A 71,263-nucleotide genomic window follows, 5' to 3' on the forward strand; every position below is an offset into this window, starting at 1 on the left:
CAATCTCTTGTGCAGTCTTGGGAGACTGGTCCTTAGAGAAAGAGACTCCATGCCTAAAGGGTGTTTGGCCTTTCTTGGAGTCTTGCATCAAGAAGCGATCCATTATCTTATCAATATAAGATGCTTGAGAGAGCGACAATGTCCGGTTTTTCCTATCTCAAAAGATTTGGATCCCCAGAATGTACGTGGCTTCTCCTAGATCCTTCATATCGAATTGTTTTGCCAGCCAGACCTTAACCTCAGATAACTTACCCACGTCATTACCAATAAGTAGTATATCATCGACATATAGCACCAGAAACATAACTTTGCCTTCGTGTATTAACTTGTAAACACAAGGCTCATCTATTGACTGTTCAAAGCCGAAGCTTTTCACAGTTTCATCGAATCTGATATTCCATGACCTAGATGCTTGCTTTAATCCATAAATGGACTTAAGTAACTCACAAACCTTGGTCTCTTGACCTTCTTCCACGAAACCGTCTGGTTGAGCCATGTAAATGCGCTCGTCAAGATTGCCATTCAGAAAGGCTGTCTTGACATCCATTTGCCAGATCTCATAGTCGAGAGCTACAGCTATGGATAGGAGTATGCGGATGGATTTAAGCATCGCGACTGGCGAGAAGGTTTCTTCATAGTCAATCCCTTCTTGTTGGGTATAACCCTTCGCCACAAGTCGTGCTTTGAACGTCTCAACGTTCCCATAAGGACCTATTTTCTTCTTGTATATCCACTTACACCCTACGAGTTTAATCCCTTTAGGAAGGTCTACAAGTTTCCAGACTTTGTTGACATACATCGAGTGCATTTCAACTTTCATGGCGTCAAGCCAAAGGTTTGATTCAGAACAAGCCATCGCTTGGCTATAGGAAACAGGATCATCCATGTAAGAGACGGCTACGAGAGAGCCTCCATAAGACATGTACCTGTCAGGCTTTTGAGTAGTCCTCCCACTACGTCGAAGTACTACTTGACGAGATTCTGATGAGTTAGGTTGTGTTTCAGTTGGGGTAAGAACAGTTCTTACAGATGAGGTAGAAGCTTCCTCACCCAACTTTTCTTCAAGCACAATTTTGCTTCTAGGTTTTGCATCCATCATAAAGTCCTCCTCAAGGAAACGAGCATTCGTGCTAACGAAAGTCTTATCGTCCTCGGGACTATAGAAGATGAAACCCTTGGTTTCCTTTGGATATCCCACAAACAAGCATAATTATGACCTACTAGCCAACTTGCTAGTCTTTTGCCTTAGCACGTGTTCAGGGCAACCCGAAATTCTGATGCGGCCAAGATTTACTTTACGGCCAATCCATCGTTCATAGGGAGTACCAGGAACCGTCTTGGACGGAACTTGGTTCAGAATATAAGCGGCTGTTTCGAGGGCATATCCCCAAAAGGAAAGAGGGAGTGATGAGTAACTCATCATTGATCTAACCATCTCCATAAGAGTTCGGTTTTTTCTCTCTGAAACTCCGTTTTGTTGAGGTGTGCCAGGTGCGGTAAGCTGAGAAGCGATACCTTCTTCTTTAAGAAAGTCATCGAACTCTCCAGACATATACTCACCACCTCAGTCGAAAGGCCATACAATAAAACGTATTGATCCATTATTCACGCAAAGTCTCATAAGGCATCCCACGAGTCGAGAGCTCGAGTTGGACCTCTTTGGATGCTCATTGACTTGCCAATGGCCTCTAATCAAGCTTATGTCAGTTATAAGGTCAATGTCTGCACTTTTGCATATATATTGTATGTTAACAGATAAAATTAGTACAACAATTGTCTCACGAAAAACACTTGGTTCCGAGCTCTCAGTCCCGAGCGTTTTACTAAAGTTTTGAATTTGTATACACATATTTATATTTGTTTTGACTGATCTTTGACTTATCAGCTTCTCTTCTCTTCAAATTTTTGCTCGGTAGGATTCGTTCTTGTATTATGAACGGGTCGTTGCTTAACTTTTATTAATCTTCGGACCTATTTAATTCGAGTTTGATGCTGGATTCCTTCAGTTCTCAGTGCCTCCGAGCTACAGCTCGGACTGTACAAATTATATGTGTAATATTGTACATTAAACTCTTTAAGAGGAACACATTCATAATAATGCGACGGATCTTCATTTTCCATAGGCAACACATGTATATAATTAGTTACTTAAGCGAAAATTAGAAGTCGTAATTTCTAATCACTTGTAAATTCATTTTTACATTAATATTTAGATGAAGTTTATCTTTTGTAATAATGTTCCATCATATTTTATCTTTTTAGCGTTTACTTTTAATTATTGCCGACACTAAATTTAGTTTTAGTTTATTTTTTTTTATTTTTTTGTGATAAATTTAGTTTTAGTTGTGGTTTGGCTTCGTCAATAGATATAATATAAAATGAGAATAATATTAGGGGTTTTTCTTTTCAATACAAAATTACAAATGTGCGCAAAAAATAATCTGCCGACACTATCACACAGACAATAAATAGTTGGAAACTCAACAACGGGACAAAAGAATCTAGGTCCGGTCCTAGCCTAGTGTTCCGAGCCTGTCAATTAGCATTTCCCTTTATCACCACCACTGAGCTATTCCATTCCACTCCACTCTCGAAAAACATTATTCGTTCCACTCCAAGCGTGACGTGTCTTCCGATCCGACACTTATTCCTCCACCCAATCGAGATGCTAACGACGACGAAGTCGGAATCGGACATGACGAGCCTGGCGGCGTCGTCGCCGACTCGGTCGCCGCCGAAGCGGGGTCCGATGTACTTCGTGCAGAGCCCGTCGCGCGAGTCGTCCCACGACGACGGAGACAAGTCGTCGCGGTCGATGCAAGCGACGCCTATTTACAACAACAGCCCAATGGAGTCCCCATCGCACCCTTCGCGCTCCTCCTCCTTCGGCCGCCACTCCCGCAACTCCTCCGCCAGCCGATTCTCCGGCATCTTCCGCTCCTCCTCCGGCCGGAAGGGCGGCGGCGGGAGGAAGCACCGGAACAACGACAAGGGCTGGCCGGAGTGTGACGTCATCATGGAGGAGGGCTCTTACGACGACCTCCGCGACAAAGCCCTCTCCAGGCGCGTCCAGGCCTTGATCGCTCTCTTCGTTTTCTTCTTGCTCTTCACCGTCTTCTGCTTGATCATTTGGGGAGCGAGTAGGCCTTTCAAAGCAGAGATCACCGTCAAGGTATAGCCAATTTCATTTCATTAACCTAAAATTCCGTTTGGTTATCATTCCTTTTCTAGATTAGGACTAGCTACCTTGAAACATGTATTGTGATTTCAATGCATATATGTAGGCAGATTTGCTATCGGAAAAAATTAGTTGTCAACATTTGGGTGTTGTACCTGAATTTAAACCATTTATGTGTCTGTTTTTATTTATTTATTTATAATTACTTCATATATAATCATTAATTTTCTTGATTAGGACTTTTCTTCATCCACGCTGAACATGTATTTCATTTGTCAGCTTATCTATAAGAAAATGTTTATGACTTGTATTCTTTTCTTGGAACTTGGGACTTGGATACACATTCTTCTCTGACAAAAAAAATATAATAAGGCTTCCTGTCAATCTTTTTTTTTTTTTTTATGTAATCCTTATTTAGGTAATATAATATTATCACGTGTGATTGTTTGGCAGAGCTTGGCAGTGAACAACTTCTACATCGGCTCTGGTTCAGACTTCAGTGGCGTCCCAACAAAGCTGTTGACAGTGAACGGCTCATTGAGACTCAGCGTCTACAATCCTGCCACCATTTTTGGTATCCACGTCAGCTCTACGCCGGTCAACCTTATTTATTCTGAGATCACCGTCGCAACTGGCCAGGTAACATATTATATCACCACTTTCGATGATGATGTTTTGCATTGCCCATAGACATAATTAGTAATGTCAAAATAATGGCTTGGATTATTATGTGATGTGACACAGGTGAAGAAGTACTATCAGCCAAGAAAAAGCAGAAGAAATGTTGTGGTGAACTTGGAAGGGACAAAGGTCCCTCTGTATGGGGCGGGATCGACTCTGACGTACGCCGAGACCAATCCCGTCATTCCGTTGACTCTGAATTTTGAGATCCGATCGCGCGGAAATGTGGTAGGAAAGCTCGTGAGGACGAGGCACAAGAGGCAAATTTCTTGCCCCGTGTCCATCGACTCCACCAGAACCAAGCCCATCAAGTTTAAGAAGAATTCTTGCACTTATGACTGAGAGACGCAACGAGAGAAAGAGACTTGTCACTGTTGGAGTTTTTGTGAGGATTGTGTAGAACACAATATTGCTTGTAGATATGTCTCCATGGTTTTTTGGCTGTTATACATGTTGGTTATTTGTCGCGGTGTAAATTTTCAGTGTTGAATTTGTGAGCATGTAGTGTTTTATATGTGTGAACTCGGAGAACATTATTTTACTTTATGTTTTCTGTTACATAAATGAATTGCGGTAAAATAATGCTCTATTCAACAGAACCGTCACCCTGAAATGATTAGGCAATTATTTTTTTTATTACCTAGCTAATTACCTCTTTCGTTTATTAAGTTCTAAGAGCAACTCAAATGGGACTACTCATGAGTGGAGGATAACAATGTGGGTTGTTAATTGCATTATCAGCAGCTTAAGAATCCATAATCATTGCTAAAAAAAAAAACCTTAATCATTTGGACAATGATATATGGCACCAATATCCACCAACTTTTTATGTTTAAATAGTTTTAAGTTAATATAAAGTAAATGAAACACTAACATATTATTATAGTGGTAGCTTTGGATTATTTTGTAAAACAAAAAACAAATGTCAGTTATTTACATGGAAATAAATAATATAATATTATTTGTATGATATATTACAGGAGAGCAATTCTTAGCATTGAAGTTGTTCTTGCATCGCTTACATTTTGAAACAGGTATAAGACGTGCCAAGTAAGTAAATAAATAATTTTTTTAAAAATAAAAATTAACTTAAACCACAAAAATTTTAACTCCATTTTCAAAATAAGAGCATTTTTTAGGTCTCATTGAAGCCAAGCTCCGGGCTCAAATTATGCCTAGCCCTCGAACCCCAAGGTCCGGCCTTAAGGTATAATTTATTGGGCTCAATCTAGTAGAACACTTCTCGGACCCATGTCATTCCAAAATTTATTATAAAAAAAAAAAAAAAAAAGTTGGTCTCATCTTTTTTTTACATCTATAAATTGACATATATTTTGGGTCACTTAATTTGAGAAACAACATATTTCATTAATTTAGTTCACAAACTAATGTATGCTCATTTTCCATAATAATATAAAAACGACCATCCTACTCAAAACACAACACAAAAGACATGACTAGGCCCCACCGACAAAGTAAATGGCCAAGTATAAAGCAAAAGCTCATCACTCGGGACTCAGCTAAATAAAACTTAGTAGAAAACATCATAAGGAAGAAAGAACCAAACATGAAGTCCGGACTCGGCCTCGACAAACGAGCCAACTTGGGAGGATGAGTCCTCGGCCCTAAGGATTGGCCCGAGTGTATCCTTGACCCTTGGCCCCACTAAAGGGCATGGCTCAAAGTCTAGGCCTCAAGTTCGTAGAAATCTTGATAAAAAAAAAAAGGTTCGGCCTTCAACCATACTCGAAAATAAATTATGGGCCCTCAGACCTAAGGATTGGTCTGGAAACTTCCAGACTGACCCAAAATATAGGTCGACTATCGGTCCCTTATGAACAATTCCCAAGCCCTCGAAAAGATCGAACCCTTGGTTCCACGAAGGGATACAATACAAAAGAGTGGACCCCTAGGCCTCACACGCAAGACTTTCCTTACACCTGCCCGCTACTCGCCCATCTTGGGCCCAAAGTCCATATGATATTTCACTCTCTTCCAATTCAAGTCCAATGACTCCGCTATAAACCCTTCCACATGGATTTTACGGAAAGCCTTATTCACGAGGAAAAATGCAGCCTATCTCACTCCCCTCTATCGACTCAATGATGACTAAATTCTAGGGATGAGATGATACCGCCATCTCATGCATACAACTAACGTTTGAAGAGCAACCATCATTTAGCAATTTAAAACCACAAGTCATCATTGAACCGGACGTCGCCGTCGTGGAATCCGCCATGATCAATATTGTGCCAAATGAGCTTGTCGTGGGAGTATTTATATTTCAATTTTCATTTCTTGTACTTCTTCTTTTTATCCTTTTTGAAAAACATTAATGATTCAATAAAATTTAATATTCAAAATTATTATGGGATCCAACTAACTTTTTCAATTTAATATCGGGTCTATCCAACTTTTCTATATTGATTATTTTGGAATTTGGATTGTATACAAATTCCAAGAAAATTTTCGTCCTATTTAATATCGGGTCTACAGTGTCCGTCTAAGAATTTTCGTCCAATTACGCAAGATTGTTTGGTGGTTATGAATGTTTAATTTTCGTGTTTATGTGTTTATGTTGATGAGGTTTGTTTTGTTTGAGTGTTGGATATATATATATATATATATATATATATATATATATATATATATATATTAAATATGTTCGGAGCTAAATAACAATAAATGATAGATTTGTTATTCCAAGTAAGAATTGATTAATTATTATAGGTTATGAAATCTTTGATTATTTGGCTTAACGATTATTATATTAGTTTATATTTATTTTCCAAATCTGCTAAGAAGTTATTTTTATTTTTATTTTCATTTTCATTTTCTTACTTTCGTTTTAAACCCGTTTAAAATGGTAAATCCGGTTAGCTGTCCGATTTCGAACCGATTCATACTCTTTATTTTCATCTCGTGTGAAATACATGACCGCCTCTCTAACGTAGGATCGTTATAATCCAAACCATAAATAAAATAAAAACCAAACAGAGATCTCTCTCTCTCTCTCTCACACAGTCACGACAGATCCAAAGAACAACCATGTTCAGACAAAAGCCCACTTTCTGGCTGGTCTTCTTCCTTCTGGCTTCTCTCTTGCTTTTCGCTCCTCTCAGAGCCGACGAAGATGGCGTCACGGTCCCGGACGCGGGGTCGGAGTCGGACTCAGATTCAGACTCGGAGGGGATCGAGGAGCTTCTGGCCCTGGACGACGAAGCAGAGAACGAGGAGGCGAGCCAGAGATCTTCGGAGGCAGACGTGTTGACGAGGGCTCAGAGGATAGTGCTGGAGCTCAACGACGACAACACTAAAAAGGTGATCGGAGCCAACGAGTTCGTCCTCGTCCTCGGCTACGCGCCGTGGTGCCCTAGGAGCGCCGACCTCATGCCTCGATTCGCCGAGGCCGCCAATTCGCTCAACGCTCTCAACAGTCCGCTTCTCATGGCCAAGCTCGACGCCGATCGCCATCCCAAAGCCGCTTCCGCTCTCCAGATCAAGGGCTTTCCCACTCTCGCACTCTTCGTCAACGGCTCTTCGCAGCTCTACAATGGCGGTTTCTCTGCGTACGCGTTTTTTTTCTTCTTCTTCTTCTTCTTTTTTTTTTGGTCATTTTGGGCTTGTACTTCCATTGCTGTTGATCACAGTTAAGTTTTGTGATGGAAGAGGTAGTTGGTTACTTTCCCCCGAAATTAGATTTTGATTCAACTTTTACAATAGCGTGGGATCTAAATGCTGCCAATTGAAGTGATTCTGTGTTGAACTGAACGCAGGAATTCAAAGTTATTGTAATTGACTTTTAGCCACAATCTCTGTTCCGACTCGTTACTCTTTCTCACGCCTTCAATTTAACCACGATAATGGCTGAACTAGGGTCAGCCTAGGTTGTTTGGTGAATTACTAAATTTTGTAAAAAAATGTGATTTGTTTGTTTCAATTAGGAAGCAAGTAATATTCATAGTTTGTTTTTATTTATTTTTTTCAGAATATTTGGACGACCATTGTGGATGTCATTGTGATTTAGATATGCATATCTACCATGCTGATTTCTGTGTCATTATTTTTCAGAGAGGACATAGTGATATGGGCGATGAAGAAGACTGGTATGCCCGTGCTTAGAATAAACACCGTCCCAGAGGCCGAAGAGTTTCTCAATAAACACCATACATTAGTTATTGGCTATTTTGAAAAGCTCGAGGTATGTGGTCCTAAGCACTCGATAACTTTGATTAATATATAATGATATGTACGTTCTCACTGCCGAAGGTACACAAAGATATCTCTCTTTTATTATATAAAATGAAAATGGGCTTTCTTAGTTGTCAAATGTCTGTATCGATTTGGATGTTTCTGCGATTGGCTTTCATATACCGTTCTGATTTTACAGGGCACTGAGTATGACGAGTTTACCAAAGCCGCAAGTGGCGACAATGAAATACAGTTTGTCGAAACCAATGATATTAAGGTTGCACGTGTCCTTTTCCCTGAAATTAAGCCTTCTAAGAATAAGTTTGTTGGAATAGTCAAAAGCGAGCCTGAGAGATACACGGCGTACGGTGAGTTGGTTACCATTTAAATCCATATATAGCCATTGCATTTTTCCCAACTCCTGGGTTTGGGCTCTGAGCTTGGACGTGCCTCATTTTCGCCTTTCGGTAATCTATGAATTGCAGAAGGGGCTTCCTTTGAAAAGGAGACACTGTTGCAGTTTGTAAACTTGAACAAGTTTGCATTGGTTACAAAACTGACAGAGATGAACTCACCCAGTGTTTACTCTAGTCCTGTTAAGCTTCAGGTTGGTGACAGTTCCAAAACCAAATTAACAAATTGTAATCTTATATAGCGCTACTGTGATTCTGAATTTCTCATTGAAAATCTGAAGTTGCTCGAAGTTGAGGGGAAGAGGATGTTTGAAATGAATACTTTTTTATTTTTGTTTTGGAAAGGGTAGTACTCACAAGGTTAAGTAACTTGGGTTCAATCCCCACAAGCCGCAAAGCTGCCTTTAAAAAAAATAAGGTTAAGTAACTTGTTAAAACGTGAAAATGAGCATAAAGTTCTTCTTAGTCGACTAGTCACATTAAGTTTCTGATCACAATGTTTAACTTTTACTCCCAAGAATAAATAACGATTACATTAATTGTCTATCTGTTTACTTTTTCCAACTAGAATTAATTTTGAATGGAATGTCATGCTTATTTAATGGACGAACACTTTTTCTGTACTCCAGGTTATGGTTTTTGCACAGGAGGCTGACTTCGATAAACTTCTAGAGCCTATTCAGGACGTTGCAAGAAAGTTCAAGTCAAAGGTATTGACATGGCACTAAATGTTGAAATTTTCAACCAGCGTTTTGCGCTTCAGACTTCTGTAATATAATCTTTTCATGCAGATATTGTTTATATATATCGACATCACAGATGAAAACCTTGCTAAGCCCTTTCTAACCTTGTATGGGCTCGAAGATTCAAAGAACACTGTGGTTAGTTGACCTTTTACTCGGCGCTTGTTTTACTTTTCTTGGTATTTTTATGGAAGCAATAATAAGCTCATGATATCGTTCTCTGTATGTCTAACAGGTAGCGGCTTTTGATAATAGCATGAGCTCCAAGTTTCTCCTTGAATCAGATCCTACTCGTGACAACATAGAAGTATAAACGTCCTCTCCATTTAATGTTTTTTTTATTTCATTACGAGGCACTCTTGACCTGGGAAGCTAATATTTAGCTTTTGTAGGATTTCTGTTCGAAGCTTCTACAAGGTACACAGGATCTATACTTCAAATCACAGCCTACCCCAGATAATGTGAGCTCTTCTCTCCCTTAGAATACTAGATTAATTTTCATGTTTGATAAATTAGCAATATTGATTGTGAAATCTAAAATAGCAATATTGATATCTGTGCGATTGTAAAAAAATGCAGACAAATGCGAGTATTCATGTCGTTGTGGGAAGAACGTTTGAAGATTTAGTTTTAAGAAGTCCCAAGAATGTCCTCCTAGAGGTATAATGCCGACTTCTGAACCCTTTGTTTCATTTAAAAACCCAGCGGACGTCCAACCTATTATCGAAACCTAAAGCATGGTTCGAGCGCTGAGCTGTCATTGTTTTGAGCCAGGTATTTACACCGTGGTGCCTCGCTTGCGACAAGACAAGCAAGCAAGTTGAGAAATTGGCCAAGCACTTCAAAGGTTCTGATCTAGTCTTTGCAAGATTTGACGCTGCCATGAATGAGCATCCAAAACTGCATGTAAGTGGTTCTCAAGAGAGCTTGGGTATCTCTAAGTGTTCAAGGCTTCCAAAAACATGCATTAATCAATGGTTTGCTGGGATAGTAGCTGTGAAATTTGATGATTGAAATGCTTATTTGTAGAAGATTTGCTAAAGAATTTTGTGGATGTATGCAGGTCGATGACTATCCCACTCTCTTGCTTTATCGAACCGGCGATAAAGAGACTCCGGTAATTTCTCAACCTTCCCATAATATAAGAGCACTGATGTTTTCATAACTTGTATATTCATCTATGAATGTTTCGTCTCTTTTTGGCCGTTGTGCAGGTTAAGCTTTCCACAAAAGCGAGCTTGAAGGACCTGGCAGGATCCATTAACAAACACTTAAAAGCAAGGGAAAAAGTCATTAAAGATGAATTATAGGAAATATAAACGTAGTATACTCTGTGTATCACGACAAAAAAAGATAGGGAGGGCTAATTTTGTAGCTGAGAAAAAAATGCTGACGAGTAAATTATCATAATTCATGGTTATGTCAAGAAAGCCTAATGTGCGTTCTCTTAATTTTATTTGCTACTTGCCACAAAGATGTGCAATAGCCCAAGGCTGTTTTCTGTGAGTGTTTTGTTACGGTTTTGTAATACTATCGATGGAAAATGACACATATATCATTAAATGTCGAGTTTAACTTTTAGTTTTCAAAAATGTCGATTTCATATTATCTTTGTTTAACTAAAATGATAAAATTATACTATGGAATAGTTAACAGTATAAAAAATCTCATTTTCATTGAAGTTAATTTTAATATAAGAAAAATCGAACTAAACTCAAACTAGTATCCTAATTTTCAAATTTCTAATTTTGAAATAAAAAATTGTCTTAAATTGAAATAGACATAGACAAATGAAATTCATATATCTTAAGAGATGGTTTCATTTTTTGTTCGAATTGCAACTCAAAATCTTAGATTCTCTGCTCGAATATGTGATTTTGATGACTATCAACTGTCGATTTTTACCCCTTATCTCTGACTATGTTCTCTACGATTTAGAGACTGCTGTTTGTTTTTTGTTTTTTAATAACTTACATATAAGGCGCGAATGAATGATAATTATTGGTGTTTACATATAAATATTATAGTCAACATCAATGAAAAGTCAATAAAAAGAAAATTTCTATCATTGTTATCTATTTCAAGGTATAATTTCGTCGTTGTAGTTAAACATATTGTATGAACTTGACAATTTTGAAAATCAAATGTTAAATCGACATTTAACTAAAACACATGGTATATATGTGTCATTTTTCTTACTACCAATTGATTTTGATGATATAACTTGCTACGTTCGGAACTCGCAATTCACTAAAAATGTGAAGAAAAATTTAAAGAAAATTTAAAATTTGTATTGCAATTTATTGCAAGCAAAGAAAATTTGGTTAAACAAATGGGATCCTTGATTTTTCTCTTTCTTATTTGGATAGAAAATTAATGTCAGAGAAATAAAAAGTGTAAGAGGAAAAAAAAAATAGTTACTAGATTTTTTGTCCTTTTTTTTGTATTTTTTATTGATGTTTCTCTTTCTTATTTGGATAGAAAAATTATGTCAGATAAATAAAAAGTGTAAGAGGAAAAAACAATAAAATTAGTTACCAGATTTTTTGTCCTTTTTTTAAAATATTTTTATTGGTGTTACTCCAATAAAATAAAGCTATATAATCATTTTATATAATCATTAATTTATATTTATTTAAAAATAAATTAAAATGATTAAATTGACTTATTTTGATTGGAGTGACGCTAAGATAGACATAAAAAGGTACCAAAGGATTTTGGATTCATAAAAATAGGGGGCTCAAGCTATTCATACATTACAAAACTTAAAATTTTCTAAAAGGCCAACGTTTTATTTATATTGCATAATAGTCATTAACCAAAATAAACGAACACTAAAAAACATAAATAAACATTTACGAAATATAAAAGAATTAACAAAAATAAAAATAAATAAATGGCTAGAATAACTTTTCTTTTATAGATTAGAATAATTCCTTAAAAATTGAAAAAAAAATTTGAGATTTTCACGGCCGATCAGAACGTTCAAGAGAGCTTGACCGTGATGCTCGAAAGTTGCATCGTAGTCTCATAAATTTATTCACTCGGTATTTCTGTAATAAATTTACCGACATTACCACAAATATACCAATATAAAAAATACATTTATAGACATTAACACAAATAAATATAAATAAACCGATTGAAAAATACATCTACCTTTTTTTTTTTTTTTTTTTTTTTTTCTTTTCTTCTTTCTTCCTCTTGTTCTTCATTTTATACAAATCCCCATACATCACACACTTGTAGACTTACACCAGTGCAGCACTGCAACCATTCACATTATGTCACAACAATTAAAAGGAAATACAAAGAGAAAAGTGAGATACATATTACAATCCCAACACACGCCCATCAAATATTGTTGTTTTTTCACTTAACCCACTTCTCCGTAATAAATGCTCACACTCCTACTAACGGAGTCTTTGTAGAAATAACCTTATGATGGATTTTCTTTACATCAATAGCCTCTTAGGTAAACAATTTACAAGGCTAACTCCCCCCTTTAATGAAATAAATCAAATGTCTATCATACCCTTTTCTAAAAAAAATGTAAAATAAAAATAGCAATAAGATCTCTTTATTATATTATATTTATATTTCAAAAAAAAAAAAAAAACAAATTTGACCAAAAAAAATATTTTTTTTCATAAGCATTTCATCCTCTCTAATGCATACTACTCACCCTAGTCTAATCCAACTTTTTTTCATTAGTCTTTCATCTTCTTTAATGAAAATCTCACCCCTAATCATCGTTTCCAACTTCAAAACTCGTGAGAAAGAACTCGAGGTTTCCATTGTTGAGCTCAACAAGTTGAAGAAATCAAACACTTGTAAGTTTATCTCAAATTTCTTACTTTAAGTATCTTATTAATGGAATATTTATATTACTAAGTAAGTATTTTGTAATTGAGAGTTTAAGAGTACAAAAAATGTATCAAGTTTACGATTTATAATTTTTTTGGACTGAAAATTTCGGAAATTTTCGAGGAAAAAAGAAGATGTACGACCAGATCAATTATTCTGAAAAATTTCACATTCGGCTTGGTCGACTTGGTTGAATCGGTTGATTTGGTCGATCTAGTCGATCCAAAAACTCATATTGTGTATTTTTTTTTAATATTTTATTTGTAAAATCCATAATGTTTAAACTGTTTCGAAAACTTTAACGAACTCCTTCAATCGACATTTAGTTGATAATTTACACTTGGAGTTCATCCTCTCTGGAATCAATCTCCATTTTGACCGAGGAGCATCAAAAACCTACATAAATATACCTATTTTTATTTTTATTTTTTATAAAAGCAAGCCATAATCCTACACAAACACCGTTACGCGGCCGAAAGCACGCTCAAACTACGACCATTCACGTCATACTCAAATGGAGATTTATGTATGTGTATTTAAATGGAGATAACGCTCAAGCCATAATTTTTTTTCGTTTTTTTTTTTTTTTTTTACATTAGGCGTATTTATGTAGGTTCTTGATGCTCCTCGGCCCAAATGGAGATTGATTCCAGAGAGGATGAACTTCAAGTGTAAATTATCAACTAAATATCAATTCAAGGCCGAGTTCGTTAAAGTTTTCGAAACAGTTTACGAGAAAGAGTAAAATGAAAGAGATTGGTTCAAAGATACTCAATTTGGGCACTTGATTGAAGTCCCCACGTACTTGGACATGAATTTGACGCCATTGTGGATGATGTTATGTCGTCGAATACAATCAAAGAAGGAAGTGGAAGTATGGTTTCTTGAGAACGGTAAACTAATTCAATTTTCTATGATCGAGTAGGCATTGATATCGGGTTTACCGTGTTTGAAATATCCCGAAGGATGGAAAAAGATCAGTACTAACTCGTTTAGGGAGAAACATTTTGAGAAAAAGAATGTGATTTCATATAGGGATGTGAGGGATATATTGTTAGAGTTGAGTAATTTTTCTGAAGGTCAAAGTCCAAAAAAAAGCTAATTGGTGCTGCAAGAAAAGGGCAGCGGCACTGTAATTAGAAAAAAATGAAGATGACGGTCTTGCTTTTCATCTCTTCAGTTTTAATGCACCCGGAAAAAGATAGCGCGTACATTGGTGATGGTATTTTGAGAATGGTTGATGATTTGGATTTTTTGTTTAAAATTTCCTTGGGGGATATTTTATTTTGTCTATTTGATGGACAATCTACATAGGATGGACTTGGAGGGTAAATCGTCTGTGGTTTATGACAATAAAGTCGAGCAAGCTACATGCAATTTACCGGGTTTCATTCTCCCACTCACAGTAAGTTTCATTAAAAAATTAATTTTATATATTTGCTATGTGGAGAATTTATTGGATCCCATTATATAACAATCTAATTTTTTATGACAGTTATTGTCTTTTGAGGCATTCCAGCACTTTCTCCAGAATTGTTACAACTTAGAGATGATGTCTCAAATTTTGAGCCTGCACTACTACAAATTCACATTTCTGGGGCAGAAGGGTATTAGGTGCAACATGTCGCACCTAAATGTCGCACCTAAGCACATATTAGGTGCGACATATCGCACCGGAAACTCATCTGGATGACTAAAAATTTCGCTGATGTTTAGTGGTATTCGGTACGACACTGTCGCACCGGATATAAAAGTGTCGCACCTAATACTTTTCGGTGCGACATTTATCGCACCCAATACTATTAGGTGCGACATCTGTCAATCGCAGCCCCGCGTTGTAGCTCGTTGCCTCATCGTCGCCTCGGAAAAGGTTAGTTATTTTTAATTAGTAATATTTTTAGATTATTTCATATAGACTAATTAGTAATATATATGAAAAAAAATCTCCTCCATTGGAACAAGTCTTAAGAGCACCCGGAGACACAAAGGTTAGCGTTTATTGTATGAATTTTTTCAAATACAATATCGACATTAATTGATTTTTCTTTACTTATTTTTGTAATAAAATATGTAATTAATAGGATATAAAAAGCTTTCTCGCGGTGAAAGATGGGGACGAAGGACAGTACATACATGATATCGTGGTTTTTCCTGACAAATCCGATGACGTAGTTGACCGTTGGGCCGCGCTCTTAGAAGCCGGAGTTGATATTTATTGGGAGAATATACGACATGAAGATACTGCCGGAAGACGCACGTTTCTTCAAACTGAAAGTGACAATGAGCGATACGGTACAAATGAACAAGAAGAACAAGTCGGTGTGGGCGTTGAATCATCTACTCAAGCAACTAGACAACTAGAGTTACATGTTACTTCTCAAGTTGATCAATTAAAGGTATCATTGGAGGCAAAAGTGGATCAAGCGATTGAAGTGCTGAGACTAGAGGTCATTTCTCGTTTTGAGCAGTTTGAGGGACGAATGGAGGCCAAAATGAATGAAGTTCTAAGAGCTTGTAGAAGTTCCATTTCGTCTAATGTGGCGGTTGAGATTCAGGATGAGCACGATGGTAATTCTTAAATCATTACTCCGATAAAGAAAATGATGGATTTTATATTACTCCAACTAGTTCGATGGATGATGCGAATAATGGAAATGAGAGTGACGGTGATGGAGTGGACAAATGTCTACATGTTGATGGGAATGAAAGACCACAAAGGCAAAGTAAGAGATCTAGATATATAGAAGATCCATACATCGATCCTTGCAAGAAAAAAAACGTTTCGCAAAAAGGTGCAATAAAGGGATATGATCCGATGTGTTTACCGGATGATATGCGAAGCTCTTTCAAGGAATACTACGACTCTCCATCTAAATTACCACATCCTTGTGGTCTCGAAAGTCGACCATGGATATTCTTCGATAACTCACGGCTAGCTTCAGAGTGAGGTTTGTGTTTATATAAAATTCATTTGGAAATTTTTTGTTATTATACAATATAATCTGACGTAGAATTTCTTTTAATATTCTTGCACTCAGAGGAAGCGATGTATGGAGTTAGGAAAAGGCAAAACAAATAACATGATATCATCAAGCAAGATTGTGTAGTATTGGATGAGATCTTTGGCCAATTTTTAAGAATCAACCACAGAAGTAACAAAGGCATAATTGATGTCGCATTCATGAAGTATTTCGATGGAACATCTCACAAATTTGGGAGATCGTGGCGTGGCAACTAGTTCAACTATTACTAGCAGTTTCATAAGTTGACCGATACAACTAGTTCAACTATTACTATTTGTCTAATTTTGAACTAGCCAACTAGAAAGACTTTCATCAAGTTGTTAGTAGACGACTAGTACGACCAAAAAGACCGTTTATAACAACTAGTCGACTATTCTCTAGTTAGCCAGGTTCTCAAGTTATACTTATATATTTTAAGGTGATCACACCAATATTTTGATTAATTTACATGATGAAATATCAATTTTATGTTAATTGCGAAATTAAATGACTAATGAGTTTTTCTCATCATCATGAAGTTACACCCACATTGAACACGTAAAGACTATGTTATATTACTAGTTGTTATAGTAAATTAGAATTGTTTGAAGAATTTAACTTCAATAATGTAAATAAATGATCATATGTTTTTCAAATATCATCGTTCAGGTTATATTACTTAGTTTTATAAGATCTTAGGACTTCAATAATTGTTTAAATTGACAAGTTATAAACAAATTAATGATTAATTAGGTTTGACTATAAAGACTCACTAGTAGTTTCATAAGTTGACTGAGGCAACTAGTTCAACTATTACTAGTTGTCTAATTTTTAACTAGCCAACTAGATCGACTTTCATCAAGTTGTCAATAGACGACTAGTACAACCAGAAAGACCGTCTATAACAGCTAGTCGACTATTCTCTAGTTAGCCAGGTTCTCAAGTTATACTTATAAATTTTAAGATGATCACACCGATATTTTGATTAATTTACATGATTAAATATCAATTTTATGTTAGTTGAGAAATTAAATATGACTAATGAGTTTTTCTCATCATCATGAAGTTAAACCCACGTTGAACACGTGAATATGTTATATTAGTAGTTGTTATAGTAAATATACTAATTAATTATTAATTAAGTTTGACTATAAAGACTCACTAGTAGTTTCATAAGTCGACCGAGACAACTAGTTCAAATAGACATTAGTTCTGTTATTTTGAACAAGCCAACTAGAACGACTCTCAACTAGTTGTCACGATAAGACTAGTCCGACCAGAACGGTTGTCACTACTATAAATAAGCCTTTCTGGTGCGGAAGGGCATTAGGTGCGACTTGTCGCACCTAAAAATCGCACCTAAATGGGCAACAGGTGCGACTTGTCGCACCCAAAGGGCTCCAAAAATGAAAAAAATTTCGCTGATTTTAAGTGGTATTGGGTGCGACTAGTCGCTCCGAATAGTTTTGAAACCTTTCAGGTGCGACTAGTCGCACCTGAAAGTCTTAAAAAAATAAGCGCTCAACTTCTCCCCCTCATTTTTTTCATTTGTCTGACGTGGTATTTATTTTTTTTTTTTTTTTTACTTTCAGGTGCGACTAGTCGCACCTATTATTGTTTTTAGGTGAGACTAGTCGCACCTATTAGAGTATCAGGTGCGACTTTGTCGCACCTGATTACTAGGGTTTGTTTTTAAACAGCTTCGACTTCTTCATCTCTTCACAACAGCCCTCCCTCTCTCTCTCTCCCTCTGCGACTCTCCCTCCCACCACCGCGAGCCACCACCGTGAGCCACCACCATCTCCCTCGCTCTCTCTTTTCCGAGGTACCGCCGCGAGCCACCACCTAGGCCACCACCGCGAGCCACCACCGAGGCCACCACCGCGAGCCACCACCGTGAGCCACCACCGCGAGCCACCACCATCTCCCTCGCTCTCTCTTTTCCGAGCCACCACCGCGAGCCACCACCGCGAGCCACCACCACAATCTCTCCGTCACCACCACCTCCGACCACCATCCCTCCGCCACGACCACCTCCGACCACTATCTTCTCAGCCTCGGTATGTTTTTTATTTTATTTTATTTTATTTTTGTAAATTATGACCTTTAGTCGTGCCTCGGCAGCCCCGGCCATCATCTCGCAGCCCCGTCCTCGCCGCGTCGCCTCAGCCCCGTCCTCGCCGCGTCGACTCAGCCCCGTCCTCACCGCGTCGACTCAGCCCCGTCCTCGCCGCGTCGCATCAGCCCCGTCCTCGCCGCATCGCCTCAGCCCCGTCCTCGTTGCGTCGCCTCGGCGTTGCCGCGCCTTGTACCTCGCAGCCCCGTCGGTGAAGGTTAGTGGTTATTTATGTTAATTAAATTAATTGATTAGTTATAGTAATTAGTTAGTTAAGTTCATAAATTAGGTAAATAAATTTGTTAAGTTGTTATTTATATAATTAATTCACATGTTTATAAAAATGCTAATTAGTTATTACATTTTAATAAGTATGTTAATATGTTAGGTTAATAAGTAGTTAATTTAATTCACTTGTTGATTAATTTGTTAATTTAATGAATGAAGTATATTTGTGTTTAATAAATACATGTATTAATTATTGTAGTTATAATTGTTAACATATATAGTGTTTATAATTAGTTTAGTTAACTAATTAATTTGTAGTGGAAATCAAATTGGTTATAAGTTGTTAGTTTAGTTAACTAATTAATTTGTAGTTTAATTGTTAACAATTTGTACTTAATAATGAAATTGGTTATGTAACTAATTTTAAATTTTAAATGTTAGTTTAATTAAGATTGAAATTGGTTAATTGTTTAAACTATAGATATTGATAAAATGTTGTGACCGAGCCACGGAGGCTCGGTTTAGGACTTAGTTAATTAATATGATAGTTTCTGGATGGATTTTAAATGTTTTTAAAGTAGTTTGCAGGTTTTTGGTTTAACAATATTATAGGGGAAACTCTGCCAAAATTTCGGTAGAGTTTTGAACCAGTTAGAATCGAAATCCACTAGAAATAGTCCATTTTCAAAAACAATTCATTTTCCAGGATTGTTTCCAGGATTTTGAGGCGCTTTAGTATCTTTCCCACAATTTCTACAATCCATTTTATAAAAATAAGATAGCTTTCACAGTCTCTCTCTCATTCCTTCTAAATTCGCTCTCGGTCCTTTAGTAAGATCGGACTTTCAATGCTAATTAATAATTCTCGTTGTCTTTCTCGTTCAGCGAAATCAATGTCTAATCCAAGTAGAGATTGGGTTACCGAGAACGAGAGGTTGAGCTGGCAGTATAAAACAGGGGTTAACGAGTTTATCCGCATTGCAAGCAGACAACCGAACGAAAATGGTCAATATCGTTGTCCTTGCAAGTCTTGCAACAACGTGAGATGGCACGCCATCGGGGTCGTAAGGCATCACCTCCTGGACAATGGGTTTACCCCAGGCTACACAGAATGGTATCATCACGGCGAGCGCCTTGTCCTTACTCATGGTGAAGACCCCATTGGAACTGATCAGAGAGGAGTAGGAGGATTGCACGACGCCCTGCATGATATCATGGACCACGAGGATTTCGACGACTTTGCGGATCCGACCCCGAGCGAGGTGCGTGCGGAGGAGCAAGTGGAAGACTTATTTGCTGAGTTGGAAGCGGAATTGTACCCTGGATGCAAAGAGTTTTCGTCTTCGTCGTTCTTGGTTTCGTTGATGCACATCAAAGTCACGAACCATTGGACGAACAAGTCGTTCACAGAACTCTTGCAGCTCTTGAGGAAGTCTCATCCAACCGGTAACCGAATTCCAGAAAAGCACTACGAGGCAAAGGCGAAACTGAAGCACTTCGGCATGGGGTACGAGATGATCGACGTGTGCACAAACGACTGCGTCTTGTTTCGAAAAGATCTCGAGAAAGCTGAAGTGTGCCCAGTTTGCAACGAGAGCAGATGGAAGCCGACTGGGAAACAGATACCGCAAAAGATATTGCGATATTTTCCCCTGAAAGATCGATTGAAGCGGTTGTACGCCTCTCGACACACGTCGCTTCAGATGCAGTGGCACGAAAGAGATCGCGTCAGAGAAGAAGGCATTTTGCGACATCCTGCGGACGGTACGACGTGGAAGAACCTAGACAAAAGATACCCAGAATTTGCCGAAGAGCCTCGGAACGTGCGGCTTGGATTAGCTTCTGATGGGTTCAACCCGTTTGGAGAAATGAGTCTAGCGTACAGCATGTGGCTTGTGGTGCTGACTGCGTACAACTTACCGCCTTGGTTATGCATGAAGAAAGAGTACCTTATGCTGACGCTTCTGATTCCCGGGCCGAGCTCACCAGGAAAAGACATGGACGTGTTCTTGCAGCCACTAGTTGAAGAGCTGAAAGAATTGTGGGAGACGGGATTCAACGTTCGAGATGGAGCCAACGATGAAGTGTTTCGATTGCGTGCTGCGCTACTATGGACGATAAACGACTTTCCGGCTCGATAGTATTTATCGGGATGGAGTGGCCAAGGGTATCTCGCTTGCCCCACGTGCAACCTTGACACGCCGTCACTGAAAGTCAGAAACAGAATTGTGTACTACGACCATCGTCGATTTTGGCCCATGCGTCACCGATTGAGGAAAAGTAGCGATCACTACACAAATCGCCACGAGAGACGCAGTAAACCCGACAAGTTGACTCCGCAAGACATACTAGCTCAGTTGGCTAGTGTTTCTTGCACGAAAACTGGCAAACACGCTGGTTTTGTTGGCAGAAAACGAAAGCGAGCCGAGAGTGAGCTTAATTGGGCGAAGAAAAGCATCTTCTACGAGTTGCCTTACTGGTAAGAGTTGGAGTTGAAGCACAACTTGGATGTCATGCACGTAGTGAAGAACGTGTGCGAGAATCTTCTTGGGACCATGCTTAGCTTAGAAAAGAAAAACTATGACACCGAGAAGGCGAGGTTTGATTTAATGGACTTGAAAATCAAAACCAGTTCGCACTTGCAAGAACAAGGGAATGGGTGGTACAAACCGCAAGCAGCGTACACTTTGACCCTTGAGCAGAGGCAGCGGTTTACCGAGTTCCTCCAATCTGTCAAATTTCCAGATGACCTCGCTGGTAATTTGAAGAAAAACGTGACTGCTGACGGGAAGCTCACAGGTTTGAAGTTGCACGATTGCCACGTGATCTTGCAGAGGTTGTTGGCTGTTGGTATTCGCCCTTTTGTGCCAAAGGCAATATAGGATACGATCTCCGAACTTTGCAACTTTTTCAAGTTGATTAGTTCTAGAACGTTGAGAGTGAAAGATCTCGAAAAAGCGCAAAATTTCATTGTCGTGATACTATGTAAGCTTAAGATCATGGTTCACGTGGCGATTCATCTACCAGAGGAAGCGTTGTATGGCGGCCCGGTTCATATGCGGTGGATGTACCCTTTTGAGAGATATCTTGGTACGTTAAAACATTTTGTTAAAAATAGAGCTAGGCCTGAAGGCTCTATTGCGGAAGCTTACGTTGTAGAAGAAGCTCTAACGTTCGTTGGAAGGTATCTCGAGGATAATAAAAGTGTTAATGAAGTTCCAGTTCGAGAGCTTTCTGTTTTTCGATCCGAGATGTGTGTGCCTTATGGGATGATGAAGCCGATAATATTAGACGATGAGCAGAGAGAGAAGGCGGAGTGGTATATCTATACCAATTGTCCTGAAGTAGATCCATATTTGCTGTAAGTTTATCGATCCATGTGTTTCTCTAAGCTATTCCATTGTTAATCTGTTATTTGAGTAAAGTTTCGAACAACAGTGAGCATTTGGAACTCATACGACGGAATTCTCAAGTGGGCATTGAAGATGCTGAACTCGAAGCAACGCATAGAAAAGAATTCAAAGATTGGTTTGCAAAAAAGGTAAACCCTAAACCTTAAACCAAATAATTCAAAGAGTTAAAAGTGCTAAGAATTCCTTTGTTTTGAACCAGATTTATGACATAAAAGTTAGTGGCTCTGACGTGTCTGAAGAGCTCTACGCATTGTTTGTCGGTTCATTGGAAATCGCCCATCAATATCCGAGCTGTTTTGTTAACGGCGTGAAGTTCATCACTCGTCGTCGTGATAATCAACGAATAACTCAAAACAGTGGTGTATGTGTGCCCATGGATGAGTACAATTTCTACGGATGAATGGAAGATGTCATCGTGCTTAACTATAGACATAACTGTCGTGTCGTACTATTCAAATGCATGACATAACTGTCGTGTCGTACTATTCAAATGCATTTGGTATGGTGACAAGTACAATACAGGGCGAATAGTGCATATTGATAAGATTACTGGAGCGACGAGTTCTTATACCGCTAAAGAGTGGTTTACAGATGAGCCGTTCGTACTCGCGACTCAGGCGAAACAAGTCTTCTACATCCAAGATCTTGTTAAAGGTGGCGATTGGGAAATTGTTCAGGAATGCAATCATCGAGGGATTTGGGACATTCCCAAAGTTGACCCTACCACATCAGCCTTGGTCCCATTGACAATAGAATTGTCAAACATCGAAGGTCTGAATCATCGACACGAAACCGCTGAAATTGAGCTAGTCAGTATCGTTGACGATGATGAAGAATTTGATGAGGATAATGAGGCACACATCGTTTTTGAGGAAGAAGATGTTGATGTAGATATAGAAGATACTAACATTATAGGCAGTGATGATGATGAATGAGTAATATTTATCTAATATGTAACCACGGTTTTCCTCCGCCATATGTGAGGGCATTGTAATAAAATTCCGTGGTGTCGTCCACGTTTCGTTGTTTTCTGATTTTGTTTTCTTCTTATATGATGTCGACTGGAGCAGGTGGAGGCGAGGATCCACCACAGACGCCGGGATCCTCCGGATCGAAGAACACACGTGGACCAACGAAGGGTCTCGTGTCAGCGAGAGCAGGGGTAGGGACTCTTGGTGCGAATGTAGTTCGCTACGATCGGCGACACATGATGTTCTACCAGGACATCAGGGAGCAAAATCCCTTGATCGGCACCTTCTCGAACCGTCTTGGAAACTTGATCAAGGCGATGTTTCAAGCACACGCAAATGACGGGAATGAACTCGAGCCTCAGCATGTGACGGCCGTTATGACCGCAATCCATAACGAATACCGTTTTGTGTACGAGGATCCTGCAACTGGCGAGAGAGTGCCAGCTGATTGCATTCGCAACGAGATAGAGTCTACTATCATTCGCGAAATGAAGCGGTTGCGACGCAACCAAAAGTCAAAGTTATCATCTAGATTCTTCAACAAGTTTTGCGGGAAAATAGAGCTCGCCAGAGAAGAAACACCAAAGGGCTATACGCACGAGGCTTGGTTGAAGGCAATAGAGGTGTTCAACACACCGGAACATAAGGTATGAGTTGAACATGAATTTTTTTTTCTCATCGAATCGAATTAAATGAATTTATGTCTCGCAGGCAAAGGCTGACCGCAACCGACTAAATGCGAAGAAGAAGTAGACAAAGGCCAGACAAGAGTCGATACCTTTTTTCGCTCATCGACAGAAGAGCGTAAGTTGCTTAATTTTTATTAACATTAGACACATTAGTCTTATTTTGATGATTAAAACTTGCAGATGAAGGAGGATGGGACATTGTCCTCCGCATTAGCGACGTGGGAGAAAAAGCATCAAGATATTAACGGCAACTGGACAACGCCCTTCGCGAGTCAACAATTTGTAAGTTATTTTATTTAATTACTTAATAATAATTTTATTTGGTTTTTTTTGTAAAGGTGCGAATCAACGCCCAAGTGGCAGATATTTTCCGACAAGCGGAGGAGAGAGGCGAAGAGGTGAGCCTCGAACGCGCAGAGGAGTATGTGATGCATGACGTTCTCGGGCCATGCCGTGATTGGGATGTCGGGATAGGACCCACGACACCAGTTGTGGCTTTGAGTGTGGCTCGAGCTCAAGATGGAAGCTCGTCTGGTTCGTCACCTCAGTCACGCGCCGATCCAGTACTGTATACCGAGTTGCAAGCTCAGTTGGCAGCACAACAAGCTCAAATGGCGGCACAACAAATGCATATGGAAGAGATGCAGCGACAGCTGCTTTCGTTTACACAGATACATACTCAGGCTTCCCCTACGCCGACATCAGCGGCAATGGCTGATAATGAAACGTCAGGTTCTGCGGAGTTTCAGCGTGATCGTCCTAGCGGTAGCGGCAATGGCCGAGGAGGAAGCAGCAGTAGTGGCCGCGGAGGCAACTTATTTGGAGGAAGAGGAAATTCCTCTATAGATAAGTTTTATAGGCAACAACGAAAATAGTTGCACTTGTATATTTTTATATTAGCGAACAAACTCGTATTAGTTGCTTGTATATTAAATATATTTTAATATGAAATATTAATTTCTAATTCTAATTATAATTCTATTATAATTCTAATAATATTAATTTCTATTTCTAATAATATTATATTCTAATTCTAATATTTGTAAAAAAAATTTAAATAAATTGGGAATCGGGTGCGACTAGTCGCACCCAATAAGTTGGCGGGTAGGGTATTGGGTGCGACATGTCGCACCCAAAAGTCAAATTCCCTCCTTTCCCACGGAAAAATAGGCGCGACTTCAGATGCGATAAGTCGCACCCAATAGTGTCGCACCTAATAGTATATACTATTGGGTGCGACATGTCGCACCCAATAGTATTAGCTGCGGACGCACCTAAAGTCGCACCTGATAGTACTATCGGGTGCGACTCGGTGGGCATCAGGTGCGACTTTTGTCGCACCTGATGCCCATATTTGTAGTAGTGTGTTTATGACACGTTGAACTAGTTGAACCACTAGATTACTAGCCTAACCACTTGTATATGTTGGATTAGTCGAACTCGTTGGCATGAAAAATACATCAGACTTTGTTCATTATTAGGACGATCAGTTCGACGTATCTTTAGTCATCTCGATCGAACTAGTAATTATGAACCTATTTTTCTTCATTATTAGGCGACTAATTCAACCAGTCTTTGGTAGTTCCGGTCGAACAAATATTTAAATAAGTATGCTCTCTGTTTGGATGACCACATAAACTAGGTTGTGGTTGTATTTGTTTTTCATTCAAAATTTAGAAAGCAGGTTCAACTCAGCACTAGTCGACTTGGTTACTCAAATATTTTCAAAATTTAAAACTAAAGACTAAACAATAAATAAATAAGTAGAAAATATAATATCATGAAAATAGTTAATCAAGTTCAACTATTAAATAAAACAAAATAGTATAAATAACATAACGTTAAGAAATACGCAATATCATGTTAAATTTCAACTAGATTGGCCAAAGCTTCTAATCTTACGCTTTCGGTATTCTCCAACTGAAGGAAATCTCGTTTGTTGGAGTCTTCCACGCTTGGCTTTGAACTATGGAGCATAGACTTTTATGTCTTGCACATCATCTGGGGACTATCCACTCTAACAATTCTGGAGCAGGGTAGATTTTCTGAACAGAAGCCAATGACCATAACTCTTTCAAGTAATACTTCGAGCATAGCGTATACATGTTGTTTGGACCACCGGGGAAAGCAACTAGGGATGTGCAGATGGAATTTTGTCAATATAAAAAAATTTACAAGTACAAATTTTCTTCTCCAAATCAACTAAAAAACTATCATATTCTCCTGTTATGTGGAACTCAAAAGTACTCATGTTCAACTCTCGAACTTCATAGAACGTCGAATTCTTGTATCTTGTGTGTAATTCCTTCTCAATCATTGGAGTTAAAAGTTGATATGAAGATCCTAAACATGACTCCTTCCGATGCCTATTAAACCATTCAAAATAAAATTTTCCACAATTGCATCGGCCAAAGGTATCAAATGATACGCTCTTGCATTCTTCAACACCCCATTGATGCATTTGGTGCCATTTATAGTTCAGATGTTGTAACGAGAACCCGGAAAATAACATCTAGCCTATTTTCCAACATCAACACTATTTTCAAGGTATTCCGTTGCTTTTGGATACCTACTTTTATAGTCATCGTAGAGTTGGTTGAATTCTGATATTGTGTATGGCACAACAATATCCATGAACTTAGTTGCTGCAGAATGATGTGTCTTACCTTTTTTTTCATTTTCCTTATCAACTTCAAGGTCGTCACGTGCTTTACTCTTAACCCTTGTCTTGATATTTTGAGAAAGATGACATGCGCAGAATCCATGCGTTAACTTTTTGTAGACCTCGATCACTGCTTTGAGTATACTTTAATGTCGATCTGAGATGAAGACCAACTCATCTTCATCAAATATTATCTCACTACTATAAATTTCATTTTTTTAGTGCGGAAGTGTATCCGGTGCGACATGTCGCACCTAAATGTCGCACCTAAATGGGCATTGGGTGTAATATGTCACACCGGATACCCTTCCAGAAAACTAAAATTTTTGCTGATTTTAAGTGGTATCGGGTGAGACTTGTCGCACCTAATAGTTTTAAAAATTTTAAGCCGACTTAAAATCACTCCTCTAATTTTCACTTTCCTGAATACTATCCGGTGTGACATATCACAACTAAATGTCACACCTAAACGGTCGAGGGATGCGATTTGTCGCACCAGATACATTTCCAGAAAACATAAAATTTGTTTTTTTTAGTGTTATCGGGTGCGACATGTCGCACCAAATACCTTTAACAGATGCGACTTAGGTCATTTATAAAACCCGACTTTCTTCTTCTTCTTCGCCTCTCTGCAACTCTCTCTCTCTCTCTCTCTCATTTCTCTCTCTCCCTCATCTTCTCTCTCATCCCTTCTCTCTCTCTTTCTCGTCCCTCTCTCTCTCTCTCTCGTCCTTCTCTCTCGCGCATGCACCTTCGCCCTGAACAGCACGCCCACCGAGAGAAGAGCCGATTCTCATCGCCACAGCCCTTCCTCCTCGATCTCTTTGGCTGCGCGCCCCTCCTTCTCCACTGAAAAGAGAGCTGGTCCTCCTCGCTGCCGTCCCACCCACCTTCCCCCCATCCATTATTCTTCAAATCAACAACCGCGAATGCGAGAGAATATTGGTGATAGTTACCATCTTGAGTCGTGGCAACAATCATTGTACCTCTGTACTTAGTCTTCAAAAAAGTACCATCCACCACAATCACCTTCTTCATTGCCTTGAAACCCTCAATGCATGCCCCCAACGCCATGAAAAAAAATACTTGGAACACTTGATTATCGTCTACAACTAAATGTGTGACCGTTCCGGGGTCTAATATTTTCACCATGTGCAAGTAACGGGGAAGTAATGTAAAGCGCATGTCTGGTTCACCTCTAATACCATTTGATGCCGTTTGTTTAGCCCTCCAAGCTTTGTCGTACGATATTTTCACCCGACGATTCTTCATAGTATTCATGATCGTCTTCGGAATCGGTGTATAAAGTTGGCCCAGGTATTCTTTTCTCAACATGTTAGCTACTAAATTTGCATTTGCTTGTCGGTTTATCTTATCCATGGCATTGGCCCAACAGCCGCCGCCAATAATTCCAGCTCCGGATCTAGCTCCGCAGCCTCTGTCTCCGGCAAGCCCAGGTCGAAGAATAAGAGAGAGAGAGAGAGAGAGAGAGAGAGAGAGAGAGAAAGCCGATTGGAGATTTTGGTTATCGATCGACATTGCCAAATTCCCTAAAATATATTAGAATTAATATTTACTATAAATATGAACCAATGTCGTTTTTTTCTCTTAATCCTCTCCTCCGCAATAAATGCTCACACTCCCACTAGAAAAAAAATATACAGAAATGCTACACAGCTTTACCAATGTCGTTCGCCGGTAAATTCATGCCCGAAACGATGACGAGCCTGATTCGCATGAATCACTCGATATGAGCTCACATATGTCTCCTCTCCCTAACGGCGCCGCCGCCAGCACTTCCATCTCTGGCTCTAGCTTCGCAGGCAAGTCCAGGTCAAAGAATAAGAGAGAGAGAGAGAGAGAGAGAGAGAGAGAGAGAGAGAGAGAGAGAGAGAGAGAGAGATTTTGGTTAACGATCGACAATGCCAAAATCTCTAAAATATTATTATAATTAATATTCACAATAAATATTATGATGTCACAATCCCTAAAACCAAGGAATTTGAATTTCCATTAACTATTTTTTATTTATTTCGAAAATAGAATTGGTTATTCAAAAAAAGGCAAAATTGGAAGTAAATATTTGATTTAATTGCCACATTATCAGAATTAAATGGTTAAACAAAAATCATGAACATTGACTATTTAACAAATCTGCATTTCTCGTGGCTTAGTTGATTATATTTTTCATAAAAATACTGAACATTTTTGTTTAATAGTTTTTATTTGAAATACATTGTTTAAATCGATCTAGATTTGTACAACCCCTGTGTACTTTCTCTTTATTCTTGTAGTGACGATGATCATAAGTGTGTAGAGAGTGTTGTTAGGTTGAGTTCGGACCTACTTTTATAACCTTTCAAAAAGGCTAAAAATATTCACGACCAATTGTGTTTTGGCGACCTTGTCGAAGTTAACAGGACCCTTCTTCGTGGGGAGCTCTTAAAAAAGCCGAGAGCTAAATTCAAGAAAATTTATGCATTTCGACGCAGCGAGCTGCATTTCTTGCGGGCTCATTGCAGCAAACTAATCATCTTGCCAGGGCAAGCTACATATTTTGACACTTCACTATAGAAGCTTGAGTTCACCATGATCAATTCAATATTTTTCTAATGTGATGATGAATTCTTCGTTTTGAGCTCCAAATTGAGTGAAATCGCTCTAAAATAAAGTATGATATATAAAAAAAGTAACTAATAAATACTTTAAATTATAAAAAAAATATGCCACATGAAACTTGTCAATTGCATTTAGCCAAAGTTTAGTTAATAATCGGAAATGAGTCAATTTGATTAAGTTCTTTTGCCCTAAATCGATTTGATTAAGTGGCAATGAAAATGAGTGAAAATAAGTCAATTTGATGACGAGGTAATTTGGTTATAATAATAAGAGTAACAATTTCTAAACATTCACCAATTGTTGGGTAAAATATAATATCAGCGTTTCAAGAAGGCTACATATTTATAGTACACCAAAAACTAGTGCTTATCACCTTTTTTTTTAAGTAATTTCGATATAATTTGTAAATATATAAATAAAATATCAATTTCCACTATTTGTAATCATAAAATTCAATAGTAAGGTCATTATTTTACTATTAATAATTGACACAAATTTCTTTTACAAAGTATAATTATAAGTTCAAAGGAGGGCTTGAGCCAGAACTAGAAGCGATTCAATAGAAACAACAAAAATCTGTAATAACTACAGTTTTCATACAAGTTTTCAATATGGTTTTTTTGGGTCAATTTTAAACAAGTCTCATTATAAAATTTAACAGAGCAAATTTTGTAGAGAGGAAAATCAAAACCTCACTGAGCAGAGATTTTATACTACTATGGCTATTGAAAGGTAATGGAAATTCCATTTTCAATAAGCCACCTTCCATTGCTTATTGGAAATAGCATTTCCATTAGACATTTTGGTGCCTTCCATTGCTTATTGGAAATGGAAGTTCCGTTAAGCTTAACGGAAATCCATATTTCCATTAACTTCCAATAAGGAATTAAAAAAATAAAAAAATCAACTCTTAAACATCTAAACTATACGTTACACAGTACACACACACGCACAGTCTCAATATTTTTCCCCAACAGTACACAAAACCTGCCACCCTTCCGACACACACTCTGCCACTTTCGCCATGTGTTGGAAGGGTTATTTCCGCATGATAGACACATGGCAGACGGTAGTTCCGCGAGGTAGACTTCACGTGCGGAAGCTCATCCTTCCGTATCTCTCCCGTCCAACAAGCTAGCTTGACTATCCATGGACTGACTAGCTTTAGTGAACATTAAGAGATTACCCTAGTGACCCAATTATTATGTCGACACGGGAGTGAAAAGTCCCAAGACCTTACAACTAGACCAACTATTTGGGTTCAACAACCAATAATATTAGACCGCTTGTAGTCTAAAACCAATGGAAGCTACAAGTTCTTAAGCTCAAAATACAATTGATATGCTAGCCCAACATAAGCTATGACTTACTCAATACTTTTGCACCAAAATACAATATGTCAAAATTAATCCAAAATTATGACTTTTTTATATTTATTGGTACAAAACTACTCTCAATGAAATATCTTTTTTCTTTTATATTTCGTCTATCTAGTTTATTTAAATGATCGTCAATAATCTGGAAAAAAAATATTCAAGCAAACCAAACGAAAATTATTTAGGTTTATTGGTCATTGCTTTAACTTCATGGGTTGAGTTTGGTTTGAATTTTGGTGTTTCATTGTCATTTTGGGTAGAGAAGAAGAAGAAAAAGAAGAAATCATAACAGAGAAGAAGAAGAATTGACGTGGAGGCGAAGAGAGGGATAAAGCGATTTATGTCCATATTTACGTATTTAACGATTACACTCCCTCAAAGTCTCGTATATACATAATAATTTGGTAAATCTAAAAAAAATGGTTTTAAAACTCTGGAAATTCGTTTGAAGATTTATTGAGATTTTGTTTATTTTATTGACATCAATGTCAATAAATCTTCAAACGATTCTGGAATTTTTTTTTGAAAATTTATTGATATCGTATTAATAAATTTAATGGATGTCAATAAATCTTAAAAAAAATTGTCCGTTAAAGATTTATTGACGTGTATTAAATTTAGTGGCAATGATGTCAATAAATCTTCAAAGCATTCTTCAAAATCGTTTGAAGATTTATTGACATTCATGTCAATGAAAAGACAAATGTTAATATATATTTCTTCAGATTTTCAATTTTTCCAAGTTTTTTTAACTTCACATACCAAATGAAGAATGATATCTAACTTTGCTTTTGGTCATAAAGTATTGAGGAATTCATAGTTTATGAATAATCTCCTTATATAAATGTCTTTTTTATATACATCTGTATGTAGTCAATTTTTAATTAATTATGATTAATATAAAATATAGGGGAAATAGTGACAAAAATACTCAATGTTTAGACAAAACACTACTTATATACTCATTTTTTTTCCTGGGCAAAAATACTCAAAGTTTCAAATTTAGTTACACATAAATATTTTGCCGTTAAAATTTCTGTTTGAACTTAACGGTCCGAGTAGTAACGTACTCATTATAACGTAACATGTTGTATTTTTGCCAAATAATTTTTTTTAGTATATAAGTAATATTTTGACCAAACATTGAGTATTATTGCCAACATTTCCCCTAAAATATATCATGTATCGAAAATAAGTCTTCACCGACATTCAATAATCGTATCGTTGAAATATGGGAAATGATCTCAACTAATAGTAATTTTGATAATTTTGACAAAAATAGTAACAACTATGTTTTGAGACACTTTTACTATAGATTACAAAATAGTAGCAACTATAGATTCACAAGTCTACAATTAACAACAATTGTAGATATATAAGTCTATAGTTACTAGTAAAAATGTTAAAAAACAGTTAAGCTACTATTTTTGTCCAAATTATCAAAATTGCTACTAGTGGATGCTATTTCCTTTTAAACATTCACATTGGTACCAAACTTAGTTGAGGCCCAGTATAATGGTGGGCCAAATTTTTAAAAATGACGAGAGAAAGTTGCCCTAAATAGGAGTAAAAAAAAGGGTTTTGACTTTTTTGGACTTTTTTTCAAAAAAGTCACAAATAGGACCTTAGCCATTTTTTTTTATTTATGCAATTACAATTTTACCCTTACTTTTACTTTTTAATTACAGTTCCCTATGTTTTATTTCATATTTTTTTTTCTTTCCTTTTATTCATTCTTACTGTCTCACTTTCTCTCTCTCTCTCCACCATTTTTGTTTCCACTGAGTTTATTTCCACTCAAGTCTTGCAGAGCATGACCGGTTTATTTGATTTATTTGAATAGAGGTGAGTTGATAAATAATCCTCAAAGAGTAGATCCGAGCCCGAGGAACCCAATAACGCGCCGGCGAGCTGGTCAGAGGGGTGTGCCGCGACCAAGTTGGAGGCAGCCTCATCACACGAACCTGAGAAGACATTTTCGTGTTCAATGTTTTTTGTTTTTGTTGGGAATGTTTGATGTACTTTGTCTTGGAAGTGGCTTGCTGCGAGACAAAGAGTTGAAGAAACTCGTGGTTTAAACAACTGCGAACCAGGTAATACCTCGGGGTTTATCGCGATTTGATGTTATCATTTTTTATTTTATTTTATATATTTCCGGAGCTGTTTTCATATTTTTGGATGTTCCCACTCTTGTTTGAAGTTTCCAAACATGTGCAAGAGAACTAATCTTTCTCACATTATAAAATTATTATATTAATTTTATTCTTTCATGGTTCATAATAGGACCCACTGGTCACGAAAGGAGCAACTTTAGTTCCATTGCTTGGTATCGATGTTTGCGAGCATGCATATTATATGCAGGTAAATAATTTGAAATTTATCTACTCAATTTGCTGTATATTCTCTCTGGTAGTTGTTGCAATGCCGCTAAAAGCTATTTTTCTATGCTTGCAGATTGATTACATGTTTATAATGGCTCAAATTATTATTATTATTTTTGTAATTGTTTTAGGCAGGGATTTAATTACACAATCTGATAATCGGATGCTGTCACGACCCGCGAGCGACAGCTCGCCCACGAACCGCGACTGATCAACTCAAATATGTACATAACTCACATAATTTAAACATAATATCTCATAAGATTATATAATAGAATAGTTTGCGAAAATTCGGGGAAATTTTTCGCTTTTGTAACTTAGAGTCTTATAGCGACTCCTATACAAATATGTTCCGGAACGTTTTATCATAAGATACTAACCCCCGATTAAGAAACCCCATAGCCCATAGGTCAAGGCAATACGCGCTCGATCTCGGTCTTCAATCTCGTTTCCCGCTTACGAGCTTTTCCCTTATCTACATTACCAAGGGACATAAAACTATGAGTCGAATGACTCAGTAAGTGGGAGTCTATCTATAAAGTAAAACGACTAATGCCATGTGACGTGCAAACAAATACACAAGAATGCAGAAAGATTGCTAGATATAACTAGAACATAACATTAGAGCATGACTGACGCGTGATATCACACTCTATCTATTCACTTGTCGTTCTGCAAGATCGTACATCCTCTTCTGCTACGATCTCCATAACGACAATAAGCCAGCCTCAGACCTCGAGCAGCAGTCTTACGGCGGCTTGGGTGTTTTAAGATTGTCTGGGATCCACTAGTGGTACCATCTTCATCTGACGTCGGCGCATGTGTGCCTCCTTGGCACGACAATGAGTTCACTCGAGGCGACTGCTCATTGTTGAATGGGTTCACTCTAGGCGACTGCCCATTACCATCGGGTTCGCTCGTGGCGACTGCCCATTATCGTTGGGTTCGCTCGAGGCGACTGCCCTTTACCATCGGGTTCGCTCGTGGCGACTGCCCGTTACCGTTGGGTTCTCCCCAGTTTTGAGTACTCATCGCCATACAGACCACCTAGGTCTGCCACAAACACAAGTCGTTGACTTGTGGGTACCACCGACACGAGTTTAATTAAAGTTTGGGTACTCTGCGGCTAGCAGCGTACACGTTAAACTTATATACGGAAGAGCGTAACGGGATAAACCCCGAAAGAAATTATTATTTCCCTTTGAAGCTCGTTAAGTGTTTTAGGTTGAAAGCTCGAAATGTGACTTTCGAACTCTCTACTCCCGATTGAATTCGAGAGTCTATCGCTCTTCCGTCCTCTCGATTCCAACCTACTTCCTAGAGTTAGAAGAGAGTCTAACTATACACAAAGCAAACATGGATGGTTCAAGTTAGCATTTGAACCTAACGGGCGTACCCGAACTAAGTTTTCAAGCAAGAGTGGCCGAAGCCTTAGCTTTCGAGTTTATTCATTTTAGGCTTTTACCTACTCTTGTTTACTAGCAAGCAAATGCACAAACAAACAGGGTTATACCCTTGGTAAGTAGTTGACTTATGTCTCCTCACTTACCCGGAAATGTTTGACAGAAAGCTCGACGATTCCCGAAGATGTCCTGCTTCTCACGTTCCTCGAGACACTTGGCACTTGTCGAAACGTCGGAAGAACTAGCATCCGGAGTTGAACATCCGTTAGTTATTGGATTCGAGTTTACTTAAAGAGGATAGGGTTCGTTGTCGGGATTAGAGTTGGTTCGGAATTCGAGAATTTAATTTATTATTCCCTGGTTTTTCGGAAGTTTATTCAAGACTCACGTATTCTCGTATCGAGAATGATACGAAATAAAGTTCAACGAGTAATCATGAGTCTTAAATAAATCAAATAATCCGAAATTAAAATAACCGAGAATTCCAAACGAATAATTAAATTAAATTCATAAGCATTATTAAATAAATTATTTATTTAAATACTGAAGGTACATATCTAAGAGTATTTAAACGCTATAAGCGATTTAAAACTCACGAGTTAATCGAGCTTTATTTCGATAACTCTTTCACTTGATATCTTCAGAAACTGATCTTGTCGCTCTTGACTCGTCTGGTTCCCGTCCGTCCGTCAAGATCTGTAATTCAAACCTGGAACCCAACGACGAGTTAACATCTTAAATTCCAAACTCTTATCAGTTTCAAAATCCAAATCCCAATATCATGATTCAAAACCCGAACCCAAAACCAATTCAAGCGAACTCAACTCGAAACCAACTAACCGAAAACATCCTAACACGAAAAAGATCATAAAAACTCAAACGGAGGCTCAACAATATCATCACACGACAGTCTCAACACCTCACATGTCCCAGTATAGCTTACGGCAAAACACAGAACCAAACCAAACAACAACCATCAAACTTTCAAACCAAACTAACCACACGGCCAACGATATACTCAGCCAAAATAACCACTCAATCCAAACTTCCAGAGTCTCAAACTTATCATCACAGCCTCAACAAACCAACAACAAATCTGAAAACACATATTAAAGACTCACACGGCCAGGTTAACAAACTCAAAGAAAATTCGTCCAAAAATCAAGTAAAAATTCCAACAGCCATTGTGATCAAAACCCAAGCTTTAAACAGGTTCATAAACGTCTCAATATCATCAAACAACCTCCAGAAATCACAAAATCCCAACAATAATTTCCATGAACCCTAGAACCAAATTTTCGGCCAATTTCAAGCAAAACCAGGAAATCCGAAAACAGTCCTCAAATTCGAGTTATAATCATCAACAATTCTCAGATTACTCAAGAAAATCAAAACCCCCCAAATGAACCCAAGAACCCTTAATCTCAAAATCTTTTTCGGGTTTGATTTTCTTACCGAGATTCTCGTGAATTCGGACTCCTCGACGTGTTATCTCTTTTTCCCGGCGTCTCTTTCTCGGGCGGTGGTCACGGCGAGCTCGCAGCAGGGTTGCTCCGCTCGGTCGAGATGCGCGCGGTGGCTCGGCGTTGGGTGACGCGCGAAGAAGAGAAAGGAAGAAGAAGTGTGAGAGAGGATGGCGGTGATGATGAGGCTCGAAGGAGCTTAGAGAAGTGGCCGAGTTTTTTTTTTTTTTTTTCTTGTCTGTAGATGGAGCTTCTTGCGCGCAGGTGAAGAGAAGAGAAGAAGAAAAGAAAAGAAGAAAGAAGGAAATAGAGAGAATGGTGAGGTGGCCGTGCAAGGGAGGGATGAGTGGAATAAGAAATCCACGTGGCAACCTCTCCTCGCGCCACACGTGCACAAGTGGCCCACCCACATTTTGACACGTCTCTCCCAAAACAACCCCCCTTTATCTTTCAAATTCGTCCTTCAAACGTTGCACATAAGTCCTTTTAAAATAAAATCTCACAATCCTGTCCTTAATTAATTAAAAATAATCTCGAAAAATAACCGAGAAAATTGTTATCATTTCCCGTTATCTTGAATATATTTAAGGGATCTCGGAATTTATTTTTACTCTCGAGATTTTTAAATCTCCGGGTATCTTTCGAATAATAATATTGAATTACTCGAATATTCTCATTCCGAAATTTCATCGACCTTAAACATTATTATTTTCCAAGATATTTAAAATTTAAGGACGTCTCACATGCAACAAGAATTTGAATAAAAACTCGTCCATTTTATTCAAATTCACAAGTCGAGCATTTACAAAAGTTTATACATTACAATCCCTACCCCCTTAGAAGAGTTTCGTCCTCGAAACTTAGAACAAGGCAGGGTATTTCTTTTGCATTTCGCTCTCAAGCTCCCAAGTAGCTTCTTCCGTAGAGTGATTCTTCCAAAGTACCTTGACTAGAGGCATGGTCTTATTCCTTAAGACTTTCTCCTTGCGATCTAGGATTGCGACGGCTGATTCTTCATATCTGATTTCAGCACGGATCTCAACCTCTTGCTCTTGTAGGATATGCGAAGGGTCATACACGTACTTCCGTAGCATGGACACGTAAAATACATCATGGAGGTTGGACATAGACGGTAGTAGAGCTAGGCGATACGATGCCTTGCCTACTCGTTCCAGAATCTCGAAAGGTCCAACATAACTCGGGCTGAGCTTCCCTTTCTTTCCGAATCTCATGACACCACGCATCGGGGAAACTTTCAGAAAGACTTTCTCTCCTGTTTCGAATTCTAATGGTCTCCTACGCCTGTCAGCGTAGTTTTTCGGACGACTTTGGGACGTCCTCACTTGGATCTTCTTAACCGCTTCCGTGGTCTGCTCAAGCATCTCAGGTCCAATGAACGTGCTCTCACCAGCTTCATTCCAATGAACTGGAGAGCGACAATTTCGCCCATACAAAGCTTCATACGGCGCCATACCAATTGTCGCCTGATAGCTGTTGTTGTACGAAAACTCAACTAGCGGAAGGTAACGACTCCACGAGCCCTGGAGGTCTAGAACACAAGCTCGGAGCATTTTCTCCAACACTTGGATCGTTCGTTCGCTTTGACCATCAGTTTGTGGGTGGAAAGCAGTATTAAACTTCAGGCGAGTTCCCAGGTTTTCTTGTAATCTCTTCCACAACTTGGATGTGAAGCGAGCATCACGGTCAGAAACAATCGAGCTAGGAACCCCATGAAGACGTACAATCTCTTTTATGTAGAGTTCAGCGAGCTTATCCACGGCGTGAGTGGTTTTGATGGACAAGAAATGAGCTGATTTGGTCAATCTGTCGACAATGACCCAGACTGAGTCGTGACCAGCTGTGGTTTTTGGCAAACCTGACACGAAATCCATCGTTATCTGCTTCCACAAACTTCCTATAATAGCCAACAAGACCGAAGAAACTCCTTATTTCCGTGACCGTCTTTGGCTGACTCCACTGCCTCACGGCTTCCACTTTGGTAGGATCTACCATGATATCAGCGCTACTGACAACATGACCGAGGAATACTACACGTTCCAGCCAAAATTCACACTTCGAGAACTTTGCGTACAGTTGTTTTCCCCGCAGTCTGCCTAGCGCTAGCTTTAGATGCTGCTCATGCTCTTCGTTAGTTTTCGAGTAGATTAAAATGTCGTCGATGAACACGATCATGAACTTATCCAGAAACTCCTCAAATACTCGGTTCATCAGGTTCATGAATGCTGCCGACGCGTTAGTCAATCCAAACGACATAGCTAAGAACTCGTAATGACCATATCGAGTACGAAAAGCAGCTTTCGGGATGTCTTCATCTCGAACCTTCAGCTGACGGTATCCCAAACGCAAGTCAATCTTCGAGAACACTGTCGCTCCTGACAGTTGATCAAGAGATCGTCGATCCGCAACAACGGGTACTTCTTCTTGATCGTTACTTGGTCCAATCCACGGTAGTCAATACAGAGCCGTAAGGAATTATCTGCCTTCTTAACGAACAAGACAGGCGCTCCCCAAGGCTAATGACTTGGTCGTATGAACCCTTTGTCAAGCAACTTTTGTAGCTGCGTCTTGAGTTCCTTCAATTCTGCTGGAGCCATACGATATGGAGCTTTCGATATCGGAGTTGTGCCTGGAATGAGCTCTATATTGAACTCCACTTCCCAATCAGGAAGTAGGTCTGGAAGATCTTCTGGGAAAATATCAAGGAAATCTCTAGCAACTGGAATCTCCTGCGGTTGCGGCTTGACCGTCTTCGTGACGTCTATCACGCTTGCAAGGTAACCAGCGCGTCCCTGATGCATCATCTTCACGGCCTTCAGCGTCGATACGATCGAAATACTCGATTTCCGAGAGGAACTTTGGAACTGCAGCGGTCCAAGTCCGGGGTTCTGGAACATAACTGATTTCTTTCCGCAATCTATGATTGCATGGTGGGTACTTAACCAATCCACTCCGAGGATTACGTCATAGTCCACCATTTTCAATTCTATCAAGTCTGCTTTCATTATCCGATCATGAACTCGGATGGGTACATCTCTATACCAGTATAACGACTGGTACTTTTCCCCAGAAGGCGTAACCATAACAAACAGGTACGAGGATTCTTTCTGATGTTCACCTTAACTGATCAGACTTCCTAGATGCGATGAATGAATGCGTGGCTCCTGAATCTTTTCCTTGATTCACTCCGCTTTGGGCCAGCAGCTTCAGAAGGTGTTGCAACACTTCGTTCCGGTGCAAGAGTCTGATCACCTTCGCGCCAACCGGCAATCCGCAAAGCTCTTTGCACAACGTTGGCGAAAGAGCGAGGTCAATCATCGCCGATATCCACTTGGCTCACGATATCCACGTTGAGCCCATGCATGTACTTCATCCTCCTAGCCTGATCAGTAGGGACTAGGAATGGAGCGAACCCTGCTAACGTGTCGAACTTTGTCGTATATTCTGATACTGACATTGAACCTTGTCGTAGGCTCATAAACTCACGTACCTTGTTCGACAGGTTAGCTTCACTCGGGTACTTCCCATGGAACAGGTTGAGGAAATGGATCCACGTCATCAAGTGGACATCCTCAGACGCCGCCACCACCTCCCATCAGCGCCTAGCCTCATCTTCCAGCTGATTACGGCGCAAGCCACTCTCTCTGTATCAGATAGCTGCATAAAGTTGAGGATTTGCTGCATCATCTTGATCCAATTCTCACTGCATCTGGATCAACACTGCCTCCAAACGTCGGAGGCTTTTACTCACGAAACCTCTCGTACACCGGCTCGCTCACAGGAGGAACGACGTCAGGGATCTGGAAGTTGAGCTCCTCAGGAGAATCCACATGCACTCGTGGTGGCTTCTCGCGTCGTTCTTCCTGAGCTGGAGGTTCAGGGTTTGGCTGGGGTAGTGCGTTCAATTTCATCAAGACATCCGCAATCGTGCGGCTATGCTGCTCTATCCGTTGAGCAAAGCTTGATAATTATGACGCTCCTTATGCTCGTCTTATCGAGCAGCGTCAACTCAAATTTTTCAGGATGCGTCTAATCTCTGAGAGATCCGCAACTGAAACATTCTCGGCATTGGACGTATCTTGTCTAGACCCCACTTCTTATTTTCACATATAAGAGGATGGGCATGGTTGAATATCACAATCAACCATAACGAGAATGCGTAACCAACATGGACTAGCCCATCAAGGCCTAGTCAAACGAGATTTAAACACAAATGCTAGTTCTCTCGTTACACACACAAAGCAATCACTCTTGTGGTTGACAAGCAAACATCTACGCAGCTGGGTCGTCCGAAGGCTCAGCGGGATCCTCCTCGAAATCTCCCTCGTCACAGTCAACCTTCTCGTCATCATGCGGAACAACCACCGGAAAAGCAATCATCGGGGGTAAGGTACTCATATACCACATCGCGTCACGACGAGGAACTCAGTCTGCATTCGCAAGACAGCGAACGAGGGACAATCAGATCCCAGCGTTAGATATTGGAGCTCTACACACAGCTCCCAATACTTGATACCTCGTTGGAGTCTATCCTTGAGCACATCGGACACCGGTCCGCAATCTTCTGGACAATCGATTTCCATATCGGACAACCGATTCCATCCCGAGCCGGTAGAATTCGTAAGTTGCTCCTCCCACTCGTCCCTCTCTCCTGCCCCCAACGTGTATTGTGTCACCTTCTGGAACATCTCACAATCTCGGCTGATAATACCGTCAGCGGTGAAACGAGTCCATCGACTCAACGTTGGCCAATAAGGAGGGGTCATCACGATATTCATACTGGAGCAGTGAAACGTCGAGATGACACTCATCCATTCACAAGTCAGACCGATCCACCGGCCCCTAAGTGATGGTGCCTCTCACGACACAGAACGTACTTGCGGTCGAAGGAATTCACGTGATCGCATCGCGGTATAGACGAATCTCATCGGGGAGGAGGGATCTAACTCCTAGCAACTCATCCTGCATCATGTCGAACCTATCTCTAGACAGGTCGACTTTAAGCACAACACTATCACATGGCATACTCGCGACCTATACCGAGAACACGTATCCCAAGTCTACAGAAACGGCTAAACCTGGGGCTCTGATACCACAAAATCTGTCACGACCCGCGAGCGACAGCTCGCCCACGAACCGCGACTGATCAACTCAAATCTGTACATAACTCACATAATTTAAACATAATATCTCATAAGATTATATAATAAAATAGTTTGCGAAAATTCGGGGAAATTTTTCGCTTTTGTAACTTAGAGTCTTATAGCGACTCCTATACAAATATGTTCCGGAACGTTTTATCATAAGATACTAACCCCCGATTAAGAAACCCCATAGCCCATAGGTCAAGGCAATACGCGCTCGATCTCGGTCTTCAATCTCGTTTCCCGCTTACGAGCTTTTCCCTTATCTACATTACCAAGGGACATAAAACTATGAGTCGAATGACTCAGTAAGTGGGAGTCTATCTATAAAGTAAAACGACTAATGCCATGTGACGTGCAAACAAATACACAAGAATGCAGAAAGATTGCTAGATATAACTAGAACATAACATTAGAGCATGACTGACGCGTGATATCACACTCTATCTATTCACTTGTCGTTCTGCAAGATCGTACATCCTCTTCTGCTACGATCTCCATAACGACAATAAGCCAGCCTCAGACCTCGAGCAGCAGTCTTACGGCGGCTTGGGTGTTTTAAGATTGTCTGGGATCCACTAGTGGTACCATCTTCATCTGACGTCGGCGCATGTGTGCCTCCTTGGCACGACAATGAGTTCACTCGAGGCGACTGCTCATTGTTGAATGGGTTCACTCTAGGCGACTGCCCATTACCATCGGGTTCGCTCGTGGCGACTGCCCATTATCGTTGGGTTCGCTCGAGGCGACTGCCCTTTACCATCGGGTTCGCTCGTGGCGACTGCCCGTTACCGTTGGGTTCTCCCCAGTTTTGAGTACTCATCGCCATACAGACCACCTAGGTCTGCCACAAACACAAGTCGTTGACTTGTGGGTACCACCGACACGAGTTTAATTAAAGTTTGGGTACTCTGCGGCTAGCAGCGTACACGTTAAACTTATATACGGAAGAGCGTAACGGGATAAACCCCGAAAGAAATTATTATTTCCCTTTGAAGCTCGTTAAGTGTTTTAGGTTGAAAGCTCGAAATGTGACTTTCGAACTCTCTACTCCCGATTGAATTCGAGAGTCTATCGCTCTTCCGTCCTCTCGATTCCAACCTACTTCCTAGAGTTAGAAGAGAGTCTAACTATACACAAAGCAAACATGGATGGTTCAAGTTAGCGTTTGAACCTAACGGGCGTACCCGAACTAAGTTTTCAAGCAAGAGTGGCCGAAGCCTTAGCTTTCGAGTTTATTCATTTTAGGCTTTTACCTACTCTTGTTTACTAGCAAGCAAATGCACAAACAAACAGGGTTATACCCTTGGTAAGTAGTTGACTTATGTCTCCTCACTTACCCGGAAATGTTTGACAGAAAGCTCGACGATTCCCGAAGATGTCCTGCTTCTCACGTTCCTCGAGACACTTGGCACTTGTCGAAACGTCGGAAGAACTAGCATCCGGAGTTGAACATCCGTTAGTTATTGGATTCGAGTTTACTTAAAGAGGATAGGGTTCGTTGTCGGGATTAGAGTTGGTTCGGAATTCGAGAATTTAATTTATTATTCCCTGGTTTTTCGGAAGTTTATTCAAGACTCACGTATTCTCGTATCGAGAATGATACGAAATAAAGTTCAACGAGTAATCATGAGTCTTAAATAAATCAAATAATCCGAAATTAAAATAACCGAGAATTCCAAACGAATAATTAAATTAAATTCATAAGCATTATTAAATAAATTATTTATTTAAATACTGAAGGTACATATCTAAGAGTATTTAAACGCTATAAGCGATTTAAAACTCACGAGTTAATCGAGCTTTATTTCGATAACTCTTTCACTTGATATCTTCAGAAACTGATCTTGTCGCTCTTGACTCGTCTGGTTCCCGTCCGTCCGTCAAGATCTGTAATTCAAACCTGGAACCCAACGACGAGTTAACATCTTAAATTCCAAACTCTTATCAGTTTCAAAATCCAAATCCCAATATCATGATTCAAAACCCGAACCCAAAACCAATTCAAGCGAACTCAACTCGAAACCAACTAACCGAAAACATCCTAACACGAAAAAGATCATAAAAACTCAAACGGAGGCTCAACAATATCATCACACGACAGTCTCAACACCTCACATGTCCCAGTATAGCTTACGGCAAAACACAGAACCAAACCAAACAACAACCATCAAACTTTCAAACCAAACTAACCACACGGCCAACGATATACTCAGCCAAAATAACCACTCAATCCAAACTTCCAGAGTCTCAAACTTATCATCACAGCCTCAACAAACCAACAACAAATCTGAAAACACATATTAAAGACTCACACGGCCAGGTTAACAAACTCAAAGAAAATTCGTCCAAAAATCAAGTAAAAATTCCAACAGCCATTGTGATCAAAACCCAAGCTTTAAACAAGTTCATAAACGTCTCAATATCATCAAACAACCTCCAGAAATCACAAAATCCCAACAATAATTTCCATGAACCCTAGAACCAAATTTTCGGCCAATTTCAAGCAAAACCAGGAAATCCGAAAACAGTCCTCAAATTCGAGTTATAATCATCAACAATTCTCAGATTACTCAAGAAAATCAAAACCCCCCAAATGAACCCAAGAACCCTTAATCTCAAAATCTTTTTCGGGTTTGATTTTCTTACCGAGATTCTCGTGAATTCGGACTCCTCGACGTGTTATCTCTTTTTCCCGGCGTCTCTTTCTCGGGCGGTGGTCACGGCGAGCTCGCAGCAGGGTTGCTCCGCTCGGTCGAGATGCGCGCGGTGGCTCGGCGTTGGGTGACGCGCGAAGAAGAGAAAGGAAGAAGAAGTGTGAGAGAGGATGGCGGTGATGATGAGGCTCGAAGGAGCTTAGAGAAGTGGCCGAGTTTTTTTTTTTTTTTTTTCTTGTCTGTAGATGGAGCTTCTTGCGCGCAGGTGAAGAGAAGAGAAGAAGAAAAGAAAAGAAGAAAGAAGGAAATAGAGAGAATGGTGAGGTGGCCGTGCAAGGGAGGGATGAGTGGAATAAGAAATCCACGTGGCAACCTCTCCTCGCGCCACACGTGCACAAGTGGCCCACCCACATTTTGACACGTCTCTCCCAAAACAACCCCCCTTTATCTTTCAAATTCGTCCTTCAAACGTTGCACATAAGTCCTTTTAAAATAAAATCTCACAATCCTGTCCTTAATTAATTAAAAATAATCTCGAAAAATAACCGAGAAAATTGTTATTATTTCCCGTTATCTTGAATATATTTAAGGGATCTCGGAATTTATTTTTACTCTCGAGATTTTTAAATCTCCGGGTATCTTTCGAATAATAATATTGAATTACTCGAATATTCTCATTCCGAAATTTCATCGACCTTAAACATTATTATTTTCCAAGATATTTAAAATTTAAGGACGTCTCACATGCAACAAGAATTTGAATAAAAACTCGTCCATTTTATTCAAATTCACAAGTCGAGCGTTTACAAAAGTTTATACATTACAGATGCGGTCCCCGGAGACGTGTTTAATGAAATAAAAGAGAGATTTCACTTTAAATTCCATAAAAAGTATCAAATTTCGTGACTGAAATATCATGAAAACGTACTGTTTCGTGACTTGAAGAGTTTTGTTTCATGACAGATAAGTCACGAAATAATGAAATGGGACAAATAAATGTATGTCAACAACATTTCACAATACAAGACACATTAGTTCCTCAATATCTTCTAGACTGTTAAATGAGTTGATTTGGAGGACTAACAACGCTAATACATGTGTTATCAATAAATCCCCACGTTAAGGTAAAGTTGGAGGGGAAAACGACATGCCAGACTACATGACAGTAAATCTCATTTACCTATGTTCATTTGTTTTAGACTACTTGACACTTTGTCCCATTAATTTGAAATGATAACATGGGACAAATAAATGTATGTCAACAACACTTCACAATACAAGACACATTAGTTCCTCAATATCTTCTAGGTAAGTAGAGCTTGACTAACTATGTACTTTTTCAAATTTTTTATTTTTATATTTATAACAAATATTGGCCATCTAAGACGTATTTAATAAAATAAAAGAGAGCTTTGTCATTAAATTCCATCAAAGTATCACATTTCGAGAATGGTATGTCACGAAGACGTACTGTTTCGTGACTTAAAGAGCTTTGTTTCGTGACAGATAAGTCACGAAATCCTTATTTTTCGTGACAAATAAGTCACGAAATCCCAATATTTTGTGACGTAGAAGTCACGAAATTCCTAATTTTCGTGACATAAAAGTCACGAATTTCCTTTTTTTCGTGACAAAGACGTAACGAATTCTCAGTCAATTACGTGAAACATGCTCTCTTTTGCTCTTTTGATCTCGTTTGTTCCTCATATACTTGCTTCTAGACTGTTAAATGAGTTGATTTGGAGGACTAACAACGCTAATACATGTGTTATCAATAAATCCCCACATTAAGGAGAAGTTGGAGGGGAAAACGACATGCCAGACGACATGACAGTAAATCTCTTTTACCTATGTTCATTTGTTTTAGACTACTTGACACTTTGTCCCATTAATTTGAAATGATGAAATTGGACAAATAAATGTATGTCAACAACACTTCACAATACAAGACACATTAGTTCCTCAATATCTTCTAGGTAAGTAGAGCTTGACTAACTATGTATTTTTTCAAATTTTTTATTTTTATATTTATAACAAATATTGGTCACCTAAAACGTATTTAATAAAATAAAAGAGAGATTTGCCATTAAATTCCATCAAAGTATCTCATTTCGTGACTGGTATGTTACGAAAACGTACTGTTTCGAGACTTAAAGAGCTTTGTTTCGTGGAAATTAAAGTATCCCATCAAAGTATCCCATTTTGTGCACTTTATTATTTTCATGGAAATTAAATCGAATTAATTTCATAAAAATAAAAAATGTGTCTATTTTATTAATTATTTATGTGTGTACTTTATTATTTTCATGAAAATTAACACAAAATTATTTTAAAAAATAAAAAATGTGTCCATTTTATTAATTATTTATTAAAAACTAATTTTATAAAAATAAAAAAATGTATCTATTTTATTAATTATTTATGTGCGTACTTTATTATTTTCAAATTTTCATTTTTATATTTATAATAACCATTGATCCTTTACACCATATTTAATGAAATAAACAAGAGTTTTATCATTAAATTCCATCAAATTGTCACGAAATTCTAATTTTTTCGTGACATAAAGGTCACGAATTCCCATTTTTCGTGATAAATACGCCACGAATTCTCAGAATTCTCAAAATTTCGTGATAAAAAAATGAGTCTATTTAATTAATTATTTATTGTACTTTATTATAACATATAAGGACAAATAATAGAGAGAGAGGGGATAGGTGAGAGTGGGGTCCATGAGACATTGATATTTACAAAAAGTAAATACATAAGGATATAATGGTAATTACATAAATGAAAAAAGTGTCAGAAGTCCTATTTGTGACCTTTTAAAAAAAAGTCAAAAAAAGTCATTTGCATTTTTTTTACTCCTGGAAAACTCCCAAAGAAAAACATTATTTAATTTATTAAAATTGTGATTAGCAAATTCAATATACATTAAGAATGAATTGTTGTATCCAAATTTCTTAAAATTATGGTAAGGGTTTATTTTCTAGTACGATATTACGTACTAGTTATAATTCAGAATAAAAAGTCAAAATCAAAACTAAATTGTAACATAATGTACTATAATGTAATTAGATTCAATGGATTTTAACATTTCTGGTTGGTTTCATCCCCCGAGTTAGAAATAAAAAAAGCATCTTCAATTGAAGAAAACGCAAAATTAAATTGGGAAAAGATAATTTAAAATGAAATGAAGATTTTTCCTTGTAGCCTTTTTGAAACGTGGTATTTAAGATCTAATCCACGTTTGGTAAATTTTGTAATCTAGTTATTTACTGAAATTTACGACTACGAAATATCGAATATACCCTTGTGTGGTTTAAATGAGTGAAAATAAAATAGTAGTCAACGTTTGAAATCTACTAATAAGAAAGTTAACAACATCATCAAAACTTAGTACACGTTTGAATTCAAATTTAAATATTTAAAAAGAAAATCATTAATGAATATAATATTAGAAACAAATTAAATATTGATTAAAATAAGTAACTTGTGAATCGCCAATAAATTTTTCGTTAATTTTTATTTATGCGTGTAATAAATAAACCAAAATAAATAGGCGAGATATTCAGCCGACTTTTAAACAAAAGATAAACATGTAAATTGTTAAATGACTAATAAAAATCACGTCATCAATTGTGGCTATGTTTGAAACTTAGCTGAAACGTTGGTTAGATTACAATTTTCACGTTTCAAGTGGCTTAGTCCATATAATTTTCCAATTAAACTGGTATAAAGAAATCACACATCGTTGGTGTATTGCCGCCAATAATGATGATCTCGCAATCATGGTTCTTTAGCTAGCTCACTTCACTTCAATTATAGCACATCCCTGTTTTTCTTCTCTTTCGGTTGTATCTAATCTCCTAAATCAGGATCCTATTTGTTTTTGTTTAGATTTAGAACACTCGTTAAAAGCCTAAAACATGTCTTACGAAGTTGACGCAATTATAATAATAAAAAAAAATTGAAAACTCAAAAATCAATTCTTACCATATTCACGGAAGATATGTACCGAAGATTTCCTAAATCATGGTTTCTTTTGATCATGTTGATCTTTCCATTCCGCACATAGTTGGAGCCGCAGCTGTACATAGTACGGCCATTTTCGGTTAAAATGCCAGAGATGTGTGATATCACTTGGTGTGAATTCATATCAAACAGTTAATAGTCGTTTCTAGGGCAAGATGTGTGATATCCTAACCTTTTCGACACACTTCAGTTGTCTGTGAACTTCTTTTGTGGAGATTTCCTGAGAGTAGGTTATCGTAAAGGAAACATAAGAAAAATATGAAAGGCCTTCTTTCCAGTAGCATCAAAGTTGTTTGCAGAATAAGGTAAGTCACCTGTGGCACAGCACAATCAGCTAACCGTGGCTCCCACCAGACTGAACTGAAACACTCCCACTCATCAGTTTGGACTTCAAAGAGAGGAGCCCTGTGAATGAAAAAATCAGACCATGTCATGCATCTTAATAGAATCTTGAGAGGATGTTGATTGTCTTTTAGAGTTGTAAAAAAAAAAAAAAAAAAACACTAGAATACCATTACAAATCCAACAAGTTATGGAAGGGCATTGGATCAGTCCATGACAAAACCAAACAAAGGGCTACTGTGATTAGCTTTGTCTAATATTTCATTCATTACACAATCCTCTCCTTGAACAAAGTATTAGGTTTGCTTACCTACGCCACTTTCCACAAATAGTCTCATTCTGGAGATCATTTTCCGAAGTATCTAGAATCGCTTGGCATTGAATCCAATTATTCAGAGTGCCCGATTCGGAAGTTTTGCATGGGTTGGACTCCTGCGAAAAAGAGAGCAGTCAGGTGTCAATAGTCACAAAAGGACTGAAGATGAAAATAGCATAGGTAAAAATCACTGATGAAAAACGAATAGCGTGTTTAATATCTTACATGAAAAGTAAGATATTCCGAAGGATCTAGTTTTGTAGGCTCTGCAATGCCACCATTACTGCAATAAAAAAAAATGGCAGACAAATTCAGGTTAGCAGTAAAATAAATCATACTGAGAGGTTGAGAGCATAAAATTTGACGTGCGATATGCATGATTACATTATAAAAATTCAGGTGATAAAACCAGTAAAAGGTATACGATGACAAGCCATCAAATAGAACTAGCTGGCAATAATAAGTTTAGTTTATAATTAACATTTGTATCCATCTAAAAATTGTTAGTTCGGGATGGAGTAATTTGGGATATCACATTAAAATATCAGAGAAAAGATATATTTTCAAAGCTGGGCATTACCATTAGGAGATTCACAAAACAATTACATGGGAGACCGTGTGCAAAACTCTAGAAGCCTAGGCTAAATAAAGGATTTTATGTACCTCAATTTCCAGGAACAAGACTACCATACGTGACAAGACTGAGATGATGAATATGCTCTTTTCTCATCTTCATTTAAAAACAAAATGTGGTGGTTTAGAAGAGAAGGCTATTTCGGGGAAGGATCGATGGTGGTCGAGGTAGGTATGTAGCTTGGTTGGTCTGTTGCAAACCAAAGGGCGACCCACTGGTTGGTAACTCCAGAATCGTGGCTAAATGCTTATGGAGGTTCCCCTCTCTAAAAGGAAGGTTTGCGGAAGAAAAGCACTTGGGTTGTATTTATGCAATGACAAAAGATAGGACTCGAGGGGCTCTACAAATAGCTCTTATTAAAGTTCATGGAAATCAATCAAATCAATGCGATAGATGTACTACGAAAATTTAGGATGGAAGGTCCGGAACAGCTCAATAGGATTTTTCTAAACAAGATTGTCTACATAGCTTGCTTCACACTACTTTGCAAGGAAGTTGGATCTCAAGCTCTCTAGGAGTCATCATTAAGCAAGGTTTTAAAAAGAGTGTGAGGCGTACGCACGAGGCGCTGAAAATACGCTAATGAGGCTTTACACCTCTCATAAAAAAAAAAAAAAAAAATAAAAAAAGTAAGGCTTACGCCTCGCTTGCCTAACTAAATTGCAGCCTTCGCTAAGGGGTACGTGGGGATCAAGAAACAAGAGTTTATTCGATGAAAATGATAGCTTCATAGTAGAAAATTTTCATTGTCTGAAACTAAACTATGACACAACTCTCTTGCTCTTGGCCATTGGCTTTAATTTATAGAGACTACCCTTATCGGTGTTGATAATGTATTGACCTGGTTTTTTTGTAAAACCTTACCAACACTTTTCTATTTACAATCTAAAACAAGTGTTCTTAACATCTTGTAGGTTTTTAGTATTTAATGTCTTGGCATTCGCTATTTTATCGCTTATATGTGTGTGTGTGTGTGTGTGTATATATATATATATATATATTATGTATTGAGTCGTGAGCTCTCTGTGTCTGAGGCGTTATGCCTCAGTACGTATGAGACGTTAAAAACAATACAAATATAATTTATATAGCAAAATATATTAATCGAGTAGATGGGCCCATTTAAACATAATTTTAACATTAAAAAAACACCCATTAATCCCCACAAAACATTTTTAGTGTACCACGCTTTCAACACCACCACGCCTTAAAACGACATCTCGGTCCAGCAAGGCATACGCCTCAATTTCCGAACCTGAAACGTACGTTATTGAGGCGTTTTATGGCTTCCACGCCTCAGTACGTACATTTTTTTACGTTTTTTAAAACCTTGTGTATGCATATATATATATATATATATATATATATATATATATATATATATATATATATATATAGTGTGTGTGTGTGTGTGTGTTTACCTAACAGTTGTGGTCTACCGATCAAACCGTTGGTACATTTCCAAAAGGTCATGGGTTCAAGTCTATCAACGTACCCACCTAGTAATTGCTAGTATTTCAGTCCCCCAAACTCTGTGGGGACATACAAGGGACCTAGGAACTAGCCCTAGTTTTAAAAAAAGGGAAAGATAGCCATATGGCATATTTAGACATCCTACGTTAAAATTAAAGCATAACTATCTAATAATTAAGAAAATAGCCCAAATTAAGCACACAGTTGCAAAACTAAGCAATATTATAATACAAAAGAAAAAATTTGACTTACTTTTCTATTGCACCGTGCCAGTCGGGAACTTCTGCTTGAAATGCTTTACCAATCCGAACATTGGTTGTATAAGGCTCATTCTTTCTCAACATCAGCCCTATGGCGTTTGTTTTACCTTTCGGTGAAAAACACTTATTTCCACTTAGTTCACTTTTTACAGTTGAAAATTTCCTTGCCACTTTACACCCTTTTCTCACACAAGTTTGACAAAACCATTCACCGGCTGGTACTATCTTTATTCGGGGCTTGTTACAGTTTAAATGAAAAGCTGCTTCACAATTATCGCAAATTAGTAGTTTGCTAGTAATTTCCGTGAGACTACAAATCTTGCAAGCCCGGAAACAAGTGTTACAATTGGAAATGGTATTCTCATCAGGCTCAAAACTCTTTGTGATGCAATCACTAGAGAGCATTCCATGCCTTCTAAGAATACCAATGCAAATTTCCTTTTCTGATAAATCTTCCATATTCTTCATAGTTGCGACATTAGAAGACGAGCAACCGCTAACTTCATCCAATTCTATAACTTGATCTATATACGACTTTGATGATGAGCAACTATCACTCGCATTATCTACCTTAAAATTTCTTAATGTGTTAACTACGGGTGTTCCATCAACTAGTCCCTTAGAACCTATTGATCCCTTGGGAGTAGAAAAGAGTGGTCGTTCTTTGACGGCCATGATTTCAGGCTCAATTGGAAGAGCTAAATGTTTTTCCTTTGGCGCGTTAGGCGCAACCATGAAAGTATTATAGGTAACTGAAGAAGAAGAGTCACTGTTTCTTGGTGATTTGTCGATTCCTTTAATTGGAGCGCCGGAGTTGGAGTTAGCATGTAGCTTCCTACGTTTGTAAACGAAATTCCCAAGAGAGCTTCTCGACATTGATTTAATGGTTGATTGTCGGGAAGATCTTTTTGCAGAATTTTGAGGATATGAAAGATCAATACTTTTTTTATCCTCCCCTTTCAATACAATTTTTATGCAGCCACCCCGTAACTTATCGTTTCCTCTAGGACACATCTGTCAAGTTTCATCAACACTTAATCATAAACAAAACCTTGAAGTAATTGAGTTCTATTGCTCTAAAATTACCTGAATTGATAATCTACCTTCAACTTTCGTAAAGCTTGGCAGATGCGATAAATCTACTGATATCTCACTTTCTGTAGAGATAGGAATAAATTTAAAACCTTGATGTCCAGTTGCTAAAATAAATGCAGCTACTAATGTCCTTCTATGGATGCAACAAATCCTTCTTTTCCGATGAAATCTATAACCAGGTCGGTTATTAGATAATAGCCACTATGATGAACCTGCCTATACAGAGAATTTGTTTTACCGTCAAAACATAGAACCGAACATACTGTCACGGAAGTCCCTAGTGGATATATAGATTCAACTCAATGTATGGTAATCACATCGAAGAATGTGATCTGACTTCCATATGATTAAGTTATTCATGATTCAAACGAATATAATTTTTATTTCTTTTGGCTCCAGTTGCTAAATCGAAGCTCAGAGAAAGCCAGAAGGCGTAATAAGAAATATTCACCTGAAGTAGTAAGAAGTTCCGCACAAGAAACCCTAATGGCAGAGACAGCGCGGCGACGCAAGAGACTCGCCGGTGGTTGTGGAGCTCTGCAAACCCTCCATGTCGAATTCATCGAATCAGTAATTTAATTATTCAAAAGTAAAAGACAATTGCGTCACTAAAACCATATAAGAGGAAGAAGCGAAACTCACCGCAAAACAATATTGTAGGTATGTTCTCCTCTTTATTCCTCTATCATTCCCTAGCTTAAACCTCTTCTTTGTTTATTGTTGGCAAATGTGTGTATACGTGTATATATATATATATACATATATATATACATATATATATATATATATATAATATACTAGGGTGTCAAAAGGGTGTGGCCGGGCCGGGCCGGGCGAGGACAGTCTCTTTTTCGTTCTTTGTCCTCTAAGGCCATCGGGCCGAGTCGGGCGTCGACCCAATACATGTTAGTGAAAACTATTTGGGTTATCTTGTTTTCAAAAAAATTTCTTATAATTGGGCTTCTTAGTCTTAGTTTGAGAATATTTTGTTTAATATGCACCTTTTTATTATGTTCTTACTTCAAATTTTTGCCATGCCTAAAAGAAAAAAAAAACAAACAAGTTTTTTTCAAATAACCAATAGCAATAAAGAGAAGATAATATTCGCCAAAACAAACAAAAAGTTTTCTATACTAGATAGTAAGTATAATCTCAATGACATTTGTGTCTCGATATATAGCCCGTGAGGTATACAAAGAATGATTTCAAACATGAAGAATTTAAGGTACTTTGCTCGTCCAATACGAGTTAGTTGTATAGTTTCTCCTAAAAGTTAAGCATTTGAAAGAAAAGTACAAAAAAAATATTAATACATATACAGAGTAGTTGTGTTTGTAAAAAAAAGTCTTCCAAAATATAGTCTTCACTCTCTCTCTCTCTCTCTCTCTCTCTCTCTCTCTCTCTCTCTCAATTTATCATCTCTTATATTTTTCTGTCTAGACTCTCGATTTCTAGAAGGAAAATAGGAGGTCCGGTTCAACCTCTTAGGGAAAATTCTCACGGCTATGCCTGTACGGCTGAACTTTGTAAATGATCTTTTCCATTCCCTTTGGAATCCTAAAGGCTCCCTCGACACCTCCCAAGTGGAGGCGGACAAATTTATGTTCAACTCTCGCTTGACTCGGACAGATCGATGGTTCTCGCTAATGAACCATGGAACTTCGACAAAGCCATCCTCTTGCTCAAAGACCCCTATGTCGACGGCCACGACGAGGACGACTTCTGGTCACCATCAACTACTAATCTTCGCCATGACTCAAGCCATCAGGACTTTTCTGGGCAACCAAATGGGAAGTATTCTCGATATCAATTGCGGTGACAAAGGATTGTGCATTGGCCGCTTTCTCCTCATGCGTATTCGTTTCGTCGTCAGAATTCCCCTTCGGCGCAGCTCGAACATTAAGCTTGGCAGGGACGGTGAAGTCAAATGGGTCGAGTTCTACGAAAAGCTCTCGTTTTTCTGCTTCCGATGCGGCCTCATCACCTATATCTTCATGACTGCCAGACTAGCCTAGACCCTGACAACCCAACCCTCCTTTTTGGCCTCTTCCTCAGCGGCTCTAGTCTCTGTCTCTCTAGCGATAGAGCCTCCTCCGTAAGCCACTTTCCCGACCGCCGCTCTGGTCTTACTGATAAGCGACCCAGCCCCATTGCCCAATCAAACTCTCCCACGCGGCATTTCCATCTCAATCCCATAAATTATATACTTTCCCGAAATCTCACTCCATCCCCTACAATCTCGAACCAAATTCTAATTCCATCGCACCTTCCTTCCACGTCCTCATCTACAAAACAAAATTAATCCCAAATATCTCACTTACCTTCCACATTGGCAATCACTTTCAAAAATCCATAAAATCTGCCATTAATCCCTACCAAAATCTCGAATTCAAATCTCTCACCCAAATCCCAAACTGTTTCCCAAAATTATCGCCATTCCTTTCTCGATTCCCATCTCCGTACTCTTTGTCTCCTAATGAGTGAACTTCTTTTCAAATTCCACTTAAAATACCCCTCTCTTGGACCCGGGACACCCCACCTCTTTACCCATAACCTGCCATCTCCCAACCCGACCTTGATAAATTTCCATCTCCTTGTTCATCCTCAATTTCTACCCAATGAATTTCTTTGCTTGGAATTCTCAAGGTTTGGGAAACCCCGAGTCATTCCTAAAGCTTTAAGGCCTTATCCAAGGCATTTCCTCAGGTCTGGTCTTCCTCAGCGAGATTAGACTTCACGATAGATGAGCTCGAAAATTTGGGGCTCGTTTAGGCTTCTTTAACCCTCTTCTGGTTGATAATGAGGCTCCAATGGTGGTCTTCTCATTCTCTGGCATTGTGGCTGGAAGGTAGACATTCGTAGCTACTCAACTTGGCACATCGACTATATCATCACCATCCTCTCAATCACATGTGGTGCCTCACCGGTTTCTACGGGCATATTTGCCGAGATCAAAGACATCACTCGTGGACCCTTCTCAATTGCTTACATGATCTCTACGATCTCCCGTGGTGCTGCTTTGGGGATTTTAACAAAATTCTTGACTATTTTTACAAGATTGAGGGCTCCTCGAACCCGAGACCGAGCATGATTGATTTCGGAGTCTTCTTTGACAACTGAAGCCTACGTAATCTCACTTTCATCGACAAGAACGTGACTTAGGATAATGGGCAGAGTGACTCCGCCAACATCCAAGAACGCCTCAACCGTGTTGTTTCCTCTCCTTCTTAGTCGTATTTATTACCGTTATCCCACGTGTCCTAGCTCGGTTTCCATGGGTCGGACCATCGTTTTATTCAGGTTCTCCTTGAACCCAATCTGGTTACCTGTCATCCCCCTTCTTAGGCTTTTCGCTTCGAGCCTTGGTGGACCGAAGAAGAGGGCTGCTCCGACTTGTGACGAAGGGTTATACCCAACAAGAAGGGATTGACTATGAAGAAACCTTCTCGCCACTCGCGATGCTTAAATCCATCCGCATACTCCTATCCATAGCTGCAGCTCTCGACTATGAGATCTGGCAAATGGATGTCAAGACAGCCTTCCTGAATGGCAATCTTGACGAGCGCATTTACATGGTTCAACCAGACGGTTTCGTGGAAAAAGGTCAAGAGACCAAGGTTTGTGAGTTACTTAAGTCCATTTATGGACTCAAGCAAGCATCTAGGTCATGGAATATTAGATTCGATGAAACTGTGAAAAGCTTCGGCTTTGAACAGTCAATAGATGAGCCTTGTGTTTACAAGTTAATACACGAAGGCAAAGTTGTGTTTCTGGTATTATATGTCGATGATATATTACTCATAGGTAATGATGTGGGTAAGTTATTTGAGGTTAAGGTCTAGTTAGCGAAACAATTCGATATGAAGGATCTAGGAGAAGCCGCATACATTCTGGGGATCCAAATCTTTCGAGATAGGAAGAACCAGACTCTGTCGCTCTCTCAAGCATCTTATATTCTCAATGGTGATAGATCGCTTCTCGATGCAAGACTCCAAGAAGGGCCAAACTCCCTTTAGGCATGGAGTCTCACTCTCTAAGGACCAGTCTCCCAAGACTGCACAAGAGATTGAAGATATGAGGAAAATTCCTTACGCCTCTGCCATAGGAAGCCTCATGTATGCTATGCTTTGCACTAGACCTGACATCTATTTCGCCGTTGGCGTAGTTAGCCGTTTCCAATCCAACCCTGGACCCGAGCACTGGATTGCTGTTAAGCATGTTCTTAAGTATCTTTGAAGAACTAGGAACTTGATGCTTACATACTCAGGTACTGACCTGACTATGACGGCATATACCGACTCCGATTTTCAAGCGGATAAGGATTTCAGGAAATCCACTTCGGGATCTGTGTTCATCCTTAATGGTGGAGCTGTTGTGTGGAGAAGTATTAAGCAATCTTGCATTGCTGACTCCACAATGGAAGCAGAATATGTGGCTGCTTGTGAAGCATCCAAAGAAGCTGTATGGCTTAGAAAATTCCTAAGTATTTGGAAGTTGTTCCAAACGTCGACGAGCCCATGACCCTTTATTGTGATAATAGTGGGGCTGTCGCTAACTCAAAGGAACCTCGAAGCCATAAGCACTCTAAACATATTGAGAGGAAATACCATTTGATTCGAGAGATCGTGTTGCACTGAGACGTGGAAGTGAAGAAGATCTCAATGGTGGACAACCTAGCAGATCCATTCACCAAGGCCCTAGAGAACAAGGTCTTCGAACAACATCGAGAGGGATTAGGCATGAAGGACTACACACATCTTCCTTGAGTCAAGTGGGAGTTTGTTGTCAATGGTGCCCACAAGAAGAGTTGTAGTCTTTATTATGTACATTTGATGTAATAAAGTCTCACGAAGACTCTTGCTTGTAATTGCTTATTCATTAATAAAAGTTGAAACGTTGATTCATTCTTCCTTGTCTGTTTGAAGCTTTATGATAAAACGTTAGTCTTTAGTCCATAAACAAACTTAACAACTTACGAAGAGACAAATATAGATTTGCATGAACAAACTATTCGTAGTTTGCTTAAAACGATATATTCGCAATCTAAGGGTCAAAGGACTATTGACCTCAATACGATCGTTAGGAGAATCTATGATGTCTGGTTATGGGGCATTGAGAGTTGGAGACTCTATAGTTCTTCTAGGTATCTTCCGAAGGTACTGAATTGACCAGTGCACTTCTAGAGACAAAATAAGAACAAACCATTTAACCTCTTATGTCTCGAAGTCACTACGTATGAATTGCATCGTGCTTACCTTAATCCTGAAATGAGACATGCCATTTCACAGCTTACGTATTCTCATTTGAGAAAGTCAGAGTTCGGACTCACTATGTGATTCTGAACAGGGCCTATTGGTGAAATACTAAGTTGTGAAGATGTCATGAGTAACTTTGTGAAGTTCTCATAGATATGGAATTCATGTACAAGATTGCTGAAATGCAATGTATATCACCTCATGCTTTGTTTCTTGGAATGTGAATAAATGAACTGCCCAGTGTCCAAATTGAGTCCTGACTCTTTTGGATGAAACAATGTGACTTGTTAGCTCCTCGTCAATACATTGTTTCTAACTTATTCACAAGCGACAAAGGAGTTGAGGAAATAACAGCTAGAAGGGTAAAATGGTAATTTTGTATATCCCGACTGACTGATGATATTCATGAAGGGTAAACATAGATAATATTCAGTGGATCCGCTCATCATAATTTGGTTGAATTCTTGAGTAGAAAATAAATTCATTTGAACCGAGAGATTTTCAGTGTCAACTCTTTAGTGGAGTCAGTTGACATTAAGCTAAACTTGGAAAAAGTTTGTGAACTTTTGAGTCCAAGTGTTTAGCTCAAGCTTTGTTCATTTGGATCCATGAGGTCACTGTCACAAATCACATCGAGTAGGAATAGTTAAACTAGAAGCTAAGTCAAAACAAGAACGAGACAAGTTTTACGAAAATTATCGAAATGGTAATTTTGTCTTTTTGGACATGGCATGAAATGAATGTCAATAAATTTTTTGACATGGTCATATAGATGACATAAACACTCGGCCATGATATGTTCATTTGGCCTTGTGAATTAATTTCATTTCATAGAATTTTACTTGAAAATTCTTAATGAGTTTTTCTTATGTTGTCATGAACAAGTAAAGAAAAATCTAGAAAGGCTTTCTAGAAAGCCTTTTGGCCATCCAACCCAAGGAAATGGGAGACTAAATTTCGTGCAGCCCTTAGTGTGAAAGAGAGTTTATTTTGTGCATTAATGTATGAAGATACTTGCCAAAAGAAAAAGAGGAAACAAATTTCCTCTAGGAGGAAATGACATGGGCGGCCAAGGCAAGCAAAATAGGAAAAAAATTTGCTTCTAGAAGCCAAGGCTTACACGCCCAAATGAGAAAAGGAAATAAGGAATATTTCCTCATGAATATGTGATATTCTATAGAAGAGGAAACTACCTTATTGAATGTTAAGCCTCTCCTATAAATAGGGGCTTTATTCTTCTCATTTCATTCATCCCACATAAGTTAGAGATTGAGAGACTCTCTCTCTAGACATTGTGGCCGCCCACTATTCTCTCTTTCTCTCTCTAAGTTCTTTTTGTTTTTGTTTTGGCACCTAGGTCCACATTTGACCTAGTGTTTTAGCTCTTCGACTCTAAGACTTGTTCTTGAGTCGTCGTGTTTAAAAGTGCCCACTCGCTAATTCATTTTCTCTCAAGTGATTCTTGTGATAGAAACCATCGTGGTTGCTCGTGTTGCCGAGGAAAGAAGAGAGACGTGCCGCAAGGGGAGACGAACGTTGCAACTTTCCAAAAGCTTCTCAACGTTCAAACTTCTAAAAAGGTTAGTAATCTTTAATGCTCATAATAGTTTTATTTACATGTGCTTGCTATTTGTCTAGGTTAGTAAAAACGTTTTACTTATCAAAAGAAATTTTTTAAAAATTCCGCCGCTTACCGAAGCGTTAAACTTTTTCTTAAACCCTAGATCAATTCCAACACAAACCATATTCAAGCACGCTGTGCCATGACCCTCTCAGAGACTACTCCATGGTGATGAGAAAAATAAATAAACAAAACTCATAATTAAACTAAAATAATCAAGCATAAAAACGGGAGTTCCTGAGATAAAATGAAAAAGGAAAAAATGCATAATCGATGGTGATGACAACGGTGATGAACGGGTCTTTCTCTTTCTGGGTTTCTTTCTCTCCCAACGAGCCAAATAAGAAACCGACAACCTTAACTAATGAAAAATATATGTTTCCAGAGATTCTAATTCATATATAAAAGGTTTTGGATGATTTTAGGAGTTATTTGGGCGCTTGGAGGTGCATGGACGGCGCGGATGCCTCTGTCGAGCGCAAAGATGTGCGTTGCGCCAATGGTGCTCAAACTTGCTGTAACGTCTTGTTTCGATATCCAATTTTTGCAAATAAATATCCGTTGGAAAGATAATAGAAAGATATATTCAGTTGTGAAAAGAATTTATCCAAAATTGTCAATATTGAATCTCAAAATCATGCAAAAGAGAATGACGTGGTTCTTGTTTCGGTCTAACTTTTATAAAAAAGTCTTTGAATCACTATAAAATTGCTCCAATATCACTTGTAGCTCATAAAGAACCTATGAAAACAAAGAGAACTAGAAAATCTATAAAAAATACCTAAGGACTCGTTTCGATTCAAGCTTAAAAGAACTCGATATGAGTATGTATGAAATGCACTTATCACACTTTTACGCAAGGCTTTGGATGCGACTTTATCACCATTTTTTGGTGATGCTTGTTGATGCCTTTGGATGTGACATGTTGCATCCAAAATTATTTTAGATGCGATCCACAACCAAAAGTCGCTTTTGTAGTAGTATCAACACCTTCTCTGCAAGTCTCGTCGAGATCCGTGGAATGCGTTAGTGAGATCCCTCATCGTGCTTTGTAACTTGGAAATCTCGCTCCGCTTATTAAGATATGATATCCAAAAGTTGCGAGATTAAGTTTTGAGAAAGTATGTACAATGGATCAACAACCTTATCCCTATAGCCCAGTGTAATGCTCGCTGAGAACAATCCTCATCGCAGCTTCCTGCCCTCAAGCGTCCATGCCTATGCGTGTCACTATATATCAGTGACATAGGCCATGATCCGAACCTACATATGAATTTCAAATTAAAAGGGGACATAACCCACGACTTGAATTTTGTCCAAATTTAGAAGCAATTTGTCGCTTCTAAAACGTGAGTCGCTTATTTTTTTTTTTTTGGTAGTTGTAGTGCATGCAGTGCTCTTAAGTGTCTGGCACTGATGCTAGTGACTTCTATGAAAGTTTTTGGTGGGTTGAGGGTGGTAATGGTAGTAATTGCTTAATGGATATAAAGTAGGTACACTAGTGTTATCGATTCTACGTGCTAAAATATCAATTAATCAAGCATCGAGATCTTATGTTTTTTGGTCGGATCAAATCTAATCCTCCATATAAAATTAACCATCATTAATTATAATACATATCTAATTAATTATTAGAACAAAAAAGAATCATACATTCAATTTAATAATCAGGAACTACTAATGTGTGGTCAGGAGCAGACTTTAATCATACACAAAAAGAACATCGCAATACTTACATGGAAGTCTTTCTGTCACTTCTTCATTATGAACCTGTTAATATTGATCATTGACTCGCTCTTGATCTGGACGCTTTGGACTTATCACAATCTTTCTCGATTCCACAATTTCTCACACAACTACTTCTCCTCCTCCTCCTCATCATCATCATCCTCATCCTCCAAATTGACACAATCATCGCATCTTCTTCTTCTTCTTCTTCTTCTTCTTCTTCAAACGGACATCAAAGTCTTCTAAGCCGTTCTGAAGATGGACGAGGATGAATAGGGTGGACTAACTCCTTGTTTGCTTTTATTGAATCAATGAGAGATTTGTTGAAACAATAAAACACATTTATGAGAATATAGGGATGTCAAAAATCTCTTAGTGGGTAGAGAGAATATTTGATAGCTCAAATGCTCTGTGCTGGACGAGTATTTCACTATGGTGAGACCATTTATAGTTTTTCCAGGGAGAAAAAATTTCAACCACTTCAACTACTTTATTCAATTCCTAAATAATCAGGCAGGTTAATAATTGGTACATTATATTATTTTAGAATATTCCCTAAACTATATCTTATCCTCCTATGTTTTATTAAAACAATATTCCAAGGCCATTATTAATGGCTTGGACATCCACCATGGTCTTATTGGGTCTATGGTGGACGAAAATAATTGGCTTCCAAAGCCCAATGAAATTCAAGTGATTTATCTAGTTAATTAACTAATAAGTTTTTCGTTTAAACTAATTTTTTACGTATCTAAAATGTGTTATGTACTCGTAGTTTATGGAAGATTGAGACTAGTGGAATATCGAATTTCAATGTCCATCTATATAGAGCCGACTCGGGGACTATCAACCTAAAGAGTAAAACTGTGATAAACATGAATTAGAGCGATTTTGATTCTTCTATATTTCAACATATCAAATTCCAAAGTCATTGCACTAGAAACTAAACACGTTTTTTTTAGAATTACATTTACGCGTTTTAATAGAGAGTCCATCGATATATATCCAATACGTGAACAAACAATCACTAACGTTACGTCATTTCACAAAGGATGTATATAACCGTTATACGCTCTATGTCACTTATGAGCCTTAGGTTCAATTGAATCCGTAGAGAAAAATTCTTTCACTAATACTCATAAACAAAAGTGCATGCAGTCTATCGATTATAGATTCAACTTTCTAGTTAGCGAATATTTACTCCTTTTTGGGGGACATGGTTTCCACAATCTTCAAATCCATTTCTCCACCGATCATATCCCAGACTCTCAAAACATAAGTATTTAACTACTGCTCTAGGTTTTTATAATTATGAGTAAGTAATTACTTCAAATATCTTTTTTATAATCATGAGTAAGTAATTAGACTTCAAATATCTTTTTATTTATCCCGGTTATATCTATCTTAACATAAATATGAATTTTTTGATAGTTTTCATTAGGTACTCCTAGTGGTGGATGTTAGCAAGCGTACGGCGTACTATCTTGGAAAAGAGTGTCGTATTGGATTTAATTGTGCACAAGAAGGTTAGGGAAATCGTATTCCGCATTGTTTCAGATAATTTTCAGAATAGTGTCCGCTGCCGTTAAAGAGCGTAGGAGCTAGGTGTTGTGTTCGCCCAAGTCGGGGAGGTAGCCAGAGAGTTTGGCAAGGACGATAAACTTCTTGGATGACATGATCGCACTGTGAACACATGAGATGTTGCGGGCTCTGGTAGAGGTGTTGGGGCGGAGCAACCACATGATATCATATAGGGTCAGGGCCAGCCACGTGTACGACGTGAGATTCTTAATGATTAAGTGGCCCACGGAAAGGGTTGCCTGGCTTAAGTAGGAGTATGACAAAGGGCCACATTTTCGAAAAAAATTCCCTATATAGATAACTCAATGATCCTCTCCTTTGCAACTCCACGATCAAAGCCCCTTTGCTCGAGGGACAATTTTATAACTCCATTAACTTCGATCCGTCATTATCTTACTTCGTCATTCAAATCGATTGGTGCCTCTCGTATCTTTCCTCTCGTACCTCGAGCATCTTCTTCGATCTGTATCTTACCTCGAGCCTCTCACTCTGTTATCTTCGATCCCATTTCGTTTCTCCGGATCATGAAACAAACCATTCATGGCATTATCTTTCAAAGATATCACATCAATTGAAGTCATTGCTACGAACCAATGACCAGAACATCATTTATTGCTCTGTACATATGAGACAATTGAGAAAGACTGGATCGTGTACTACACGATGATCGATTACTATGCCAGTTTGCGAGATATATTTGATGCCAAAAGAAAGAGAATGACATGGCAATGTCGAAGGGCATGATCCACGAGCATGTATAACTTTAAAATATTCAAATAACTCAAAAGTCGACGGAGTCTATGTAGGAAAGTATTTCTTGTTTAAGTAAGTTTTAAGATATACATTAATAAGAAACAATAAACAAATGGTGTAAGCGCAATTTTTTAGAATAAAAGTATGAAACAATAAACCATAAAAGTATACGTGCAACATTTCGATAAAATAAAAAAGATACATATGAAAGTATACGTATCAAGTTATAATCAAGTTACAAAATACGTATTGAATGTATACTTAGAATATATACATGTAATTTTTTTCCAAGTGGAGATTATTTTATTGTAATAAGCGTAAATTAAAAAAAACATTTAAAAAGGTTATTTGTACCAAAAGATTATTTGTTTACCAAATATATATGAATGAAAATAAAAAATCCACAATTTTAAATCTAATTCTTGAAAACAACTATGGCATGAATTACATATAAATACATAAATAACTGCTGAATTCAAATTTTTTATATTTTAGAGAGGATTCGAATACCATATATATATTATATATATATATATATATGTCATATATATATACATACATCTTCGGTGATAATCAATTTGCTCATTGACTGATTAATTTTTTTTTAAATCACGCTTTTTAAAAAAAAAAATTCAAAAATACCACTTTGAAGTATATGTTGATAAGTTGAAAACTCATAAACCAATTGAAATTTTCTAAAAATAACGATTCTTATAGATAATTCAGTAATTATCATCAAATTAAGAGAATTTGATGGTATTTACGAAAATTTCTTTAAAAAGTATTATTTTTAGGAATGTATATTCTTCTTTTGCAATTTTTCATGTGTTAACAATTAATCTTCACGTCACGTGACCTGTTCAAGTCTCTAGCGTCTGTGTACATACACACACACACACACACATATATATATATATATATATATATATATATATATATATATATATATAGTGATCGAACAATAACCTATATAGCCAAGATGTATGCATATATATATATATATATATATATATATATATATATATATATTGTGATCGAACAATAACCTATATAGCCAAGATATGCATAATATTGTGATCAAACAATAACCTATATAGCCAAGCTGTATGCATCCATATAAGAGGGAGGATGAAATCGAAACTTGAATTTCATTCAGCTTGAATCAAAATTTTGTAGGTATTATAACCAAGAATACTATCTACTTAGTATTTGCAAATATCTTCAAATCCCATGTAGTCCCTGCGGTGAATCTTCTCAACCGTGCTTGCTATTCCGACACCCCCTGTATTTATAAACAAATTAAAATATTATAAAAATACTTTATATATATAATTGATTAAGGATAATAAAAAGAAAAAGAAATAACTATGCATTTTGGTTTTTTTACATGTGTGTGCATATACAGGTCTGTCCGTATATATATATATATATATATATATATGTATATATATAATTTCCATATGCATACCTATATATATATATATATGTATATATATATATAATTTCCATATGCATACCTAGCGTTAATGCACTGATGAAGATCATGGAGGACAAGATGAAAATAATCAAAGAGGCTCTTCCTAATATCTTGATCGCCTTTCCCACCACATATTGGCCCACAACAGCCGAAAATACGGCCACTCCAGCAAAGTATAGAGCTGGATATCCCAAAATTAATGAAATCCACACACACTAATATTGTTGTATGGTTTGACTATATATGATTATTTACTGACTTTTTTTACTCGACTAATCTTTGATAACTTGATTTGTTATGCTAGTAATTTCTGGTATACTAATTTTTAGAAGAATATAATCATTAAACTATTGAAGTTTGTAGTCATTCCCATTTAAAAAAAATTAATTGATATTTAGTATACCAGAAAAACCCCCTAAATAATGTATAGTTCATAATCTATTCCCAAAAAACCAATATACATATATATATATATATATATATATATATATATATATATATATTGCAAATTATTAAGTAATTAAGTCACTAAAAATCTGTGAATTGCTATTTAGTCAACTTTTTGTTTTGTTTTTTTTTTTTTTTTTATCTGAAGCCAACCTTTTGTTAATTGTAAATAAATAGATATTTGGATGATGTATAATCATGTGGACAATTTGAACATTCTATACTTTTGTAAATTTGAGTATTTACCTAAATTTTACCATGTGAATAAAAAGACATACCAATTAACAAAAAAATTAGTTATATAATAATTTTATTATGTTTATAAAACTATATAACTAATAAAACCTATTAACTAAAAAAAAATTAGGTGTCGAATCTAGATATACATTTTTTGCGCAAAATAAATTATATAATTCTCGCATATGTTATTTCATTCATAGTTCTGAACATTATAACATTTAAATTTCTGGAAGAAAAATTACCATAAGGTACTGGGAATCGTTTTAAGAGGTAGTATTCCAAAACGGACATGGACGAAGAGAATAGCATTATAAGTGTGGCCGTGGCACTTGACACCTGCATGCATGATGATGAATAATAAATTGTAACCGACATCTCTGTCTTTTCATTGGTACGAGGATTTATCGTTGGGGAAGTCTTTAACACATGTTTTCTATTTCACTAAACTATCAACATAATACTCGGTCAATTCTTCTAACTGTTCAAAATGGTCTAATCCATTCAGGGATCCGCTTTAGATTGGACAGAATCGTACATATCCTTAAAAATTAGTTATTGTGCCAGTTTATAAATAATAATAATAATTATTGTTTTCGTAGTATTTCTTCCGTTGTATATTAGTCATTTTCCAAACAACAATTACATGTTTGTTTTCTCAAAATTCAATACATAAACTAATTAAACATGATTACAAAATTAAACTTGTTAATTTTATAAATGAAATTAATTGAGGCCCTAGAATATTAATAAAAAATTAAACAATTTTAAATGTTTAGAGTAAAATATTTATTGATAATTAATGTATTTCAAAATTATAAGTAATTAATTAAATTTGTAAATATAGTTTAAAATGTTGAATTTATTTTAAAAAAAATGAGACTTTAATTAAAATAGCCAATAATAATTGAAGATCATTTTGTAAATTCCTTGAAGGTCTGTCTGCCCTTAAAAAAAAAAGCCAAAAAAAAAATATAAATAAACATGAAACGGAATAAAACCTTATGGAGAAAGAAGTGAGTACGTACGTACATTGAGTAAAAAAAATATAAAATGAAAGAGAAGCATATGATTAGGAAGGTGATGAGAAAGGACCTGAGGAAGGATTCCAAGCTCAAGAAAAAGTGGGCCCATAATGAAGCCTCCGCCGAGACCAAGCAAACCACCAAGCATCCCAGCCACTATTCCCAACACACAACAAATCGCCAGCCTTGTCACTCTCCACTCAGTCACTTCCTCTCCTTTCGAAGCCACTCTTCTCCTTCCTTTGTACAAACACACCGCCTCATACAGCGTCATCGCCGCCATCACCGGAATCTGATCATAATCATCGCTTCATATACACTTCAACATACTATAAATTCTTCATATTTATTATAGAGTTGTACGTACCTGTAAGGCGTTTAGCGCCCAATACAAGGGTGAACAGGTTCTAGTGTGATTCTGTTCAAAAACATTATTATTTTTCTTATTAATTAGAAGCTGTTATATGTAAGAATTGATTTACATATATCCATGTGTGTATATATATATTAGACCTTGCCGATTTGGATGGCTACTACTATGACCCAAACTCCAATTAGAAGTCCAAGTTCTTTCCAGTATATACTCTTCAACGTACGAGCCTGTGGAGGTATTGATTTAGTGATAAAAGTGAGATTGTTAATTATTGAATGTGCATCTAAAATCTAATATACTCACGTACCCGTTTTCTTTTCTCAGGTTGCTTTGTTTCTACTTCATCGCTATCAGTGTTGTATACGACTTCTTCGTTATTAATATTAGCATTTTCTTGCAAACGCAAAGCAGCCTCCTAATAGAGATAAAGAGGATATATATGTAAGAAATAATTAATGTGTGGGTCTATTTATAAAAGAACTAAGATCTTAAAAAACAAACCTTTTTCATGATTGTTTCTTTTTTCCAGATTTTGACGCCTTTAAGAAATGACATGGTTGATGTGGCTGCAGGAAATAACATAAGGTAATGAATTTTCTTAGAAATAATGATAGTAATGATGTAGTTACGCACTGAGGAAGACAATGATGAGCAAGAGAATGATCATCCAGTCTGCAAAAATGACGTTGAAAGCCACTCCGAGACTGATTCCGAGCATCAACATTGGTGTAAAGAGGAGAGCCAAGTCATAATCTATTATTGGCAAATCAAGTGTTGGATGATTTTGCCCTAGATTGTACACCACCGTTGCTGCTGCTCCACCCATCACCATACCTAGTATTTATTAATAAATATTACAATTATTTAGCGATGTAAGCCACGTAACATAAGCGTTTAAGTGCAAATAAAGTATTAATTTCTCTTACATTTTGAAATTGCGGTTGAGGATTTTTCATCAAAGCCAATAATGAGAGTGAGCATAGGCACAAATATGCCACCTCCACCGACTCCTCCAACACTTCCAAACGCTGCTCCCAGAAATCCAATTATACCTCCCACCGCTATTTTCCACCCAAATCTCATCTCCTATCACACCCCAACCCAATCAAACTTTAATAATATAAAAATCAAACTTTAATAATATAAAAAGTTGTACAAATAACAATTAAAAATTAATTGATTAACAAAATAGTCATAAGTTGTAAGTTTTTAATAAAATAATCAAAATTATGTTGTGAAAAAAATTGACATTATTATTAGGAATTTAACGATGTATATAAGTAACTTTTAATAAGGGTAAAAAGAAAATTATTGAAACTTTTATATTTTTGTAAATTTTGACTATTTCATTAGAAAACTATTAACTATTTTTTAAATTTATTAAATTTAAAGTATAGCTTCAGTACCCTAACCTTAATAGTTAATAGTATTACCCTGATTGATATGTCATGATGGCATTTTTTGTTCGTTTTAATTACCAATACTGTATGATCAGTAGGGAAGCATACACTAACAAATATCTTTTGAACAGTATTAAAATTTGTCAATATGCTTAAATATAGTGGTCTTAAAAAAGTAGAGGAAAGCAAGAGGAAGAAGAAAAATAATTAGGTAAATTGAAAAGCGAATAATTCCATTTTCTATACATAGCTAGCTATGATCCTTTTACATATCGGGAAACTTTCCAAGGAAGCTACAAAAAAAGTACATGTGTTTGCAGTTGTAAATAAAAGAAACACAGCGCACAAAATTAGAAAGAGAAAAATACATCAAAGATTCAAATTAATTTCAGTATATATATAGGTGTTATAATCAAACTTACTGGCCAAACATGTTTGTATCCAGATCGGCTTTCAGGTTGAGACGAATTCCTTGACACCTTGACAACATGGTTCGTTCCAATCTCACCAGAGTCTCCAGATTTGATTTCTTGTGCCGAAATGAGGACTGAAGATAAAAGCACAGAACAAATTATAATGATTCCAATTTGTCTCATCATTTTGTTACGCCAGTTTCCGTGAGTCTTCCAAGCCATAAATGATGATGTTTCTTCTCATCCGTCTAACTATAGAGCGTATTTTGAAATCCGAATTTCAGTCGTACTAAACAGGCTTAATATAAGATTTGAAGAATATCTCTCCTGTTGATCCGCTCTCTCTCTCTCTCTCTCTCTCTCTCTCTCTCTCTCTCTCTCTCTCTCTCAGCTAGACTAATAACGTTTTTTCTAGCGTATCTGGTACCAATCTTTCTGTCGTAAGATAAAAATAAAAAAGCAAACGTTGCATATAGTACACAGTGCATCTAAACGTGGCCCATGGAAAATGGGTTGAGATGTACATATCAACTTGCGATCCGAAAAAGAAAAAGGAAACTCTCAGGTTGGAACTTGGTATTAATGAAAACTTTCTATATTAGTAGCCTGGCTGAGCGTTCATATTGATCGTTTCACACGCGTATGTCCACAATTGGCCTTGCAAGTTGCAATAACAATAAATAAATATATATTAAAGTGATGACGATTGAAGAATTTAATCGTGGGTACCTAGCATTCTGAATTCTGATATTATAATCGCTTAAAGTCCCTTCCATGCTATCGGATTTTTAGGCATGTGATTAAGCATGGTTTATAATGACAATACGTCATAAAATCATATATATTTATAAAGATTATGTTATAAAATCTTCAAAGCAAATCTATTGGAAGGTTAAGGATTTTGTAATTGAATATATGATTTTATGAAACGTTTTTTTCTGACATTATTCGTAAAATTTATGACAATATCGTCATAAACAATATTACAAAATGAGTTGTAGCATGGCTCGAAATTTGCAACGTAACATTTTATTACGCCTAAAAATTTGGGAGCCACGTTAGTATCAGCACCCCATATAATTTAGACATCACTTTATTAACAAATCTGAAAGTTTATGATAAGGTCTCTTGGGAATTGTCATACTTTTTTTTACAGAAAAATAATACTATAAAAAACATGCAAACAATTTAGATTATATAATTAATATTAATCGAAGGCTAAAGAATGATAATTATGAATGGAGATTAAGGAAATTCACTACTTTTTTTAATTCTACACATTGTTGTTTGAATTCGATGAAAATTTCCACTTAGATTCTGAATCACTATTCTAAATTCCTAGCTTGTTGAAATTATGAAGGATTCTAAATCTCAGCTTCTAAATTTTCGACAATAGACGTCATGATCTTTCTCCGAATAAACAAGGACCAAAGTGTGTGCTAACTGATCTATCTTTATTGGATGGGTTAGGTATCTAGCCCAAACAGCTTTCTTATTTTAAAATTCTAGTCCAATTATTAACATATTTAGGTAAGTAGCTAATTTATTATAATAACATTCCAATATTCTAATAATACCCTTAAGGGTTGTTACTATTAGGTGTCAGAATAAATAATATTAATGGTAACAAGAAAAATAGTAAATTTCATTACCCCTATAAAGAACAATAGTAAATCTTATGCGTCTTTTAGCTATATAGTCATTTGAGCCAACGTTTCGTAAATTTTCTGTAAATAGCCACCTCAACTTATTTACAGCACTCAAAAAGACAAAAAAACCCAAAACAGGCGGGAATGTTTTTTGGTATTTTTTGTCTTTTTGAGTGCCGTAAATAAGTTGAGTTAGTTATTTACAAAAAAATTACAAAAGGTCGGCTATCTATCAATTCTTAGATTTTCGGTGGCTTATTTGGCTAATTTAACCGTAACAAGAACAACAATAAATCTTATTAATTGTCATCTTCGCCGTCTTCGATGCTAGAATCTGAGTTTTCATCAAAGTTTCAAACGATGAAATTTCAATCATAGCTTCTGATCTGAACGCCGCCAGCAACTGGATCGCCTCCAACGTTGCTCTATTCTCCGACGAAATCTCGCTCGTCTACGTAGAAAATGAGTTCTTGTCGTTCGGTGACGAAGCTCTCAAATCTCTGCTCTTCCGGCGATTTCAAGATTGAACTTGCAACCTTCAAACGGTCGGATCGGTGCAACGGCCGGAAAATGATCGTCACGGTTAATCGAATTAACCTTCACAGTTAATCTGATTAAATATCACAGTTAATCTGATTAAATATCACAGTTAATATGCAGAAGTGGACTTGCGACTTTTGAAGGGCTGGATCGGCGTAACCGCGAGACTCGCCGATGTTCGAAATAATTTTCGGAAGAGGTCCGTCACAGTTAACCAGATTGATCGTAACAATTAATCAGATTAGCCATTATAGTTAGTTAGATTAATCGTGAAAGTTAATTGAGATAACTGTGACAGTTAATCGGATTAACTGTCGAAACAAAAAACTCTAGAATCTGAAATCGCACCTCAACTATCGCGTGCGCCGGCCCCTCCTCCGTCGCCTTCGAGTTCGACATGCGATTCAACTAGGAAGTCGGCGATCCGAGCGACAACCACGCCAGAATCAACCTCGGAACCACCGGCCGGTGAGGAGAACCAGTGTGAGCTTCTCCGGAAGGGACACGAGGCAGTGGCGATCGAGTCCGAAGCTCTTTCTTCGCCGCCGCCGACGGTGAGTCTCTGACGATGATCCGGTGGATCGCAAAGGAAGATTGGGATGTGGTGTTTGGGTGTGGGTGTAGTGTTATTTCTTCCTGATTTTGTATCAAAGAAGGAGAAAATTGTATTTTTGGTACTTTAATCAATATTGGCTATATTTTAAAATAAATTGATAGTTTGACTATTGTTTTAATACCCCCCTCTTACTAGATACTAGATAATAATAAATCTCATCTTTATTTTGATTGAATCAATAAGATATTAGTTGAAACAGTGAAACACGTGTTTTTGGGAGAGGGGGATTTTCGAAAAATTTCAAGAGAGATAATTTTTCATTTTCCAAATACCTCTATTTATAATTTTTTTAGGATCATAGTGGGTAGAAAAATCTCTACTATTTAGAATCAAGTAGAATTGATATACTCTAATATATTATTCTTAAAATATCTCAACCGCCTAGGTTTAATTAAAACTAAGATCCAAGCCTTTTTTCTGCTAGGCTTGGACGTCCAACATAATGCCATCACTAGGACAAAAATAATCATCCGGTGTGACGATTGTCGCACCAAATACGTCAAAAGTCGCACCTAATAGTTTATTAGGTGCGACAAAGTTGCACCTAAAAGCCCGTCGCTAAAGGCATTAGGTGCGACATGTCGCACCTAATAAGCATACCTTTAGGTGCGACACTTTCTGGTGCGACATGTCGCACCAAATGCCCAAGCTATTTTCCTGCCAAATTTATAGAAAATGGCGGGTAAATTCATATTGGGTGCGACAGTGTCGCACCTAATATCATTCTCGCCATGTCGCACCGAATATGTTATTTTAATTAAAAAAATTACAAAATCAG

At 37.6% G+C, this 71,263-nt stretch overlaps 5 protein-coding genes and 2 long non-coding RNA genes across 12 annotated transcripts; 2 read left to right on the top strand and 5 right to left on the bottom strand.

Annotated features, from left to right (window-relative positions):
- Positions 1-2,466: 2,466 nt before the first annotated feature.
- Positions 2,467-4,495, top strand: LOC149385050 (uncharacterized). The gene is made up of 3 exons (XM_089627113.1): positions 2,467-3,172; positions 3,632-3,817; positions 3,923-4,495. Exons 1-3 carry the CDS (start codon positions 2,666-2,668, stop codon positions 4,199-4,201), a joined length of 972 nt encoding a protein of 323 aa, XP_089483239.1. The 5' UTR covers positions 2,467-2,665; the 3' UTR covers positions 4,202-4,495.
- Positions 4,496-6,760: 2,265 nt separating this feature from the next.
- Positions 6,761-10,680, top strand: LOC149385051 (protein disulfide isomerase-like 1-6). The gene is made up of 12 exons (XM_089626809.1): positions 6,761-7,428; positions 7,931-8,060; positions 8,250-8,418; positions 8,536-8,657; positions 9,093-9,173; positions 9,255-9,344; positions 9,442-9,513; positions 9,599-9,667; positions 9,786-9,866; positions 9,981-10,112; positions 10,270-10,323; positions 10,421-10,680. The coding sequence occupies exons 1-12, from the start codon at positions 6,908-6,910 to the stop codon at positions 10,514-10,516; spliced, it is 1,617 nt and encodes a 538-aa protein (XP_089482935.1). The 5' UTR covers positions 6,761-6,907; the 3' UTR covers positions 10,517-10,680.
- A 1,701-nt stretch (positions 10,681-12,381) lies between these two features.
- Positions 12,382-52,087, bottom strand: LOC149385052 (RING/FYVE/PHD zinc finger superfamily protein). 6 transcript variants are annotated; one of them, XM_089627529.1, is made up of 10 exons: positions 52,013-52,087; positions 51,822-51,916; positions 51,362-51,586; positions 50,268-51,289; positions 48,134-48,191; positions 47,903-48,024; positions 47,565-47,655; positions 47,423-47,470; positions 47,212-47,305; positions 12,382-12,473 (listed from the first exon to the last, which is right to left on the bottom strand). In XM_089627529.1, exons 4-9 carry the CDS (start codon positions 51,287-51,289, stop codon positions 47,249-47,251), a joined length of 1,398 nt encoding a protein of 465 aa, XP_089483655.1. In that variant the 5' UTR covers positions 51,362-51,586; positions 51,822-51,916; positions 52,013-52,087; the 3' UTR covers positions 12,382-12,473; positions 47,212-47,248. The 6 variants fall into 6 exon arrangements, with proteins under 6 accessions (XP_089483655.1, XP_089483651.1, XP_089483654.1 ...); XM_089627525.1 differs by lacking the exon at positions 12,382-12,473 and adding an exon at positions 46,796-47,097 and having other exon boundaries at positions 51,822-51,907; XM_089627528.1 differs by lacking the exon at positions 12,382-12,473 and adding an exon at positions 46,796-47,097 and having other exon boundaries at positions 51,379-51,432.
- LOC149385053 (uncharacterized) lies at positions 34,157-35,645 on the bottom strand. Its single transcript, XR_016301472.1, has 3 exons — positions 35,389-35,645; positions 34,530-34,642; positions 34,157-34,174 (listed from the first exon to the last, which is right to left on the bottom strand). It is a non-coding gene; the product is annotated as an uncharacterized LOC149385053 (long non-coding RNA).
- Positions 35,840-38,419, bottom strand: LOC149385054 (uncharacterized). The gene is made up of 4 exons (XM_089626227.1): positions 37,939-38,419; positions 37,273-37,789; positions 36,341-37,220; positions 35,840-35,857 (listed from the first exon to the last, which is right to left on the bottom strand). The coding sequence occupies exons 1-4, from the start codon at positions 38,417-38,419 to the stop codon at positions 35,840-35,842; spliced, it is 1,896 nt and encodes a 631-aa protein (XP_089482353.1).
- On the bottom strand, positions 41,976-43,445 carry LOC149385055 (uncharacterized). The gene is made up of 3 exons (XR_016301449.1): positions 43,208-43,445; positions 42,349-42,461; positions 41,976-41,993 (listed from the first exon to the last, which is right to left on the bottom strand). It is a non-coding gene; the product is annotated as an uncharacterized LOC149385055 (long non-coding RNA).
- Positions 52,088-63,446: 11,359 nt separating the features above from the next.
- LOC149385056 (sulfite exporter TauE/SafE family protein 3-like) lies at positions 63,447-68,092 on the bottom strand. The gene is made up of 11 exons (XM_089625670.1): positions 67,690-68,092; positions 66,794-66,953; positions 66,501-66,701; positions 66,369-66,433; positions 66,175-66,282; positions 66,008-66,094; positions 65,862-65,912; positions 65,565-65,786; positions 64,715-64,808; positions 63,826-63,966; positions 63,447-63,590 (listed from the first exon to the last, which is right to left on the bottom strand). The coding sequence occupies exons 1-11, from the start codon at positions 67,900-67,902 to the stop codon at positions 63,511-63,513; spliced, it is 1,422 nt and encodes a 473-aa protein (XP_089481796.1). The 5' UTR covers positions 67,903-68,092; the 3' UTR covers positions 63,447-63,510.
- Positions 68,093-71,263: the final 3,171 nt, after the last annotated feature.

The sequence above is a fragment of the Urtica dioica genome, chromosome 9 (assembly GCF_054948205.1).
Source record: "Urtica dioica subsp. dioica isolate 48M chromosome 9, U.dioica_male_clone48M_v1_H2, whole genome shotgun sequence".
NCBI classification, from domain to species: Eukaryota; Viridiplantae; Streptophyta; class Magnoliopsida; order Rosales; family Urticaceae; genus Urtica; species Urtica dioica.

Excerpts from the sequence above, each read along its gene's own strand:
- LOC149385050 (XM_089627113.1), top strand. The coding sequence starts at position 2,666 with ATGCTAACGACGACGAAGTCGGAATCGGACATGACGAGCCTGGCGGCG. Across the intron at positions 3,173-3,631 it reads AAGCAGAGATCACCGTCAAG|AGCTTGGCAGTGAACAACTT; the intron begins GTATAGCCAATT and ends ATTGTTTGGCAG. Across the intron at positions 3,818-3,922 it reads TCACCGTCGCAACTGGCCAG|GTGAAGAAGTACTATCAGCC; the intron begins GTAACATATTAT and ends GATGTGACACAG.
- LOC149385051 (XM_089626809.1), top strand. The coding sequence starts at position 6,908 with ATGTTCAGACAAAAGCCCACTTTCTGGCTGGTCTTCTTCCTTCTGGCT. Across the intron at positions 8,419-8,535 it reads TGAGAGATACACGGCGTACG|AAGGGGCTTCCTTTGAAAAG; the intron begins GTGAGTTGGTTA and ends TATGAATTGCAG. Across the intron at positions 9,514-9,598 it reads CTACTCGTGACAACATAGAA|GATTTCTGTTCGAAGCTTCT; the intron begins GTATAAACGTCC and ends TAGCTTTTGTAG.
- LOC149385054 (XM_089626227.1), bottom strand. The coding sequence starts at position 38,419 with ATGAAAGCAGACTTGATAGAATTGAAAATGGTGGACTATGACGTAATC. Across the intron at positions 37,790-37,938 it reads CAAAGGGTTCATACGACCAA|GAGCGACAGTGTTCTCGAAG; the intron begins GTCATTAGCCTT and ends ATCAACTGTCAG. Across the intron at positions 37,221-37,272 it reads AACGATGGATTTCGTGTCAG|ATTGACCAAATCAGCTCATT; the intron begins GTTTGCCAAAAA and ends CATTGTCGACAG.
- LOC149385052 (XM_089627529.1), bottom strand. The coding sequence starts at position 51,289 with ATGTGTCCTAGAGGAAACGATAAGTTACGGGGTGGCTGCATAAAAATT. Across the intron at positions 48,192-50,267 it reads TGGCACGGTGCAATAGAAAA|TAATGGTGGCATTGCAGAGC; the intron begins GTAAGTCAAATT and ends TTTTTATTGCAG. Across the intron at positions 47,306-47,422 it reads AACTGAAGTGTGTCGAAAAG|CTGCGGCTCCAACTATGTGC; the intron begins GTTAGGATATCA and ends TACTATGTACAG.
- LOC149385056 (XM_089625670.1), bottom strand. The coding sequence starts at position 67,902 with ATGGCTTGGAAGACTCACGGAAACTGGCGTAACAAAATGATGAGACAA. Across the intron at positions 66,283-66,368 it reads AAGAAACAATCATGAAAAAG|GAGGCTGCTTTGCGTTTGCA; the intron begins GTTTGTTTTTTA and ends TATCTCTATTAG. Across the intron at positions 65,913-66,007 it reads TAGCCATCCAAATCGGCAAG|AATCACACTAGAACCTGTTC; the intron begins GTCTAATATATA and ends GTTTTTGAACAG.